Raw genomic sequence first — 72,089 nt, 5'->3', positions numbered from 1 at the left:
TTTGTTTTTCGAGACAGAGTCTCACTGTGTCACCCAGGCTGGAGTGCAGTGGTGCGATCTCAGCTCACTGCAAGCTCCGCCTCCCGGGTTCATGCCATTCTCCTGCCTCAGCCTCCCGAGTAGCTGGGACTACAGGCGCCTGCCACCACGCCCGGCTAATTTTTTTGTATTTTTAGTAGAGACAGGGTTTCACCGTGTTAGCCAGGATGATCTCGATCTCCTGACCTCATGGTCTGCCCGCCTCGGTCTCCCAAAGTGCTGGGATTACAGGCGTGAGCCACAGCAATTTTTTAAAGGAAAAAAAAAGAAAGACATCTGGAAAAAGTGACACATTTAGGAACCCAAGATGGGTAAATGAGTAGAGAAAATTGTGGGAGAATCTCTATTTTTTGAATTTAGCTCATCTCCAGTTCATGAATTTGTCACTGATAAACCCTGAGAAATGATGAAATGTATTTTCCAGTTTATGTTCTGTTAACAAAAGATTTCCAAATTTGAGTGGTTTACAGCATCAATGATTAATTTCTAACTCACACAACATGTCCATGATCAGTTGACTGTAGTTCTGCCCCATGCTGTCTGAATTCCAGGACCTAGGACTTCTTTATCTGGAACATAGCCTGTCTCATAGCAGAGAGAAAAGAGAGATGGCTCAACCATGTGCTAGTTTCTAAAATAACACTTCTACTACCTGCTCATATTTCATTGGCCAAAGCAATCTACACAGCCATGCTTGATATAGTCAGGATGTCTACTTTTCTCTCAGGGAGGAATGTCAAAGGGAAGGAGGGAGCTGCTGGGAGGAACAGCAAATATTTTGAATATAATATGATCACCCACATGGAGAAAGGAAAAGGTATCAAAAATATGGCAATTGTTGTAGCAGAGGATGCTGGAGTTCTCCAACATTTGTATTCTCCTCTTCTTCTTGATTAGACATTGTTTAGGCTGCGTTAAAGGCAGGAGTGGACACATAAGTGAGTTCTGGCCAAGGCCAGAGTCTTTTGGCCAGAGTTGCCACTTCTGTTTCCCTTTCCTTGGCCAAATTAAGTTACATGGCCAAACTTGAGTCCCACAGAGTGAAGATGTACAGGCTTCTTCCAAAGAGGGCTGTCAAAGGGTGGGGCATCCCAGGGTGAGGCAACGAATATTTTGAACACTAATACAGTCTGCCACATGAAGGATGGAAAAGGTACCAAAAGATGTTGTGGCATAGGCTCTCAGGTTCTCCTTATGACCCCACATGTGCAATCCTCTGTCTCCTTCCCCATTTGCCCACTGACTGGAACAGGTGCCAAGAAACAAGTGGAGAGCAGAGCCCCAAGATGAAAAGCACCTGAGCCCTTGAAGGATGAGGGCACACAGAACCCTCCTGCCACATTGGATGATGACGAGTGGGTGAGAAACTCTCATATGAGAAGCCACTGAGATTTCAAGCTGTCTTGTTATTGTTGGCACAGCATGACTGTATTAGTCAGGGCCCTCTAGAGGGGCAGAACTAATAGGATAGATGTAGGTATGAAGGGGAGTTTATTAAGGAGTGTTGACTCACATGATCACAAGGTGAGGTCCAACGTATAGGCCGTCTACAAGCTGAGGACAAGGAAGCCAGTCCGAGTGCCAAAGCTGAGCTTGAAGTCTGATGTTTGAGGGCAGGAAACATCCAGCACAGTAGAAAGATGTAGGCCAGAAGACTAAGCCAGTCTAGACTTTCCACATTCTTCAGCCTGCTTTCATTCTGGCTGTGCTTGCAGCTGATTAGATTGTGCCCACATAGATTGAGGGTAGGTCTGCCTTTCCCAGACTACTAACTCAAATGTTAATCTCCTTTGGCAACACCCTCACAGACACACCCAGGAACAATACTTTGCATCCTTCAGTGTAATCACTATTAACCATCACAATATACCTAGTTTGCTTTGACAAATTCAGGTTGCTCCTGAAATTATAAATGAGTAAGTATGATATCAATCCCTTTGAACACTGTGGATTGAAAAATTACTCCCACAAAAATGTATTCATCCTTATCTCTGGAATCTATAAATGCTACTTTATATTAAAGCAGGGTTTTTGCAGATGTGATTAAAGATGTTGTGATGGTGAGATTGTCATAGATTATGAAGGCGGACCCTAAAAGGAATCATATATATCCATGTAAAATGTAGTCAGAGGGAGATTTGAACACAGACAGAAGAGGAGATTTTGATTTCAGCTCATCGATAGTGATTTAAGACTTCTGGCCTCTAGAACTATGAGAAAGTAAGTTTATGTTCTTTTTTTTTTTTTTTTTTGAGACGGAGTCTTGCTCTGTTGTCTAGGCTGGAGTGCAACGGTATGTGATCTCCGCTCACTGCAACACCAGCCTCCTGAGTTCAAGCAATTCTCCTGTCTCAACCTCCTGAGTAGCTGGGATTACAGGCATCTGCCACCATGCCTGGCTAATTTTTGTACTTTTAGTATAGACAGGGTTTCACCATGTTGGCCAGGCTGGTCTTGAACTCCTGACCTTGTGATCCATCCACTTTGGCCTCCCAAAGTCCTGAGATTATGGGCGTGAGCCACAGTGCCTGGCCAAGTTTCTGTTCTTTTGAGCAACCACATTTGTAGTAATTTGTTATAGCAGTCATAAAAATCTAATACAACTCAGCCTCCCGAGTAGCTCGGACTACAGGCACCCGCCACCGCGCCCGGCTAATTTTTTTGTATTTTTTAGTAGAGACGGGGTTTCACCGTGGTCTCGATCTCCTGACCTTGTGATCCGCCCGCCTCGGCCTCCCAAAGTGCTGGGATTACAGGCGTGAGCCACCGCGCCCGGCCTATAACTTATGTTTATCTAAAAATTGTATTTGAGGCCACTATGTAAAACAAATAGACTGAAAAATAATAATTCTATCGGAGGGCGGAGCAAGATGGCCGAATAGGAGCAGCTCCAGTCTTCAACTCCCAGCGCCAGCGACACAGAAGACCGGTGATTTCGGCATTTTCAACTGAGGTACTGGGTTCATCTCACTGGGGAGTGCCGGACGATCGGTACTGGTCAGCTGCTGCAGCCCGACCAGCGAGAGCTGAAGCAGGGCGAGGCATTGCCTCACCTGAGAAGCGCAAGGGGGAAGGGAATCCCTTTTCCTAGCCAGGGGAACTGAGACACACAACACCTGGAGAATCGGGTAACTCCCACCCCAATACTGCGCTTTGAGCAAACAGGCACACCAGGAGATCATATCCCACACCTGGCCGGGAGGGTCCCACACCCACGGAGCCTCCCTCATTGCTATTACAGCAGTCTGTGATCTACCGGCAAGGCAGCAGCGAGGCTGGGGGAGGGGCGCCCGCCATTGCTGAGGCTTAAGTAGGTAAACAAAGCTGCTGGGAAGCTCGAACTGGGTGGAGCTCACAGCAGCTCAAGGAAACCTGCCTGTCTCTGTAGACTCCACCTCTGGGGGCAGGGCACAGAAAACAATAACAAAGCAGCAGACACCTCTGCAGACGCAAACGACTCTGTCTGACAGCTTTGAAGAGAGCAGTGGATCTCCCAACACGGAGGTTGAGATCTGAGAAGGGACAGACTCCCTGCTCAAGCGGGTCCCTGACCCCTGAGTAGCCTAACTGGGAGACATCCCCCACTAGGGGCAGTCTGACACCCCACACCTCACAGGGTGGAGTACACCCCTGAGAGGAAGCTTCCAAAGCAAGAATCAGACAGGTACACTTGCTGTTCAGAAATATTCTATCTTCTGCAGCCTCTGCTGCTGTTACCCAGGCAAACAGGGTCTGGAGTGGACCTCAAGCAATCTCCAACAGACCTACAGCTGAGGGTCCTGACTGTTAGAAGGAAAACTATCAAACAGGAAGGACACCTACACCAAAACCCCATCAGTACATCACCATCATCAAAGACCAGAGGCAGATCAAACCACAAAGATGGGGAAAAAGCAGGGCAGAAAAGCTGGAAATTCAAAAAACAAGAGCGCATCTCCCCCGGCAAAGGAGCGCAGCTCATCGCCAGCAACGGATCAAAGCTGGACGGAGAATGACTTTGACGAGATGAGAGAAGAAGGCTTCAGTCCATCAAATTTCTCAGAGCTAAAGGAGGAATTACGTACCCAGCGCAAAGAAACTAAAAATCTTGAAAAAAAAGTGGAAGAATTGACGGCTAGACTAATTAATGCAGAGAAGGTCATAAACGAAATGAAAGAGATGAAAACCATGACACGAGAAATACGTGACAAATGCACAAGCTTCAGTAACCGACTCGATCAACTGGAAGAAAGAGTATCAGCAATTGAGGATCAAATGAATGAAATGAAGCGAGAAGAGAAACCAAAAGAAAAAAGAAGAAAAAGAAATGAACAAAGCCTGCAAGAAGTATGGGATTATGTAAAAAGACCCAATCTACGTCTGATTGGGGTGCCTGAAAGTGACGGGGAAAATGGAACCAAGTTGGAAAACACTCTTCAGGATATCATCCAGGAGAACTTCCCCAACCTAGTAGGGCAGGCCAACATTCAAATCCAGGAAATACAGAGAATGCCACAAAGATACTCCTCGAGAAGAGCAACTCCAAGACACATAATTGCCAGATTCACCAAAGTTGAAATGAAGGAAAAAATCTTAAGGGCAGCCAGAGAGAAAGGTCGGGTTACCCACAAAGGGAAGCCCATCAGACTCACAGCAGATCTCTCGGCAGAAACTCTCCAAGCCAGAAGAGAGTGGGGGCCAATATTCAACATTCTTAAAGAAAAGAATTTTAAACCGAGAATTTCATATCCAGCCAAACTAAGTTTCATAAGTGAAGGAGAAATAAAATCCTTTACAGATAAGCAAATGCTTAGAGATTTTGTCACCACTAGGCCTGCCTTACAAGAGACCCTGAAGGAAGCACTCAACATGGAAAGGAACAACCGGTACCAGCCATCTCAAAAACATGCCAAAATGTAAAGACCATCGAGGCTAGGAAGAAACTGCATCAACTAATGAGCAAAATAACCAGTTAATATCATAATGGCAGGATCAAGTTCACACATAACAATCTTAACCTTAAATGTAAATGGACTAAATGCTCCAATTAAGAGACACAGACTGGCAAACTGGATAAAGAGTCAAGACCCATCAGTCTGCTGTATTCAGGAGACCCATCTCACAAGCAGAGACATACATAGGCTCAAAATAAAGGGATGGAGGAAGATTTACCAAGCAAATGGAGAACAAAAAAAAGCGGGGGTTGCAATACTAGTCTCTGATAAAACAGACTTTAAACCATCAAAGATCAAAAGAGACAAAGAAGGCCATTACATAATGGTAAAGGGATCAATTCAACAGGAAGAGCTAACTATCCTAAATATATATGCACCCAATACAGGAGCACCCAGATTCATAAAGCAAGTCCTTAGAGACTTACAAAGAGACTTAGACTCCCATACAATAATAATGGGAGACTTCAACACTCCATTGTCAACATTAGACAGATCAACGAGACAGAAAGTTAACAAGGATATCCAGGAATTGAACTCATCTCTGCAGCAAGCAGACCTAATAGACATCTGTAGAACTCTCCACCCCAAATCAACAGAATATACATTCTTCTCAGCACCACATCGTACTTATTCCAAAATTGACCACGTAATTGGAAGTAAAGCACTCCTCAGCAAATGTACAAGAACAGAAATTATAACAAACTGTCTCTCAGACCACAGTGCAATCAAACTAGAACTCAGGACTAAGAAACTCAATCAAAACTGCTCAACTACATGGAAACTGAACAACCTGCTCCTGAATGACTACTGGGTACATAACGAAATGAAGGCAGAAATAAAGATGTTCTTTGAAACCAATGAGAACAAAGATACAACATACCAGAATCTCTGGGACACATTTAAAGCAGTGTGTAGAGGGAAATTTATAGCACTAAATGCCCACAAGAGAAAGCAGGAAAGATCTAAAATTGACACTCTAACATCGCAATTAAAAGAACTAGAGAAGCAAGAGCAAACACATTCGAAAGCTAGCAGAAGGCTAGAAATAACTAAGATCAGAGCAGAACTGAAGGAGATAGAGACACAAAAAACCCTCCAAAAAATCAATGAATCCAGGAGTTGGTTTTTTGAAAAGATCAACAAAATTGACAGACCACTAGCAAGACTAATAAAGAAGAAAAGAGAGAAGAATCAAATCGACGCAATTAAAAATGAAAAAGGGGATATCACCACCGACCCCACAGAAATACACACTACCATCAGAGAATACTATAAACACCTCTACGCAAATAAACTGGAAAATCTAGAAGAAATGGATAATTTCCTGGACACTTACACTCTTCCAAGACTAAACCAGGAAGAAGTTGAATCCCTGAATAGACCAATAGCAGGCTCTGAAATTGAGGCAACAATTAATAGCCTACCAACCAAAAAAAGTCCAGGACCAGATGGATTCACAGCTGAATTCTACCAGAGGTACAAGGAGGAGTTGGTACCATTCCTTCTGAAACTATTCCAATCAATAGAAAAAGAGGGAATCCTCCCTAACTCATTTTATGAGGCCAACATCATCCTGATACCAAAGCCTGGCAGAGATACAACAAAAAAAGAGAATTTTAGACCAATATCCCTGATGAACATCGATGCAAAAATCCTCAATAAAATACTGGCAAACCGGATTCAGCAACACATCAAAAAGCTTATCCACCATGATCAAGTGGGCTTCATCCCTGGGATGCAAGGCTGGTTCAACATTCGCAAATCAATAAACATAATCCAGCATATAAACAGAACCAAAGACAAGAACCACATGATTATTTCAATAGATGCAGAAAAGGCTTTTGACAAAATTCAACAGCCCTTCATGCTAAAAACGCTCAATAAATTCGGTATTGATGGAACGTACCTCAAAATAATAAGAGCTATTTATGACAAACCCACAGCCAATATCATACTGAATGGGCAAAAACTGGAAAAATTCCCTTTGAAAACTGGCACAAGACAGGGATGCCCTCTCTCACCACTCCTATTCAACATAGTGTTGGAAGTTCTGGCTAGGGCAATCAGGCAAGAGAAAGAAATCAAGGGTATTCAGTTAGGAAAAGAAGAAGTCAAATTGTCCCTGTTTGCAGATGACATGATTGTATATTTAGAAAACCCCATTGTCTCAGCCCAAAATCTCCTTAAGCTGATAAGCAACTTCAGCAAAGTCTCAGGATACAAAATTAATGTGCAAAAATCACAAGCATTCTTATACACTAGTAACAGACAAACAGAGAGCCAAATCATGAATGAACTTCCATTCACAATTGCTTCAAAGAGAATCAAATACCTAGGAATCCAACTTACAAGGGATGTAAAGGACCTCTTCAAGGAGAACTACAAACCACTGCTCAGTGAAATAAAAGAGGACACAAACAAATGGAAGAACATACCATGCTCATGGATAGGAAGAATCAATATCGTGAAAATGGCCATACTGCCCAAGGTAATTTATAGATTCAATGCCATCCCCATCAAGCTACCAATGAGTTTCTTCACAGAATTGGAAAAAACTGCTTTAAAGTTCATATGGAACCAAAAAAGAGCCCGCATCTCCAAGACAATCCTAAGTCAAAAGAACAAAGCTGGAGGCATCACGCTACCTGACTTCAAACTATACTACAAGGCTACAGTAACCAAAACAGCATGGTACTGGTACCAAAACAGAGATATAGACCAATGGAACAGAACAGAGTCCTCAGAAATAATACCACACATCTACAGCCATCTGATCTTTGACAAACCTGAGAGAAACAAGAAATGGGGAAAGGATTCCCTATTTAATAAATGGTGCTGGGAAAATTGGCTAGCCATAAGTAGAAAGCTGAAACTGGATCCTTTCCTTACTCCTTATACGAAAATTAATTCAAGATGGATTAGAGACTTAAATGTTAGACCTAATACCATAAAAATCCTAGAGGAAAACCTAGGTAGTACCATTCAGGACATAGGCATGGGCAAAGACTTCATGTCTAAAACACCAAAAGCAACGGCAGCAAAAGCTAAAATTGACAAATGGGATCTAATTAAACTAAAGAGCTTCTGCACAGCAAAAGAAACTACCATCAGAGTGAACAGGCAACCTACAGAATGGGAGAAAATTTTTGCAATCTACTCATCTGACAAAGGGCTAATATCCAGAACCTACAAAGAACTCCAACAAATTTACAAGAAAAAAACAAACAACCCCATCAAAAAGTGGGCAAAGGATATGAATAGACATTTCTCAAAAGAAGACATTCATACAGCCAACAAACACATGAAAAAATGCTCATCATCACTGGCCATCAGAGAAATGCAAATCAAAACCACAATGAGATACCATCTCACACCAGTTAGAATGGCGATCATTCAAAAGTCAGGAAACAACAGGTGCTGGAGAGGATGTGGAGAAATAGGAACACTTTTACACTGTTGGTGGGATTGTAAACTAGTTCAACCATTATGGAAAACAGTATGGCGATTCCTCAAGGATCTAGAACTAGATGTACCATATGACCCAGCCATCCCATTACTGGGTATATACCCAAAGGATTATAAATTATGCTGCTATAAAGACACATGCACACGTATGTTTATTGCAGCACTATTCACAATAGCAAAGACTTGGAATCAACCCAAATGTCCATCAGTGACAGATTGGATTAAGAAAATGTGGCATATATACACCATGGAATACTATGCAGCCATAAAAAAGGATGAGTTTGTGTCCTTTGTAGGGACATGGATGCAGCTGGAATCCATCATTCTTAGCAAACTATCACAAGAACAGAAAACCAAACACCGCATGTTCTCACTCATAGGTGGGAACTGAACAATGAGATCACTTGGACTCGGGAAGGGGAACATCACACACCAGGGCCTATCATGGGGAGGGGGGCGGGGGGAGGGATTGCATTGGGAGTTATACCTGATGTAAATGACGAGTTGATGGGTGCAGCACACCAACAAGGCACAAGTATACATATGTAACAAACCTGCACGTTATGCACATGTACCCTACAACTTACAGTATAATAATAATAAATAAATTTAAAAAAAAAAAAAATCTAATACAAGAACCAAGATAAAGTGATGACAGGGAATCAAGTGTCAATGTTCAGTCTCAATAAGGTTATGTCCAAAAGAAAACATGTTAGGAGATGTTAGGTAGAACACTTTCAAGTTTTCTTTTAAGACTTTATAAAACTCACAAGCCTTATAATTTATAAATTGAGTTCATATGATTCCAAACCATCCCAAAGTCTGAGAGCAAGAATAATAATTACCTCATCTAAAATCTCCAGTCTCCTAATTTTACGTGTAAAAAGAAAACAGACTTAGAGATGTTATGAGACTTGTTCCCAATTAAACAGCTTAGTCTTAGAGTAGGTAGTAGAATGTAATTTTTCCAACTCCTAATCCTTAAGGAAATTAAAATTGCAAAATCAAAGCTAGGGGTTTGTGTGTGTGTGTGTAGGCAGGAGGAAAGTATGTGAAGTCTCCCCTCAAATGCATTGCAGTGGCTCCTGTGATGAGCTACCACATCCTGTCCTTCAGGACTGAAGCATTTATTCACGAGTGACTGAATGCTGGCAACTGACACCGCATAGCCCCCTCATTTGAAGTGAGGCCTTCGTCCATAGTCATGCTGGAGCTATTTTTAATTTTTTGAGAACCCTTCATACTGTTTTGTTTAAATGGCTGTACTAATTTGCAATATCACCAACAGTATATCAGGGTTCCCTTTTCTCCATATCTTTGCCAACACTTGTTATCTGTCATCTTTTTGATAATGGCCAATCTAATAGGTGTGTGGCGATTGCTTATTGTGGTTTTGATTTGCATTTCTCTGATTAGAGATGTTGAACTTTTTTTTCAGATATCTTTTGAAAATTTGGATGTCTTATTTTTAAGTCTTTTGCCCATTTTTAAATAGAGCTATTTGTTTTCTTATTAAGTAGTTTGAGTTCCTTGTATGTTTTGGATATTAGCCCCTTAGTTGATGCATGATTTGCAAATGTTTTCCCTAATCTATGGGTTGTCTGGTCACTCTATAGTTTTCTTTGCTGTGCAGAACCTGTTTAGTTTGTTGTAATCCCATTTGTATATTTTTGCTCATGTTGCCTGTAATTTTGTGGTCATACACAAGAAATCACTGCCCAGACCAATGTCATAAAACTTTTCCTCTGTGTTTTCTTCTAGTAGTTTTATAGTTTGAGGTCTTCCATTCAAATCTTTATCCATTTTGAGTTGATTCTTGTATAAGAGTGAGATAAGGGCCCATTTTCAGTTTTCTGTATATGAATATCTAGTTTTCCTAACACCATGTAGTGAAGAGTGTTCTTTCTGTATTGGGTGTTCTTGGCATCTTTGTCAAAAATCATTTGGCCATAGATATGTGAGTTTTTTTCTCGGCTCTCTATCCTATTTCATTGGCTAGCATGTTTGTTTTTATGCCAGTATCATGTTGTTTTAATTACTATAGCTTTGTAATATATTTTGAAATCACATAGTGTTGATGCCTCTAGCTTTGTTCTTTTTGGTTAAGATTGCTTTGGCCATTCTGGGTCTTTTGTAGTTCCACATAAATTTTAGGATTTTTTTTCTATTAATGTTTTTGTTAAGAATGACTTTGGAATTTTGTTAGGGATTACATTGAACATGCAGATTGCTATGGAATGTTGTTTTTTTTTTTTTTTAGTTTTCATCTTACTTGACTTAGCAACAGCATTTAATAAAGATGATCACTTTGCTTCATTGGAACACTTCTTCTACTTTGTTTCCAGAATTCTGCATGCTCTTGGTTTTCTTTCTTCTCTGATTCTAGTTTCTTAGCGTTGTGATTACCCAGGAAATAGACTTTGGACTTCATTTTTCTCTATCTACATTTTTCCCCTTGATATTTCATTCAAGTTAATGGCTTTCTCTTCTATTTTTTTAGATATAGAGTCTTGTTCTGTTGCCCAAGCTGGAGTGCAATGGTGCAATTATAGTTCACTGAAACCTTGAACTCCTGGGCTCAAGCAATCCTCTCAACTCAGTCTCTGGAGTAACTAGAATTACAGGTGTGCGCCACCACGCGCAGCTGATTTTTAAACTGTTTTTTATAGAGATGGGATCTTGCCATGTGGTCTCTCGGCTCAAGCAATCCTTCCACCTCAGCTTCCCAAAGTGCTGAGACCATAGGCATGAGCCACCATGCCCTACCAAGCTCATGGCTTTAAGTGTCACTGACATGGTGACACCTTTCAAATGTATTGTTAAAAACCTAATCTCTCCACTAAAGTCCAACTACCATTGCAACATCTGTACTGAAACATCTACTAAATGTCACAAATTTAGCTTTTCAGAATGTGAACTCTTGATTTTTCCCTGCAACCTGCTACATCTAGATCTTAATGGAGTTATGCTTCATGTCTTTTCTCTCACACTCCACATTTGATCCAACAGAAAATCCTATATGCATTACCTTTAAATTTTATTTAAGATCTGACCACTTTTCAACATCTCTGCTTCTGTCCTGATTTGACACCACCTTCTTTCTTCTGGATGACTGCATTAGCCTCCTAAATTTCTCCCTGATTATTATTTTCCCCACTGCAGTCAGTTATTTGTACAGCAACAACCAGAGTGGACCTTAAAAATGTCAAATCATATTATTTACTACTGAAGTCCCTCCAATATTCCCATCTCATTCAGAATAGAAACCAAAATTTGTAAAATGGTGTCTTTGGACTTTATGTCGTGTAGACCCTGATGATATTTGTGACCTCATCTTATACTCTCCACTTACTCACTTTGATTCTGCCTCTCTGCTGTTACTCAAACACTTTAGCAAGTGCCTGCTCAGGGTCTTTACCCCTGCTGTTCTCACTATCTAGAATGCTCTTCCCCAGACAACTGTGTGGCTCATCAAGTCACCTTTCTCAGGCCATTAATCGAATGCTACTTTCTCAGTGCAGCCTTCTTAGACCACTTTACTTAAAATTGCATACTGCTCCCAATCCACCAATTAAACATTCCCCAGCCTCCTTCCTGTTTTTTATTTAAATAGCACACAATCACCATTTAACATAACACATTAAATTTTAAAAATTACATATCTCGGGGTAAAAGTGCCGATTTCTTACATATGTAATATGTATGAATATAAATATGTAACATATATGTATGTAAGAAATACATACATATAAAACAAATATATATTTGATATATATATTTGAGAGAAGAAATTTGTCAGTTTACTGTTATGCCATTAGTACTTAGAGTAGTGAGTGGCACATAGTAGGGACTCAGTAAATATTGAATGAATGAATACAATGCATAGCTTGGAATTAAGACCTCAAGTGGTGACCCTAGTATACCCACTTCCCTATTCACCTATTCCACTCCCATCCATTGCCTCTTCACTACTGTGATGAAAAAACATCAAATTCACTTTCCAAACAGTAGAGTTGACTCCTCCTGCTCTGCTTACTCTTAGCACATTCTTGAGCAAGTTGCTTACTTTCTCTGCTTCATTTTCTTTATTTCTTCATTAATCAATATACCAACCTTGCATGGTTGTTCTGACAATAAAATAAGAGGGTATATCTACAGTACAAATATGAGGGTTTTTTAAAATTATGAATTGCTGTTCACACTTGGAAATGCCTTTTTGGGGGACATAGATTTAGCATATATCTTTTCTTTGAAATTTTGAATATTGTGCTTTTTATTAAAAAATAAACACAATGAAGAGTGATAGAATATTACATAGACTGCTTTATAGCACTACTTGTTCATGGTCACATATTTTCAATGATGACTATAATGAACAAACATTCTAACTGCAGGGTACTTCAGGGAGTACTGCAGAGCATCAGGTAGAGTTGGAACTACATAGAGACTGCACCAAGAGGGAGGTTTGCTCTTATGGAAAACAGGACAGTAATATTCTGGCAGCATATGAAGATAAGGTTATGTGAGACAAGAGGCTTAAAGAAAGAAGAGAGATAGTAAGCCAACTGATTGCATATTCTATTCATAAAAGTCTGCTGTTTTCTCATCCTTGCAATGACAACTAATAGATTTATACTTAAAAAGGAGTAGGGAGTAATCATTTGTTATTTTGGTTTTGCAGCAGCCATTCTCCCTTATTTACAACATCCAGGTTTCGTCATGGGGATTACCCTTGTCCCTGAGGTAGAGTCCTGGTGGCATTGTAATCAAAGTGCTGTGCCTTCCCATAGGACAAGCAAGTAAGGGAGGAACAAAGAACTCCCAGGAAGTCCCTTCACCCAGATATTTCCTCTCTTAAAAGTGATACAGCCAAGGGAAGGTACCTTGCAAACATGCAGTCAGGAGGACTCTTTTATAGACTATAACCATTGTACAGAGGAATGTAAGCAAGGATACTTTTTAGAGTTCCATTATTCCCACGATGTTGGTTGGAAGAGAAGGTGAGTAGTTCTTGCCTTCTAGAATCTCAGAGGAGCCCTTTATCCTGCCCATATCTAAGCCTAGTTTTCCAGCCTCACCTTCTTTCTGTAGCTGCCCATTATTTTTTCAATGAATTCTCCCCTTTTAAAAATCCTAAGAAAGTCACTAAGATGATGAAATAGGATACATCAGCCTTCATCCCTCCACACACAAACCACAAATATAGGGACAGCTATGTACAAATCAAAACATCCCTGAGAGGGCTCAGGAGCCCATTAAATAATTTTTAGCCACACAGTGGAGTGAAAAAAACCCATAAAACAACGACAACAACTACAACCAAACAACAACAACAACGAAATGGAGAATACCTACACAGAATAGATTGCTGGTGAGATTGGAATACTTGAGATACCAGGAGACTACTAGTAACACAGAAAGGCAGAGGTTACTGATATCAGCCACATAGTGAAAACTGTCATGGTTTCCAATGGGACCTGCTCCACAGAGGACACCAGCACACCAGCATCTTTTGCCACTGAGGTAACCAACAGCTACTTCTGCCAGGGAACTCCACAGAGAGGGAGATATAGCTGCTTAATCCCCTGCTGCAAGAAACAGCCTTTGTTGAGCCACTTCAAGAAAGGAGCTGCAATCTCTCTCAGTCCCCCGAGAGTTGCTATATTTATATATCAGATAAAATAGATATTAAGTCAAAATATGTAACGTGAGACAAAAAAGGTCATTATATAATGATATAATTCATCAAGAAGATATAACAATTATAAAAATATAAAGGCACTCAACATTGGAGCACCTAAATATATAAAGGAAATACTAATAGATCTGAAGAAAGAGATCAACTACAAGGCAATAATATTAAGGGGTTTTAGTAGCCCATTTTCAACAATGGACAGATCATTCAGACAGAAAATCAAAGAAACATTGGGTTTGAACTGCCTCTTACACCAAATGGACCTAACAGACATGTACAGAACATTCCATGTAACATCTGTAGAATACACATTCTTCTTAAGTGCACACAGAGCATTCTCCAGGGTAGATCCCATATTAGACTACAACACATGTCTTAACAAATTCAAAATGACTGAAATTATATCAAGTATCTTTTCCGACTACAACTGTATGAAACCAGAAATCACTAATGGAAGGAATTTCAGAAAATTCAAATATGTGGAAATCAAACAATATACTCATAAGGAAACTAAAAGGAAAATTTAAAAAGTATCTAAAGACAACAAAACTTATAGGATGCAGAAAAAGCAGTTTTAATAGAGAAGTTTTTAGCAATACATGCATGCATAAAAAAGAAGACAGAGCCCAAATAAACAACCTAATATCACACCTCAAAAAACTAAAGAAAGAACAAACTAAGCCCAAACTGAGTAGAAGGATGGAGTAGTAAAGTTCAAACCAGAAATAAATGAAATAAAAGCTAGAAAAAACAAAAAAGATCAACAAAACTAAGAGTTGCATTTTGAAAATGGTAGACAAAATTGATAAACCTATAGCTAGATGAGCTAGAAAACAGACGGAGATTCAAGTAAAAATAATTGAAAGTGGGGTGCTACAACTGATACCACAGAATTACAAAGAACCATAAGAGACCACTAAGAAAAATACACCAACAAATACACCAACAAATTGGATAACTGAGAATAAATGGATAAATTCCTAGACGCATACAATTTACCAAAACTAAATTATGAAGAAATAAAAAACCTGAACAGTTCAATAACAAGTAAAAAGATTGAAGCAGTAGTTAAAAGTACTTCATTAAAGAAAAGCTCAGGACCTGATAGATTCATTGCCGAATTCTACCAAACATTTAAAGAACAGTATTCCTTCTCAAACTCTTTCAAAAAGTTGAAGAGGAGGGAAAACTCCCAAACTGATTTTACGAGGCTGAGTATTACCCTGAAATCAAAGCCAGACAAGGATATCAGAAAATTAAAGGACAATATCCTTCATAAATAGATCTGAAGAGATGCACAAATCTTCAACAAAATACTAGCAAACCAAATTTAACAGCACATTAGAAGAATCATTTACCATGATCAAATAAATTTATCTTTGGTATGCAAGGATGATCACAAATTTATAAATGTGATATATCACATTAAAACAAGGAAGTACAAAAGCCATATGATCATCTCAATTGATGGAGAAAATGCATCTGATAAAGTTAGACATCTTTAATGATAAAAAACTTTCAAGAAATTAGGTATAGAAGGAATTTATTTCAACAACAACAACAAAAATACCTTTTGAAAGCCTGTAACCAGAACCATATTCAATAGTGAAAAGTTGAAAGCTTTTTTGTGTAAGATAAGATCAGAAATAAAACAAGGATACCCACACTCATCACAACTATTTAACATAGTACTGAAAATCCTAGCCAGAACAATTAGACAAGAAGAAGAAATATAAGGCATTCAAGTCAGAAATGAAAAAGTTAAATTGTCTCTGTTTACAGACAATGTAATCTCATATATAGAAAACCCTAAAGAACTTCACTAAAAAGCTATTAGAACTAATAAACAAATTCAGTAAATTTGCAGGATACAAAATCAACATATGTAAATCAATAGCATATCTATACACTAACAAAAATTATCAGATAAAGAAACCATGAAAACAATCCCATTCACAGTGGCTACAAATAAAAAATAAAATATTTAGGAATAAATTTAACCAAGGAGGTGAAAGACCTGTACATTGAAAACCATACCTCATTGATGAAAGACATTGAGGAAGGCATAAATAAATGGAAAGATGGCCCATGTTCATGGGTTGGAAGAATTAGTATTGTTCAAATGTTCATAGTACCCAAAGCTATCTACAGATGCAAAGAAACCCCTATCAAAATTCCAATGGCATTTTTCACAGAAATAGAAAAATCAATCCTAAAATTTGTGTGAAGCCATAAAATACACAGAATAGCCAAAGCAATCCTGAGTAAAAAGGACAAAACTGGGATCATCACATTTTCTGATTTCAAAATGTACTACAAGACTATAGTAATTAAATCAGCATGGTACTGGCATAAAAATAGTCACACAAACCAATGGGATGGAATAGAAAGTACAGAAATAAACCCAAACATTTATGGTCAAATAATTGTCCACAGAGATGCCAAGAACCCATGATGTGGAAAGGGCAGTCTCTTCAATAAAGGGTGTTGGGAAAACTGGATATCCAAAAGCAGAAGGATGAAATTAGACCCTCAACTCATACCATATGCAAAAATCAGATCAAAATGGATTAAAGACTTAAAAATAAGACTTGCAACTATAAAACTACTGAATAAAATATAGAGAAAAGCTCCATGACATTGGTCTGGGCAATAATTTCTCTGGATATGATCCCCAAAGCACCAGCAATATGAACAAAAAAAGACGAATAGAATTATATCAAACTAAAAATCTTCTTCACAGCAAAGGAAGCAATCAACCAAGTGAAGAGATAAACCATGGAATGTGAAAATATGTTTGCAAACCATCCATCTGATGAGGTGTTAGTATCCAAAATATATAAGAAAATCAATAGTAAGAAGACAAATAATTAGATTTTAATATGGGCAAAGAATCTGAATAGATTTTTCTCAAAAGAAGACATACAAGTGATCAACAGGCATATGAAAAAATGCTCAACATGACTAATCATCAGGAAAATGCAATTTAAAACCACAATGAGATGTCACCTCATAGCTGTTAGAATGATTATTATTGAACACACAAAAGATAAGTGTCAGTAAGGATGTGGAGGAAAGGGAACCCTAATACGCTGTTGGTGGGAATGTAAATTAGTACAGTCATTTTTGAAAACAGTGTGAAGGTTCCTCAAAATATTAAAAGTGGAACTACCATATGGTCCAGTAATACCACTATGTGGCATACATCTAAAGAAGATGAAATCAGTAAATCGAAGAGATATTTTCACTCCCATGTTCATTGCAGCATTATTTACAATAGCCAAGATATGAAATCAACCTAAGTGTTCACCAGTGGATGAATGGATAAAGAAAATATAGTATATATACAAAGGAATACTATTAGCCTCTTTAAAGAAAATCCTGTCATTTGTGGCAACGTGGATGAAACTGGAGGACAATGTGTTAAATGAAATAAGTCAGGCACAGAAAGACAAATACCATACAGAAACTAGAAAAGTCAAATTCATAGAATCAGAGTAAAATGGTGGTCAGCAGAGGCTGGGAAATGCGGAAATGTTGGTCAAAGTACATAAAACTTTAGCTGTACAGAAGAAATAAGTTCAAGAGATCTATTATATGTCATGGTGATTATGGTTAATAACAATAGGTTGTATCCTTGAAAATTGCTGAGTGTAGAATTTAAGTATTTTCACCACACACACACAAAAAAGATGTGTGAGGTAATACAGATGTCAAATACCTTGTTTTAGCCATTCTACAAAACATCATGTTGTATGCCATAAATATGTACAATTTTTACTTGCCAAAAAATAAAATAATCTTAAATTACTAGCATTGGTTTCTATAACTTGTAAACAGATGAATTGGGATATAGCAAGATCAAAATGTGAGATAAGATAATCTCTGTAGATCACTCAACAGTCTCACCTGCTTTGAATACAGTCACAGGCCACTCTCAGCTTGCTCTGTCAAGATATTATCCTCCTGCAGCATTAAGCAGTGGATTGTTTCTATCACCCGCACACAATTCCTACCTTACATCTTTCTGTTGTAGAAAAATGCTCATTATAAATAGTGTAAAAGAAGAATATGCTTTGTAGATGACACTGTCCCAGAAAAGGCCAAAAGCACATAGGGATATGTAGTAGTTACAATTCCTCTTTGCTCCGTCTTTTCACCAATTGCAATGTATTAACAAAAATGCAGAGATAATATGGAGAGTAGGGCTTTGTTAATATAGAGGAAAAAACCAGATACAGAATAGGGAATCTAATAGACCTATAGGCACTGCTTTCCTTATTCCCGTTCTTTAATTTTTCTATCCCCCTCCTCTTTGCCAATAAGAATCCTACCATTATCACACAGAACGTGCTGTTGACTTTAAGTATCAATTTCAAGTAAAATAGTTTAAACATTCAAGTGTGGACATAAAAAATTAGCTATTGAACTTACCTATTTATTGAAATTTGGTAAAAACATAAAGGAACAGAAGAGATATAAGAATAAATAAAGAACAAAGAAAGTACAAAGGATGTAACAGTAGAAGAGATACCAAGTAAATTCTGAAGACAGGAAAGATGGTAGATAAGCAATAACTATGTTATTAAAATTAGAGAAAACCAAGAATTGCAGATTAATTTCCACTAAAAAACCCCGAGTAGGCTCAAAAGAAGAAGTGCCAGGTTATTGTGCTGGTGAGGGCATGGGCAGTAACGAGAAAAGAGTATCGGTTAGCAGTCTTTAAGGAGTACTGAAACTCCACAGATTCTTGCTGCAGTGGCTAAGTTTTTTTGTATATAGTAGATAGTTGACAATTTTTATTAATTGAAATTACATGGCTTTGTAGCAAATTTTCACTGACATTTGACAAATGAAGGTTATTTTTAAAACCCAAGAGAAGATAAGTAACACTTGATTAAAGGTGCTTTGGGGTCTATGCACAAACATGCTATAGGATGTGTTTTTGAAATAATGGTAGAGGACACTGAGAGAAAGAGAAAACGTAATTGGTAAAGCTGAGTGACAGGTGCATGGGATTCATTTCACTATTCTCTTTATTTTTTTCATAATAAAAATAAAAATTTTAAGTGCTTAAGGAAAAGCTCCAAAGTTGGCAAAGTCTACTTATTGCTTTACCTCTGGAACTAACCTCAGTATTGACCTTAAATGAGCAACCCATTTAAGAGAACAGCTAGTTCATTCTGCCTGGTGCTATTGTTTCCCACAAATCAATATTTCTACTGCATTGTTTGAGGTTGAGCTGCCTGTGTCTTACAAGTGGTTTAACGTGGAGGCACTTGTGGCTACACCCGAGTAGAGGGTGGTTACTGAATCACTGAAAGAACAATTGAAATCACATGAGTCTAGGAACAGACAAGAAGACAGCAAAAGAGGGACAGCTTCCTGCAAATGACAGAGGGGTCTTTTACAGTCCGTATGAAGACTGCACAAATTACCTTTGGGATGTTGTGTCTGTTCATTCCTGAATTGTGAACGGGCTTTTACTTCTTAAGAGATACAGATGTTATTCATCATTACAAGCCTGATTCTTTAGAGAGCTGAGATTTGGTCTTAACACATCATACTGTATTTAATAAGAATAAGCATCTCAGGATTAGGATATAAATCTTACTTGTTTAGAAAATTCTAGAATAAGGGGAGCTTAGAAATGGGAATGAGAAAGACAGGCATCAAGTAAGAGAGACAGAAGATGGATGGGAGCGAAATGGTGGGAAAGGGAAGGAAATGACATATTTTCCTTTCAAGTCTGTGCCTAGCTCTTATTTTGAGTATAGTAATTTGATTCATGCTTATACTCTGTGTCTGATTTATTACTGATTTCATCATGAGTGCCCAGCTCCGCTGGCTCTTGCCCATTTGTCTCCAAGGTAGTGAAACCACCATCCACACAATGACTGTACCAGTTGACCCTGTTAGCACTTTTAACTTTCCACTTAAACATCTCCTTTTGCTAGTTATTTTTAGATTTATAGTTGTATGGGATGTGTACGTTGTATAGCAATATGATACCTATGGAATGTTCTGCACTGTGTAAATCAATCACCATAATAGCATCTCTGGGTGAAACCGGGGCAGAGAGGACAGGATGAAATGGGGACAGAGAATGGAATAGAGGATATGGGCAACAAAATGTGACAGACATGGGTGAAAATATGGCTGGAAAAAGTACTTAGGAATTGGGAACAAAGACTGATCATGGAGGGGGTGAAACATGAATTTTTAATGAGAGAGCAAACTAAAAATGAAAATTTAAGCATGAATAAGGACAAACGTATAATTAAGAGAGAAAGTTATTCTACAGACCAAGGAACATTGGAGGACAAATTTTAAGTGGATTTTTGCATAACTGTACCTGGGATTTAATAAAATGAAAGGATATGAAATCTCACTTATTCACAGTGTATTATGAATGCATCTAAATAAAGGAAGTCTTTGATGGTATTCTAAGGACTGGCACAGAAAATAATACAAAAATTTGGGGCAATAGAATGTCTTGGTTACCAGGGGTTGGTGAAAATTGGTTACGATTAAGAATGAAAAAAGGCGGGGTGCGGTGGCTCACGCCTGTAGTCCCAGCACTTGGGAGGCCAAGGCGGGTGGATCACATGAGGTCGGGAGTTCAAGACCAGCCTGACCAACATGGAGAAACACCGTCTCTACTAAAAATACAAAATTAGCTGGGCATAGTGGCACATGCTTCTAATCCCAGCTACTTGGAAGGCTGAGGCAGGAATCTTGGTGAGCCGAGATCGTGCCATTGCACTCCAGCCTGGGCAACAAGAGCAAAACTCCGTCTCAAAAAAAAAAAAAAAAAAGAATAGTAATCAAATATTCTTGTGAATAAATTAAAAAATTAACAAAATTTGAGGCTTATATCAGGGCAAATGAAATACAAAAGTAGTCCTCAAATGAGAGTCTTAGAGGAAAACTTACTCTTCTAAATTTTCTCTATTGAATTGTTAAACACTGGACTACATTGTCTTCTTCTTATTGTTTATAAATTATGGGAAAACTCCTTTAGATGCATGGCACCTAGTTATTAGTGTATTTGGTATTCTGCCTAAGCATTCCCTGCTTCTATTATGTCTTTCGAGTTAATAAAGAGAAAAAAAATTGAGCCACCAATAACTTGTAGAAGAGTATTACATGCAGAGATGCACTGCCAAGACCCTTTTGATGATTTATTTTACCTCTTCAGAATAACTTGATTTTAAAAGACCAGTAATTAAAGGTTAGCTTTAATTATGGAATAATCTTCACTTTGTCATTTTCTTCTTAAGACATTCAACAATTGTGTTTTTTACTACCAAAGTTTCATGCTTGGTTTTAAGCAGAATTATAGTAATTGTTTTAGAATTTTTAATTGGATGAATAATAATTGAGGTGAAGCCTCTTTAGCTAATTTCCCTAAAAGTTAACTTGCTACTAAATAAGCATGAAAGATATTTTCTGTTTCCATTATATTATTGTATTAATAATTATACCAGTTAAAATTTAAACAGGCTTCAAGGACAAAATTAAATGTCTTAACATGAAAATAAAAAGGATTTACATTGTTCTTTGTCATTAACTTTATTTAAATTGTATGCTTTACTAATTTTTAAATGAATTACTTTGTTTTCAATTGATATTTGAAAAACTAGGTGAGATTCCAGAGGTAGTATTTAAAGCTATGGGCATATGACAGATATCTGAGACAAAATAACCATGGATAATCTTCATTGAACTGTGTTAATGCACTGATAATCTATTGATCTAAGAATGATTAAATTGATTTTTGGTTATGTCTGTGTTTTTGGAACATTTTTTTCCTCCAACAACGTAATCCCCTATAGAAAACAGACAAAATAAAATTGAAACTATATTCCTAATGTTTGCAGATTTTCTTTAACCAGAAAATATAATCTTAAATATGTTATAGTTTAAAATATTGCTGTACACGAAACATAATTGTTTTAAGCCAAAATTGTTCACATAGTTTGTCTTTTTGTATTGAAGCCAAATTTTCCTGAAAAGCCGTTGTAAAATGATTGTACTGGTTAAAGTACAAATTACAAAAATGAGACTTGACTTTTTCAAACTTTAGTTGTATTAAACAACTTCCTGTAAGACAAGTTTCAGCAGATCAGCACAAAATTTTCTTAATTTCATTACAGTCTGTAAATTAAAATTAATGAGTCTGACACCCACAATTAACAATGAAAAATGCAGATTGTTATAATTACTTAAGCAATAACATTGCTTTACATAGAAGACTTAAGGTGCTCCACAAATTATTTACAAGTGTTACATAAAACACAAAAAATGACAATTTCAATTTATTTTGTCAATGCAAAAAACCAAAATCCTTACTAAAACCTTTCTCGTTTGGGAATTTCTCGCCATGCATAATTAAGCAAATTTGATTGCAATTAAGCCTGGCTTCTACAGTAGAGTTTTAATTAATGCAAATCTGGCATCTACATCTATAAGATTAATTTTAGTGAATTAAAAGAAAACAACAAAGCACATTTGAAAGTGCAGTTATATTGTTGAAAGGACAGAATTTAAAAGCTGGTTATTTTTCAGCCTTCCATGTGTATAGCCTTTGACTTAGACTTTAAAGAGTGGATATTTTATTCAGATTTGTTGTTTTATTTTTAAATGCCTTATTAAACAAGATCATCAAAATTATACAAAGCCACTTCAGAGTTGTATCTTAAAAGTTCAATATACCTTAGGAGTAAAGTACACATACATACACACTTACACACACAAACTTACAAGCACACACACATACACGAGCCTTTGCAGAAATAGATGTGAACTCATCCACAAATATATGAGTACATAGACTTTATTTTGCACGTTTTAAAACATGTTTAATGTTTACATCTCAAATTTTACAATATCGATGAGATACCATTGTTGAGGACATATTTTTTTTTAATAACAGTGCTTGAAGTAGAATACTAGCTAACGTGTACTAGTAACTCGTATTGTCATGCACATATTTGTTGTTAACACTAGTTGATGTTATTTCATTTAATTTTCAATTGAAGTTTTCTCACTCCATATTTGACAGAAATACAGATGTTCTTGAACACATTAAAATGATTAAGTATCCTAAACTAATACATGACATGATTTGGAAAGAAACTTAAAGATTTTGATCTTCTAAAGTTTCTGCTTATTATTTTAACAATCATTTGTCTTGAAAAATCATCGCTATTAGAAAAGGAATTTCTTGATACCTAAAATTTCATGGCTTTTTTCATATAATACATTGATGAGGTGGCTATAAACGTGGGGATATTTCTACCTCCATTTTGGCCACGGCCCTTATACCCCAGATGATAGAGAAATTAGGACAGTGCGGGACTCGTAAGGGAGCTGGCAGACCACCAATTTTATAAGCCTCAGCCAATACTAACTTCAAAAATATGAAAAGTGTCAAAGTGGGAGAGTAAAGAGGCTAATACTTTGGAAAACGTGAAAGTAGCGTGACATTTTCAGTTTTCCTGACTCCCAAAGGAAGGATCTCTTTTTCCCTTACCCATAGCCTTGTAGGAGGCAGGGTTTTGAGAAGATTATTTGAGGAGATTGACAATGATCCTGAAACTGAGGGGTTGGTGTTGGCCCAGGTGAGTGCTCAAAGGCAAGAGGCAGAGTAAAGAGAGAGAAACTGGGCTGTACTGAGGGATAGCTATGTTCAGCATTTAACAGAAAACATTGTCTTCGCCAAGAGAGCTGGCAAGAAACCCCACACCTGAGAAACACACCAAGGTGCCAGCGAGGAAGAGTCAGCTTTACCCATGTGCAGAGTCCACAGAGTGTTGACTTTAAAAACTGTCCAACCTCAGAAGACTCCATCACCATTTGCCATATTGTCAGTCAAGTAAAACCCGTTCCTACCTATTACCTGCTCTGTCTCCCCCACTAACCTAGAAATCCAGAAGCATCTTGGAGGGAAAAGAGGGCAAAGGATGTAAATAAAAGGTTGGTAAACAGAAAAGAAGTCACTGGCTCCCTTTATTTCAGCAGTTGCAACCAGTGCACAAAGCTTTAACATTAAATGAGATTTGGACTTTTAACTATGACACAAACTGTGAATTTTCACTACTGAGATGAGATGGGACCACTTTTTTTTTAGTATTAAAAGTGGCATTACTTATTTTTTGAGAGGCACAGAAAAGTCCTAGGGTCAAGGAATAGAGACTATCTGGCAATGCTGAAAGGCTCTGAATAGGCACCATATGAATTCTGTTAGCCAATTACATGAACAAGGTAACTTTGCTAGGTCAAGGTCATGTCAATAACAAGTGAAATCATAATCATAACTAGTTATTGAGTACTTACACGACACTGATTTCAGTCTACAATGATGTCAAAACTATTTTGTCTTTTAAAATGGATTTCTGTGAATTTATTGCTAAAGGGCTTTAGATTATATATAAATATATCATATTAATATATTTATATGATAGATATATATCATATTAATATATTAATATATGATACATCATATAAATATATAATATATCAATATATTAATATATCATATTAATATATTGATATATAAATATATCATATTAATATATTGATATATATAATTTTATATGATAGATATATCAATATATCATATAAATTTATATGATATGTACCATATATATTTGTTATCATATACTATATATAAAGGCTTTAGATTATATAATACATATATTTATTATATATTTAGATCCTATATATAGTGTATCTCTGTGTGTGTGTAGTTTATATGTAATTTTTTGCCTTAAAACTTTTGTTTTAAAATGATTCTGGATTCATAGAAAATTGCAAAATAGAATATCAAGAAATCCTATGTAGCCTTAACTGTATTTCTCTCAATGGTAGCATCTTACACAATTATAGGACAATATCAAAGCGAGTAAATTCATGTTACAATCCACAGACATTATGCAGAATCCACAAAAGTTATACTCTTTTTTAGTATTTCTTCTACCTTCTATGCTTTAGTGCACCACCCTCTCAATTAGACAATTTTAAATTTATGAGATACCTATATATTATGCATTATATGAATAAGAGTATTGCAGTACATGGGCATTCACAGTCTACAGGGAGAGGAAGAGCCATAATAAAGAATTACCATATTTCATCTAGTCTAAGACACCCTCAATTGTAAGATGCATCATTATTTTATTTGACACTGAAAAATTATACCAAATAATGACACTTTTGCCATTATAAGAGACCTCTTGATTTCAGAGATGTTAAAGTGTAAAATTTTAAAAAGCACATCTTAAAATTGACAATATGCAATATAGTAAATACTATAATAGAGATATTAGTGTAATATTACAGAACATCATTGAAGGAGCAATTTGTTTCCTCAGGTGGGTGATGGCTGAGAGAGGTAGAGAAATGTGGAACAAGAGAAAAAATTTAAAAGACAGTAGGAGCTTGCCAGATAGACAAAGATAAGAAAGACACTTCAGGATAGAAAACAGCCCATGGAAAGTGAGCCATGAAAATGGGCAGGGCATTTTTCTTGAATATGCAGTGGTTAATACCGAATGTTACTACAGTGGTTAATGTGTGGAGGCACCAACAAGCTGCTGGGAAGAGGCTGGAAAGGAGGCTGAAATCCATTGGTGGAAAGCCATACATGCTACCCTAACGAGGGTGGACTTCATTGTGTACTCATTGTGGGAGTAGTTAGTTAAGCAGGAAAATGGCATAATCTAGGTTTTGGAAAGTAAAATCTTGCAACAATGTAAGAATGAATTGTAGGAGAAAGACTGGTGGAAAGAGGTACTTGAAGTGGTTGGTTTCTGGTATGTAAAATTCATCACCATTAGAAATCTAGATTAGACACTGAGTTTTTTTCTTAAGAAGAAAAAGTGTTTAAATAAAATACTTAAAATATCTTTTAAATGAATGTATTGAAACCTTATAACATTAAATAAACATCTTCCCTTACCTGAACCCTCCCCCTCATCAGTCACAATTAGAGATGTCTTCCTTTCAGGTGCTACAGTATATTATTTATTCCTCTATCTAGTATGTATTCCAGACTATCTCATTTTACAGTGGTCTTTATCTTCTATATTCCCTTTAGACTGTAAACCTCTTTGTGCTGAAAGATCACTGATCACTGCACCTACAGGGAAGAGAATGTAGGAGCATGGAACAGGGCACTAGAAGTACCAGTGAGGAGGTGAGGTATGGAGTTACTGCAGTTTAGACAACAGAAGAAGCTCATTTGATGTAAGTGGTAGTAAAGAAGCAGATGCATAGAGTTGCTTAGGAACTAAAATTCAGAATTCCTGAAGATTGATAGTCGGTAATATGAGGAATAGGCAGGGACCAAGAAGGATTAGTCCTGTGTGCTAGCAAGGGAATCTGGATGAAAAGCTATCCTTTATTGACCTAGGGGTGTACATTCAAAAAGGAGAAGTTTTGGGGGAGAAAGTTAATGTAGTCATGTTTTCCACATTACATGAAGGACACAGCACACCACACTCAACCCAGAGCAATGTGTGGTATTACGAACTGATTTCTATACATTTCCATGAATTTTCTAAATGTATCTGTGGTAGTGAGAAGAGAGGCTTTTTAATTTTTTAATCTCCATAATCAATAGGATGGCTAATTTTCTATTTTCTTCAGGCTAAATTTAACCTAGTAATTTATGAACACCTTTCCACAAATGTCAGTGTGAGAGATAAAACGAAAGGAGTGTGCGCAGAATCGTCTTCAGAGCAAGTGTGCTCTTTGAGATGAGTACTGGCTGTATCATTTGCAGGGCCATTGTTTAAATTTCAAGATGAAGCCAGCGTGAGTCCCTTGTGATTGCACAAGTTGCATGCCCATGAAGCTGGTCCTGCTTGGGATCTTCAGCAAAGATGTCTTAAATAGGCAAATATATATATGAGATTGAGTTTAGATCACTGTGCTGGGCTGAAGAAACGCATTAGTCAACAAATTGTAGAAAGCAGGTAAAAGATAAGTAATGATTAAATCCATCTGAAGAGAAGGTATAGAGTGAGAAGAGGAAACTCTTGAGATGAAGGAGAAGCCACTAAAAAAAAATGCCAATAAAAAAAGAAAATAGCCAGAGATGTGAAGGGAAAACCTGCCTTTCCCCTATTGCAGTATTCACGTTATAATTGCCCCACACTTGTTCTAAAGACAATTCTGTGCACACTGCTTTCTTTTTCTCTCTCACACTGAAATTTGTGGAAAGGTGTTCATAAATTACTAGGTTAAATTTAGCCTGAAGAAAATAGAAAATTAGCCATCCTATTGATTATGGAGATTAAAAAATTAAAAAGCCTCTCTTCTCACTACCACAGATACATTTAGAAAATTCATGGAAATGTATAGAAATCAGTTGGCAATACCACACATTGCTCTGGGTTGAGTGTGGTGTGCTGTGTCCTTAATGTAAGGTGGAAAATGACAGAAGCACATCAGAGCCAGAGTATGAGGTGTTGGTGTGGCGTAACACCAGGGTGACGCTGGAGCCGGGGAAAAACAGGTCCAATGGGGTAGTCCAGATCCTGAACAGCTTTCCTCTCCCATTGCTTTCCAAACATCTGTCCGTGGGCAAGAGATTGTGTTAAGAAAGGCAGCTCGGCCGGGCGCGGTGGCTCACGCCTGTAATCCCAGCACTTTGGGAGGCCGAGGCGGGCGGATCACAAGGTCAGGAGATCGAGACCACGGTGAAACCTCGTCTCTACTAAAAATACAAAAAATTAGCCGGGCGCGGTTGTGGGCGCCTGTAGTCCCAACTACTCGGGAGGCTGAGGCAGGAGAATGGCGGGAACCCGGGAGGCGGAGCTTGCAGTGAGCTGAGATCCGGCCACTGCACTCCAGCCTGGGCGACAGAGCGAGACTCCGTCTCAAAAAAAAAAAAAAAAAAAAAAAAAAAAGAAAGGCAGCTCTTGGAAAGGAGCGTGTGGGTACAGAGAGGTTCACTAAGATCTGAGATTCAGATTCACCCAGTGGTAATGAAAACAGAAGTCTATGTTGTTGTACCTACTCCCTTTCCTTACCAGGACAGGCACAGACTATTCTCTAGGTTTTCAATAGCTGATATACTCAGACTACTCTCCCAAGAAAAATAGACATTGGATAGTTGCAAGCATTGGATAGTTGCAAGCATTGGAGAGTTGCAACAGAAAAAAGAGAGCAAATTAAACAATTAAATCAGTTGAATTAGAATAAAAGGACAAAACAGACAAGATTTTCAAACTAGTCCGGTAAATATTCCCCCAAATAGATATTAGAAGTATGAAATAGGAATAAGCAGCTATAGAGAAAAATCAATTGGAGATATTGGATATATAAATACTTTAGTTGAAATAACTCAGCAGAGGTATAAAATAGCAGTGTGGCACAGCACAAGAACAAAGTGGGCTGGGTGCAATGGCTCATGCCTGTTATCCCAGCACTTTGGGAGGTCATGGTGGGTGGATTGCTTGAGCCCAGGAGTTCAAGACCAGCCTGGGCAACATAGTGAGACCTTTACTTTATTATTATTATTATTATTATTATTATCATTATACTTTAAGTTCTAGGGTACATGTGCACAGCGTGCAGGTTTGTTACATATGTATACATGTGCCATGTTGGTGTGCTGCACCCATTAACTCGTCATTAACATTAGGTATATCTCTTAATGCTATGCTATCCCTTCCCCCTTCCCCCATCCCACGACAGGTGTGATGTTCCCCACCCTGTGTCCAAGTATTCTCATTGTTCAATTCCCACTATGAGTGAGAATATGCGGTGTTTGGTTTTCTGTCCTTGCGACAGTTTGCTGAGAATGGTGGTTTCCTGCTTCATCCATGTCCCTACAAATGACATGAACTCATCCTTTTTTATGGCTCCATAGTATTCCATGGTTCATATGTGCCACATTTTCTTAATTCAGTCTGTCATTGATGGGCATTTGGGTTGGTTCCAAGTCTTTACTATTGTGAGTAGTGCCACAATAAACATACGTGTGCATGTGTCTTTATAGCAGCATGATTTATAATCCTTTGGGTATATCCCCAGTAATGGAATGGCTGGGTCAAATGGTATTTCTAGTTCTAGATCCTTGAGGAATCACCACACTGTCTTCCACAATGGTTGATCTAGTTTACATCCCACCAACAGTGTAGAAGTGTTCCTGTTTCTCCACATCCTCTCCAGCACTTGTTGTTTCCTGACTTTTTAATGATTGCCATTCTAACTGATGTGAGATGGTATCTCATTGTGGTTTTGATTTGCATTTCTCTGATGGCCTGTGATGACGAGCATTTTTTCATGTGTCTGTTGGCTGTATGAATGTCTTCTTTTGAGAACTGTCTGTTCGTATCCTTCGCCCACTTTTTGATGGGGTTGTTTGATTTTTTCTTGTAAATTTGTTTAAGTTCTTTGTAGATTCTGGGTAGTGAGACCTTTTCTTTACAGAAAATGCGAAAATGAGCCAGGCATGGTGGTGCATGCCTGTGGTCCCAGGTACTCGGGAGGCTGACGTGGGAGGATTGCTTGAGCCCAAGTTGAGTCGGCAGTGAGCCACTATCATGCTACTGCACTCCAGCCTGGTGACAGAACAAGATCCAGTCTAGGAAAAAAACAAAACAAAAAACTAAAGAGTTAGAAAATCAGATTGAAGAACTCTTAAAGAGGGCCCAAGGAAGAAACAAAGAGATAGAAATATAAAAGAATAAATGAGATTTGGAGGAAACAAGAAAAGTAAAAACCTGTATAAAAATATCTGAAAAAGAAAATCTAGAAGAAATGGATAAATTCCTGGACACCTGCACCCTCCCAAGTATAAACCAGGAAGAAGACGAATCCCTGCATAGACCAATAACAAGTTCTGAATTTGAGGGAGTAATTAATAGCCTACCAACTAAAAAAAGTCCAAGACCAGACAGATTCACAGCCGAATTCTACCAGAGGTACAAAGAGAAGCCAGTACCATTCCTTCTGAAACTATTCCGAACAATAGAAAAAGAGGGAATCCTCCCTAACTCATTGCATGAGGCCAGTATCATCCTGATACCAAAACCTGGCAGAGACACAACAAAACGAAATTTCAGGCCAATATCCCTGATGAACATTGATGCGAAAATCCTCAATAAAACACTGCCAAATCAAATCCAGCAACACATCGAAAAACTTATCCACCACGATCAAGTTGTTTTCTTCCCTGGGATGCAAGGCTGGTTCAACATACACAAATCAATAAATGTAATCCATCACATAAACAGAACCAATGACAAAAGCCACAGGATTATCTCAATTGATGGTGAAAAGGCCTTTGACAAAATTCAACAGCCTTCGTGTTAAAAACTCTCCATAAACTAGGTTTTGATGGAAGGTATCTCAAAATAATAAGAGCTATTTATCACAAACCCATAGCCAATATACAGAATGGGCAAAAACTGGAAGCATTCCCTTTGAAAACCAGCACAAGGCAAGGATGCCCTCTCTCACCACTCCTATTCAACATATTGTTGGGAGTTCTGGCCAGGGCAATCAGGCAAGAGAAAGAAATAAAGAGTATTCAAATAGGAAGACAGGAAGTCAAATTGTCGCTGTTTGCAGATGACATGATTGTATATTTAGAAAACCCCATTGTCTCAGCCCAAAATCTCCTTAAGCTGATAAGCCACTTCAGCAAAGTCTCAGAATACAAAATCAATATGCAAAAATCACAAGCATTCCTATACACCAATAATAGACAAACAGCCAAATCATGAGTGAACTCCCATTCACAATTGCTATAAAGAGAATAAAATGCCTAGAAATCCAACTTACAAGGGATGTGAAGGACCTCTTCAAGGAGAACTACAAACCACTGCTCAAGGAAATAAGAGAGGACACAAACAAATGGAAAAACATTCCATACTCATGGATAGGAAGAATCAACATTGTGAAAATGGCCGTACTGCCCGGAGTAATTTATAGATTCAATACTACCCCCACTAAGCTACCGTTTACTTTCTTCACAGAATTAGAAAAAACTACTTTAAATTTCATATGGAACAAAAAACCCATACATACATAAAAACTCAACGTATGTTTTTTCTTGGCTCCACCCTTATGGAAATGACTTTATAAAAGAGCTTGTGGGAATGGGTTTGCTCTCTTTTTCTCTTCTGCCTGTTAAGCCAAAGAGTTTCTCTCTTAACCTTCCTTCTGCCTTCTGCCATGTGAGGACTCAGTAACAAGGCCCACACCAGATGCTGGTGCCTTGATCTTGGGCTTCCTAGCCTCTAGAACTATGACAGTATACAATTCTGTTATTTGTAAATTGCCCAGGCTAAGGTATTCTGTTACAGTAGCACGAAATAGACTAAGACAGATGTCTTGCTTCTAGGTACACCACTGCATCCTATCATAAATATGGGAGAAGTGTGTTTTTCCTCCTGAGAAGCATAAGCTAACAAATCCAGATGTCCTACTCCCATGAGCTAACTCTCCTGCACACCCCATAGTGCCTTTCCCTTAGTATACCCTAGCCCTTCAAAAGTCTTTAGCCTTCTGTTTTGGCAAAGTTGAGTTCAGTTCACACTGGATCCTCTTCCCTATTGCAATAGTATCATTGATTAAAATCTGTTCTTGCTACTATAACTAGTGCCTGTCTTTGCTCATTTTGAAAAGCTATTCAAAGTGTAAAATATTTTTGTGACTTTGGCTGGAGGTACAGAGAGTGCTGCTTACATATACCATAAAGGAAAATAATAGACGGTTTGGCTTCATAAAAATAAGACCTTTTGCTCAATGATAACAACATGGTCAACATGTCGATACGAGACCATAAAGAAACTATTTGCAAAATCTAAATCTGTTTTGACATTAGTATTTCAAATATACAAGCAAAGCCTGTAAATCTACCAGATATACATATGGATGCATGGAACACTGTGCATCAGTCAGAGACTATGAACTGAATGTATTCATAGAAATAAGTAGATTTTATAAGTATAGTGTTGAATAAAATAAATATAAATAAAATATAAAATAAAATATATGTGGGTAATTAATATCTGTAATATAATATCTATGTAGACTAAAAACCATACATAAAAACTCAACATATATCTTTTCAAACCTACATATATATATAAAAATATATAATGTATACGTGTGTGCGTGTGTGTGTGCATGTGTGTTGGATAGCTAGGAAAGGTAGGAGAGTAGAGATGAAGAAAAAAGGGGAAAATAAAAATTAAATGAGACAAAAGAGGGACCTGGTAAGGTCTTAGTGGGTCGTGAACTGAGGATAATGATTAATTCAACTCTGAACCCAAGATCTAATTGAAGAAAGAAAAAAACAAAGAGAAGTCTGAGTCCAAGTCTTTATGACTGACTATCAAAAGTGGTTTCATGTTTATGTAGCTCTGTATTTTGTAGATTTGAGAACATTTTAACTGGAAAGCTAGTAATTTCAGACTCCTAAAACATCTAATTATTTTTATAAAACTGAAAGGAGTCAGATAGATAATAGATAATAGATAATATTTATTAGTTATGATAGGACAGACACTGCTCTCATCAACTCATATGCATTATTCCATTTTATTTTCAAATCGGCTTTGTAAGGTAAATTCTATTATTATCTTTCTTATGGATGAAGATGTGTAGGCACATAGAAATTAAGTAGACTGTCCAACTTTAGTTATTACAAGATGTAGACAATAAGTAGAAAGCTAGTAGAATCAATGGCTCTCTGAATTTAAAGGTGGTACAATTAACCAATACACAAGATTGTCACCTGGCACCCACGTCTGTTTCAGATTCTTTCCTAAATAACAGCACAAAGACTACATAGACTGTATTTCAATTCATTCCATAGGTATTTTCTTCAAATAGGTAAAGTGTAATGCACTCTATCTTTTTGGAGTGAACTTTTTTTCTGACTTTCAGATCACTTTCCCATTAGCTTATTAAGTTATATTCAACAGAAATTCTTCTCAACAAAGTGTATAATTTTGTTTCTTTTGTTACTTAAGCAACAAAGTTTTTAGGCATAATTAATTATTCTACTTACTGATTACTTTTGCTGCTTTTTCTCTGCTTCATTTCTTTGAGAAAACATTTAATATCAAATTTAAGCTGCTTGCAGCATCCATCCATCTGTCATTATTTGAATACATTGATGACTATTTCCCATGTGAAGAAATAAGGCTGATTTCTCATGGAATGGTGAGATATTGAGAAACTGAAATTATGGTGTGATTTTTTTGGGTCATATGCAATGAAACATCAGGCTATCTTTTAAAAGAATTTCTTCCTCCCCTGGAAATTTGAAAGAAAAGAAAAATTACATCAATTTTTAAAAGTTAGTAAATAATAGAAAGAAATAAGAAAGAGCTAAGATAATAAACACTATAAACTGAGAGTAATAGGATAACAATAACAATAGCAATAATTGTGATAATGAAAATGACTAACCCCTATGTGGCACTGTGTTAAGAGTCTTGCTTAAATGACTTCATTCGATTTTTCAGTACAACCTTATGATCCAGTAAGGGAGGTGAAACTTTTGAGCCAGGCATAAACTTGGACTTTATTACTTAGTGGGTTATATGGTTTTGGTTCTGTGTCCCCACCCAAATCTCATGTCGAATTGTAATCCCCATGTGTTGAAAGAGGGTCCAGGTTGGAGGTGATCAAATTATGGGGGTGGACTTCCCTCTTGGTGTTCTCGTGATAGAGTTCTCATGAGATCTGGTTGTTTGAAAATATGTAGCACTACCTATCTGTATTCTCCCTGTCTCCCCTGCTCTGCCATAAAGATGTGCTTGTTTCCCCTTTGCCTTCTGCCATGATTGTAAGTTTGCTGAGGCCTCCTAGCCATGCTTCCTGTATAGTGTGTGAAACTGTGAGCCAATTAAATCTCTTTTCTTCATAAATTGGCAGTCTCAGGTAGTTCTTTATAGCAGATTGAGAATGGATGAATACAATGGGAAAGGCAACACATAATTATCTTATTTAGTTGAAGTCTAGGTAGTTTAGTGTTCAGGAAAAAAACAAGATACAGAGGAAATGATACAGGTGCAACAGAAAGGATGAATACTCAATGAGATCCTACAGGGCTGCAAACCAAAGTCCGTTGCCTTATTGGTATAAAGGTCTTTGTTCTTCTTTGCTTTCTTCATCCCTAGCCCTCACCTAAACTGCAATTTCCTAGAATTTTGTGTCTGATTGAAAGATTGTAGAAATTGTAACATGGAGTTATGCCAAAAGAATTGTTTTGTTATGTGAGTTGTATTTTAAAAGGTATTGATAAGATTTATGTTTGAGAAAAACATGAAAAGCAAAGTGATCTTAGATTTCCTCTGAGTGTCACTGTGGACAGAAAGATAAAACTTCATTTGGAGTGGGAGATGAAATCTATTCTGTACATCCTGAGAAGAAAGATGTAAATTACTGTCTTGGGCATTTAGAGAAAGTGAGGCAATAGCTGTTACTCTAAGAGATACGAATTTGTACCCACTTGCCTAGAAGTGACACCATGATTTGAAAAACATGAAAATATTACCAATTCTTAATGTCAAAAGTGGTCCAGAAGGCAAGATGTGTGAATTGAGAATGTGGGGGCATTTGAGGCCTTTAGGGAAAGGATAAATTGCTTTTGATGTAGTCTGTTTCTATCCCTAGGGAAATCCTACCACATATTTGATTTTTAGCTACAATGTGTTACCATATATTTATGCCTTTGAGTATGTATTTATTGCGGTTTTATACAGCCCATTTTCATGACGTGAATTGTTTGTCTCTCTTAAGGGATATCTATATTTTTTTCCCAAGATCATCAAATGAGAAAAATATGGAAAACAACTACACTTGAAGCAGAGGCAATCCTGTTCTCCTGCAAATCAAACCCAAACAATTAAACACAACTAGAAAAAAAACAAGAAGGAAATTTGTACCTCTGGTTTGTGATTAATTTCTTTATAATTTTTTAGCTCATTTCTGATCATGGTTATACACTGCCTTTGAGAAATGTCCCCTTTCTGTTCTGAAATAAATTCAAACTTAAAAATAATATATAGATACATGAATCCAAATATCAGAAATTTTGAGTACTGCAGGAGATTTTGGCATAATGATAGGGAAAGGGGGCAGAGAAATTCTAGGCAGAAAAGGGTAAGTCCCTGGCAAAACCCCATCCTTAAACCAAAAAGCCTGAAACCATGGCCCAAAGTGAGAACTTATATTCCTGTTTTCCCGTTCGAGTGTTGCTTTTTTCATAAAGTACTCATAGTCCCAGCCCACCCCACCCCATTCTGTGCCTATAAAAACCCCAGACTCAGCTGGTAAACAGGACTACAACTAGACATCAGAGAGAAGTGTCTTGAGATTAGAGGGACAGCTTAATGGCATAACTTTGGAGAAGAATCCAGCTAGAGATGGCCATACTTCAGGGGAAGATTACTTACCTATCCCATCCCCTTTTCAGCTCCCCTTACCATTGAGAGCCATTTTCATCACAATAAAATCCCCCACATTTACCATCCTTCAATTCATTCATGTGACCTCATTTTTCCTGGGTGCTGGACAAGAGCTTGGGAGCCATGAGTGCTGATACAAAATGCTGTCACACTAGCCCTTTGCCCTTGCTGGTGGAGGGCAACTGCCCCATGCTAAAAGGCAGAGGGCCCACTGAACCATTAATACTTAAGCCATCCATGGATGGCAGAACTAAAAGAGCTCTATACCATGCCCTTAGGGGTTTCGAGGGTCACAAGCACCCCCACCTAGACACTGCTGCATGGCCTGCACGGAGTTTGCTCCTGCCAGTGCCTAAAAGCACTTGCTCTGGCTTCTGTACCCACTCACCTGTGTGCTCCCTCCTGTGAGGGGTGGAACACAGAGAGTCTGAACTAGTGAAGTTTGATCCCACCAGCATCAAAGTGACTGGCTGATTCTAGTGCTTGTGTACTCCAGTTCTTGCCTTGTTTACTCCTGCGTTCCCTCCCATGAGGAGTTGAGAGTGATGGGCTGAGTAAACCAGGCACCGCTGTCACAAGTCCCACAAAGGAGGGAAATATTTTGCTTCAACAGCAGTAATAAAGTTTACATTACAGGTGCCTCCTTCTGTCTCTCAAGAGTATGGAACAATCACCACTCACCCTCACCATCTCTGCTTTCACCCCTGCTGTGGCAAGTCTGAAATGAGAGGATTTTTTTGAGCCATCTTGGAGGAAAAGTAAGCTCAAAATTTGGAGTAGTTACTGTATCCGGTCCAGAGCTTACCATTTTCTCAGATGGGCAATGAGGTCCAGCCCCACAGATCCAATAGTGATGGCTACAGTAATTTAAAAAAGAAGTAATTAGAGTTTATGTACTGTCTCAATCTACCCCTTCATTTCTATGGCTGACTTTTCTAACAATCACCATTAACATTTCAGCAGGATTCCCTAGCCCCCGTTCTTTTATTTATTTATTTTTTAATTATTCTAATTTCTTTTTTTAGAGACAGAGTCTTGCTATGTTGTTTAGGCTGGTCTTGAACTCCTGGTCTCAAGCAATCCTCTTGCCTCTGACTCCCAAAGTGCTGGGATTTCAGGCAGTTACCACTACGTCCAGCCTTCTTGGCCCCTATTCTTTAGCCCAAAGTGTTCAAAGCCAAGTTTTGGGCAACCATTCTAAAGGCAAAGGTTGCAGACATTTGTGTTCATACATCTCAGAGAAAGCAGCTGCTGCAGTGAAGAGGGCTTCAAACATTTACCTCCAAAGGCAACAAGAGAGAGAGGTTCATTTCATTTCTCTTTTTTGGACTAGTGATCTGTTCAGTTGCTCCAATCCTTGCTGTCTTTCAGCTTTTTGTCCTGCAATCTAGTAGGCTTAGAAACTAGCAGGAGTGTTTAGTACCCACACAAGTAGCAGTATAAGCACAGGGAAAAGAAAAAGCACAGAGGGAGAGTGTATACTTGGCAGGATGTGTGTTGCAGAGCCTTAGGACACATCAACATGGAAACCTGTAGTGTCACTGAGCCAGAATGCTCAGTGTTGGTTAATGGTACCAGTCTTTGCTAGTCACTGCATTTTCATAAACTCTAAGCAAGATAGTCTCCCTTAGCATCAGCAGGAGTTGGGTTCCAGGCACCTCCTCTTAATATTTTGGCTCTGGTGTAGACCCCTGGGTTTGGCACTAGTACCTTGGTGGGCTGTTACCTCTGAGGAAAAGCAGTGAGTCAGGATTTGCTGGTTCAGGTGATTTTCTCTCAGGAACTCTTGGCTTGGTCTGTGCCACATGAACAGAGATAGGGCTGGTTTTTTAAAATTTTAACGAGTAATTTAGGGCTTTCTTTTTTTCTTACTCATACTCAGCCACATGGACAGACATAGGGCTGGCTTTTTAAAAATTTTAACCAGTAATTTAGGGCTTTTTTTCTTACTCATACTCAGCTTACATTTCTGTTCTTCAGCTATTATCTGCTTCATTTTCTACACTAAGTGGAACCCAGGCTGCCCTTCTCACACCAGGGACTCTTTAATTAGATTTAAAGTTATTATTAGCCTACTAATAGAACCATAAACCATGGGTCTTTCAAGCCATACAAGCTTTCACAAAGGAGGTCTGGATTTCAGCATGGATTTTCATTCAGGTCCAAATCAGTTATTATGCCCATGACTAAGATGAGAAACCAAACCAGGTTTCTGGACTTGGGCCCCTGCCCTCTTCTGGAGTCCTCTGACTCCTGGTTAGCTTGGAAAATGTAGAGACCTCAAGGTGTCCAGGCTGCAGGGCTCTTAGTGTGCCACAATGCCACTGCTGCTCTGAGAATATACTCAGCTTCTCATGTGGAATCGTCACCTCCTCCCTTACCCACTCCAGTGCTGTCTCCCTCTTAATGTTTCTGAACTTTCCCATTCCTGCCAATTCACACTTTCAAATTCACACGTACTCTTGCAGTCAGTTTGATGCTAGCCTAAGAAGATTTGGTGGTGCTAATGGGCATTCAACCTCAAGAGAACATACCCCAGATGTCCCCATTAGACACAAGAGTGGCCCTATGGACAAGAGCCACATTTCGTGTTAAGGAGTATTCCAATGGGGATTAGAAATTGCAGGTACAAATTGTCATAAACTGTGAAGGATCTGAGATGTTACCTTATTTGTAAGCTAACAGATTGGCCTGCCACAGTTTCATAGATGCTGGTAGGAGACACAAAACTCATTGCTCAGAGACAAAGGACTTTATTACTCAAAGCAAGTAAAATAAACATCTGCATATTTGCTCTGGGGTACCTGAGCTCCAATTCCCAGATGGTGACGTGAAGAGGGAGACCAGATGACACACTACAGAAGTACATGCAATGGATTGCATTACAGAAGAGAAATCATGAGCTTAGGATACCTGATTCTTTTATAGTGGGAAGTAAATGTGCCTACAGTTTGCTTAAGAGGGAAACACTATCTCTACCCTCTAAGGTGGTAATCAGAGTTGCCCTTGGCTCTGGAGAGAGATACTATCTCTGTCATCTTAGAATCTTCACCATGTAAACATCCTTTACAAGATAGCTTGGAATAAAGGGCTTGTCCTTGTTCATAAAATGTACATGAATGTGTGAGATCCATAGAAAGTTGTCTACCAACAAAATGTACAAATGAGTTTAAAAAATGGAACAAAGAAAACCCATTCCAGAAAGAAACCGCAGAAGGAAAAAAACCACCAAATTTCTAAAGAATAAAAGAAGTCAGAGGTAGTTAAACATAATCAATGCGAGAGGGTAAATAAAAAATAATAAATACGTAATATTTACAAGAATTACTTCTAAAATATTCAGAATATTTGAAAGGGAATAAAAGGTATGTTGGGCAAACACAAAATGAAGAAAACAGGTACAAATGAAAATCATATTTTATGTTGATGAGAGTTAAAAATCTACCAAGAGTATATAAGTAGCCACAAATATTTATTAACTTCATTACATAACTTTGAAATATTAAAAGTAAAACCTGCTTGAAACCCAAGGAGAATTTTACAAATTAAAAGTATTTGAGAAAGATTTTACTACACATACTTTAATTTACAGATAAAAAACAATAAAGGAAATGAGTGAAAATATTAAAAAACTTGAATAATTAATTTACATATAGATGTATGTTTATAAAAATGAATAATACATATTCATTCAAACATGATTACAGGCACAAAAACTCCACAAATACTATATCACAAGGCAATATAAATTTTGCAGTTTTGAATAAAAAGATTCACATTCTATATATGACAATAAAGTAATGAAAGTATATATTAATAATAAAGTGACAACACTCCCCCATCCAATCACTTGAAAATTTAAATGCAACCTTTCAAAACATTTTGAGGTAAAAAATTAAAATATGTATTCCAAATATGAATAACCTTTATTTAAACTCAGAAATAGTATTCAAGGGAAAATTTGGAATCTTAGAATGCATTCCTTAGATTAAAATAGACTGATAATATGTGACTAGACTTTCAGTTCAGTAAGTTAAAAAAAAAAGAAAAGTAGAAGGAAACATACAATATAGGTAAAAGCGGAATTTTATGAGATTAAAAAATGAACATAAACTTGAAGAATAAAACCAAAAAGTATTTCTTCAAAAAGACAAATAAATCAGACTAACATTAGCAAAACTTTCTGGAAAAAAAATAGAGAAACAACAATAATATTATTATACATGAGAAAAAGACATAATCATCCTCCCTACAACTACATTCCAATAGATTTGAAAACAGAGATGAAATGACAGATTTCCTAGTATATTGATGAGGAAGAGTAAATATTAAAACCTCATATGGGCCAATAATCATAAGGGAAATGGAAAAGATGGAGACTTTAACAAAGTTACAGTGCCTAGATAATCCTAGAGACAAGTTTTGCCAAATCTTCTTCCAATATTTCAACTTTTCAAAAGTAGAGAATTGGCAGCTTTCCAGAGCCAATGTATAACCCTGATATCAAAGCCAGACATAATTTTAGGAGAAAAATGGAAATCTAATAGCAACCTAAAGTATGAAGATTAATGTAAAATTTCTAAACAAAATATTAACAAATGGAAGCTACCCACATGTTGAAAGACTAATACATTATCAACAGTAGAGATTATTTTTGCATTTCATATGTTTAATATGTTTCAATGTTAACATTTACTAATATAATTACACGAACCTTTGAAGGGAGAAGAAAAATAGGAGCATCCTGATAGTTACCAAAACAATTTATTAGTCAGTTTAATTAAATCAATAAGAAAAAAATCCAATTTTTTCCAGAAATAAAAGGAAATTTCCTAACCTGATGTATGTTTGTTTGATACACAGAGCAAATATCTTAATAGTGAAATAATAAAAATATTCCCATAAACATGACAAGGATACCACTGCTATTTAATATTGTAGTCATTCTAGCTGGTGCAAGAAAATAAAGTAATATAGAATAGGAAAAAATTGTCACTGTTGGCAGATATTAAAACTGGCTATGCAGAAAATCCAGAGATCAACTGAAAAACTATGAGAACTAATAACTATCATTTAATAAGGTGGCCAGATTTAAAAATGACCAGATTTATTTGCCATTAAGAATCAATAAGAAGGCCGGGCTCGGTGGCTCAAGCCTGTAATCCTAGCACTTTGGGAGGCCGAGACGGGCGGATCACGAGGTCAGGAGATCGAGACCATCCTGGCTAACACGGTGAAACCCCGTCTCTACTAAAAAATACAAAAAACTAGCCGGGCGAGGTGGCTTGCGCCTGTAGTCCCAGCTACTCGGGAGGCTGAGGCAGGAGAATAGCGTAAACCCGGGAGGCGGAGCTTGCAGTGAGCTGAGATCCGGCCACTGCACTCCAGTCTGGGCGACAGAGCGAGACTCCGTCTCAAAAAAAAAAAAAAAAACAATCAATAAGATCAAATGGGGGAAATCAGTTTACATAAGAAAATAAGCCAATCAGTAAATAATTTAGAAGCAAATCTCATAATGATGTGAGAATTTTCTATAGAGATAACTTTAATGAAATTAATGTAAGAAATCCTTAATAGCAAGAAATATAATGGGGTTTACTTAATAAAGTAATGATGTATTTTCTCCTAAGTAAATGCACAAATTAAATGTTTTTTTCAGTCCCAATCCCAACATAATTTTTGTGGCATTTGACAATCTTGTTTTAAAATTTGCTTAGGAGAGAAAATGTACAAGATAACTGATTATTTTTGGAAAGAGAAATGCAAAGTAACTTACTTTTAACCTAGGTATTATTTATACAGAGTGAAACTGAGAGGTCCTAAACATACTGTTTGATGAGTTTTGATAAAAGGATACACCCACGTAGCTTCCAGCCCAGTCAAGACTAGATCACTTTCAACATCCCAGAATGTTTCCTCATGTGGTTGTCTAGGCATCCCTTAACTCCAAAGAAGACAGTATCTGTGATAACATTTATAATCACAGCTTGAGTTTTCCTGTTCTAGAACCTCATAAAAAATGGATTCATACAGTATCTGCTTTTTTGTGTGTGTCTGGCTTTATTTGCTCAGCATAACATTTTTTGGAGATTCACGCTTGTGATGCACATATCAGGAGTTTGTTCCTGTTTATTGGCAAGTAGTATTCCATTGCATGAAACTACCGCAATTTGTTTGTCTCTTCTGCAGTTGAAGGACATTTAGGTTGTTCTGACTTTTGGCTGTTTCTCTGGAATCGTTCTAATCTGTTCCTTTGATCTTTTGTTACTCTTGCTGAATAGCCTGGGAGGGCTGAAAGCTCTGAGGGACTATGCTTTCTCTTGCAAAACAAACTTGCTTCAAGTATAAAATGAAGGCAATGATAATTTAACAAACATGAACAACTAAGCAACCGTATCATATTTCTTTTATGTATGTGTTATTTTCCTTCATTAGCCAAACACTTATGATGAAAATGATGACATGGAAGGAAGGGGAAAGATAGGCAACTCATAATTCCTTTTTCTCTCAAGTGTTTTCTTATTCACTAATAAACTGAAGTTAGAGCGTCTTAAAAGAATGTACATTTATTCCGAAGTAAAATTTTAAAAGTTCATTAGTTTTATACAGCTTCTTTTCTGGCAAGAACAGGGTACATATGCATGTATAAACTATAAAATGTAAATTGTATAATATTGCTAATTCTACTATAAATTCTAACGTTTGCATTTAAAACTGGCATTGAAATAAGGAAGAATAATAAAATTCATATTAATGTAAATATTTTATTTTTCTTAAGATGACATTAAATAGCAAATAAAAAGCATCATGATAAACTGAAAGACTGTGGAAGAAAGGAAAAAACTTCATACTTTAGTACCTTTAATGACATGTTTTTCTTGCTTTCTGAAAAAGGCCCCCACAGAGTATATACCAACCTTGCCTAAAATACGAACCATACTGTATGGGAAAAAGAAAATCTTCAATATAGACTACCTCAGATATTTTTGGGTATCCCCTGAGGGTTTTCTGTAAGTAGAAAAGAACAAGCCTGCTCCTGTTCCTTAGTTTTGTTTTTCTCTCTGTGAGTGTGTGTTGATCACTGCCACTGCCCTCTGCCAGTGCCAATGCTGCTTGGCTCATGTATCCACTGGGCATCACCATGCTCACCAGGGACCTCTAAGAGAGCTTCCAGTGAGTCATTGTTAGTCCCCAACCCATTTGTGCAACAGAATTTCACTGACTCCAACTTGAAAAAATGTATTTTGATTAAAATTCAGCAAGCTGCTAGGACAAGAATTTGTTTCAAACCACGATTTGGTTGAAAATGAATAATCTATAGTTTTTATAATTTCTAATTCATTTTCAGTGAAGAAACCATGAGGGTAGATGAAATGAAAATGAATTAGAAACAGCAATGCAAAAAATAGAGAAGCTATTCCGCTAATCCTGGGAAGAAAAAAAGAGAAGAAAATGATGCAGATGGATAAAGTATGGCAAAACCACTCTATTGTGCATTAATGTTTCCTAATTAACTTCACCCTCCCTCCCACAAACAAACACACACACTCTGTGACTGTGGAACTCTTATTTTACTCTCAGTTCCATGACTTTGTGCATATTGTTCTGTCTGGTCCCTGTGGTCTACAGTAGACTTGCTGGGCAAACAGCCTCTTCTCTCCCAGTGGTGACTGCTGCCTCCTGGGCACAGAAGTAGCTCTGTGTGCACAGGAACACCACGACTTTGTTGACTCTGCTTCCTTCAGTGTCTGCCACTAACTCTTCTCCATTAGCAGAAAACCAGTGCTGCAAACAGCAGATTCCGAGATTCACATGGCATGCCAAGCACCCATGTTCCTTGTCTCTGCTACCCTATTCAATACACAGCCATATAAGCATATACCAAAGAAATAATCTTCCACTCTCAGGCCAAAAAGAAGCAAATCCCCATGCTTATCAGGACACAATGAATAAAGATGAATGCTACAAGAATCTCTCCACAGAGTCCACCAGTTCCACAAGCAGCAAGCTCAGAAACTGGTTTGGTCTCATATAGTAGTAAGAGTGACCTATGAATAATACTAACCTCCTACAAAAATCTTTATGGGACACTTAAATATAAGACAGTGACCTTACTAATCTTCCTTGCATTTTTCCTGCAACTAACCTGCTTTATATATTATGCCCATCTTAGTATGTTTGCTCTCCTACAGCCTCAGGGATTTGTCTTGACTATGTTGTGCCCTTGCTGATTTGTGCTGTTAAATTAGGCCCAAGTCTATCTCCTCTCCTTGAAATCCTTTATTAATGAACTGCAACCTAACTTCATACATAAACAAACTAAACACCTAACTTAGGATTACAATAAACAACGGACTCTCAGCCAATCCCAAGCAACGGAGTTTCAGCCAGGTATGGGCAGCCAACTGATTAGACCATGTCCAAACAAGGCAAATGTCTAGCTGTATCCGAATCAAGCTATTTGTGCCCTTGAGTCCCCTGTTCTGTTTGTAAAGAATCGTTGCTCACTGTTACAGAGCAGAGCTCTCTGAGCCTCTTCTGGTTCTGAGTGCTGCCCAATTCGTGAATCATTCTTTGCTCAAATAAACTTTATTAAATTTAATTTTTCTGAACTTTTTCTTTTAACAAAGTGTTAGGTGATCTTTTCTGAAAAAGCCGTCTATAGTGAGCCAAAATAACAGGAGTTCTAGGTTGGGAGGGGAAAATGCTCCAGGATTTTTTTTTTTTTTTTCTGATACTGCATATGTAATATGTTTATATGTTTATATGCTGAATCATATTTACCAAATGCCTCTTGTTGCTGCGGATTCAAAAGTGTATAATACATAGCTGGTTTATTTAACCAGCACTTAATTTATTGGGATAGCCAGATCTATGCACAATTGCAAGACAGGGAGGTGAGTGCCCTTGTTAAGGTTCAAGCATATTGCTGTTGGAGCATAGAACTGGGAACATCTAACTCTCTGCCTGATGTGGACAGTAGGAAAGAAGTTTCCACTGAATAAATAACATGTCAGGAAAGTCTCCAAAAGTGAGCAGAGACAGGATTTTCAGAAGGCATTTCAGGCACAAGTGCAGAACCTTTGCAAAGTTACAGAGCAGGAGAAAACAATGAGGCACATTTGAAAGTTATGTTTTGAGTCACAGTATGGCTGGGGCATCAAATACGCCTTCAGGAGTGACAGAAGGTACACTGGACCAAACCTCTATTCAATATGAAAGAGTTTGGACTTTATTCTATAGAAAACTTCTGAAGATTTTGAACACAGGATATTCATGACGAGGATAATGTTTTATAAAGATCATTCAGTCTAAGGGATAGGGTAGAATTGATTGAAGCAGAATGGGAGTCCAGGAAAAAAACAAAACAAAACAAAACAAAAAAACACCTGTTATGAGGCCAGGGCAGGAGTTAGACTGAAAATGCTGAAGGAACAAAGCAAGCAGGGACAACAGGAAGGGGGAAGAAGGAATATTTCTGAGAAACACAAAGAGATATAATTTATTGGGCATCAAAACTGACTTCCTTCTGGGACTGAGAGATGAAACAGCCATCATTTAAAATTTTTAAAATATTTCTATTGATGCATAATAGATGTATACAGTTTTGGGGTACATGTGATAATTTAATACAATCATATAATTTATAAAAATCAAATTGGTGTACTTGAGATATCCATCACCTTAAATATTTGTCTTAATGCAAGAAATTCATATTATTCTCTTCTATTTTGAAATGTACAATAGAATATTGTAAACTACAGTCACCCTACTAATCTGCCTAATACTATGCATTATTTCTTGTATAAAATCATATATTTGTGGGTGAGTGGCTCATGCTTGCAATCTAGCACTTCGGGAGGCTGAGGCAGGTAGATTGATGGAGGTTAGGAATTTAAGACCAGCCTGGGCAATAGAGTGAGACCTCATCTCTAAAACAAAAAATAAAAAATCAGCCAGGAGCCGAAATAGCGGATGGGAGGCAGGACTAACGTGTAGTTCCTACTTGGAGGAATGGAACAGCATGTGGAGACCCACGTCGTGAACTTTTGCTCCAAGAATCACTGCAGGAACATATCAGGAAAACAGATAAAATTCACAGACCCTTTGAAAGAGGTGGCTTGCTGCTGCAAACTCTGTGAGACAGCTGAAAAACTGTGAGTTCCCAAAGTGTGAGAGTAAAAGCCTGTCTCTGAGCACACATTCCCACTGGGAACATGAAAATCCAGATCATGAGAGAAGGATTTAACCTTACCTAGAGCTGAAATGGGTTTAGGGAGCTGAGCAAAATATAAACATAGGAGAAGCAGCGGGAAGTACCCTGTAAGCACGCCCAGTCCCCAGCTGAAGCCCAGGAAAGCACACCTGGCTTTACCTCACAGGGGTCCTTGAGGAAGGCAGACAGTAGAAACGGGGAGGGGCCACAGGGTAAACAAAACTTATAGCTGAACTTTGTAATCATTTCAACAGAGTACGAGTTTTCCTGAGCAGAATCCAGAGAGATTAATGAAAAGTGCAGATATGAGCGCAGAAGCCACAGCCTGTGGTGCGGGGAGGTGGGAGGGGGCAAGGCTGGAAAGTCCTGCTTGCTCTCTCAACCGGGAGGCTTGTAGTCTATGGCAAGATCTCAGCCCTGAGTGCTGGCTGGCTGGATGTAAACTTGGTGCTGTTGGCGGGGCATGGCGGGGAGTGAGGCTGGCCTTGCTGGCGCCTGGGAGCTGAGTGAGGTCTGTCACTGCTGGCTTTCTCCCGCTTCCCTGGCGATATATATGACACAGCAGAGGCAGCCATAATCCCGCTTGGAACATAATTCCACTGGCCTGCGAATCACTGCCCCAAACCCCATAATGGCTGCAGCAAGCTCGTCCAAGGAGTCTGAGCTGAGACCTGCCTAACCCTGCCCCCACCTGGTAGTCTTTCTCTACCTTCCCTGGTAACCAAATATAAAAGAAAAAAACTCTTGGGAGCTCTATGGCTCTGTCCATCATCTGAGAAACCTGAATACTTATAACCCCCTTCTACTACTGCAGCTGGTGCTATCTTGAAATCACTACCTGCTGGCTGGAGGCCAACCAACTCAAGCATTACAGCATCTAATACAGAACAATGGTATCAGTCTGTTTTCACTCTGCTGATGAAGGCATACCTGAGACTGGGAAGAAAAAGAGGTTTAATGGACTTACAGTTCCACATGGCTGGGGAGCCCTCACTATCATGGCAGAAGGCAAGGAGGAGCAAGTCACATCTTACATAAATGGTGGCAGGCAAAGAGAGAGCTTGTGCAGGGAACCTCCACTTTTGAAACCATCAAATATTGTGAGACTCATTTACTATCCTGAGAATAGCACAGGAAAAACCTGCTCCCGTAATTCAATCACTTCTTACCAGATTCCTCCCACAACACGTTGGAATTGTGTATTTGGGTGGGAACACAGCCAAACCATATTGTTCCACCCCTGGCCCCTCCCAAATCTCACGCCCTCACATTTCAAAACCAATGAAGGCTTTCCAACAGTCCTCCAAAATCTTAACTCATTTCAGTATTAACTCAAATGTCCATAGTCCAACATCTCTTCTGAGACAAGGCAAAAGTCTCTTCTGCCTATGAGCCTGTGAAAACCAAAGCAAGTTAGTTACTTCCTAGATACGATGTGGGTACAGGCATTGGATAAAAGAGCCATTCCAAATGGGAGAAATTGGCCAAAACAAAGGGGCTACAGGTCCCATGTGAGTCTGAAATCCAGCAGAGGAGTCGGAGTCAAATTTTTTTTTTTTTTTTTTTTTTTTAATACTTTAAGTTCTAGGGTACATGTGCATATCATGCAGGTTTGTTACATATGTATACATGTGCCATGTTGGTGTGCTGCACCTATTAACTCATCACTTACATTAGGTATATCTCCTAACGCTATCCCTCCCCCCTCCCCCCATCCATGACAGGCCCTGGTGTATGATGTTCCCCTTCCTGTGTCTGTGTGTCCTCATTGTTCAATTCCCACCTATGAGTGAGAGCATGCGGTGTTTGGTTTTCTGTCCTTGTGACAGTTTGCTGAGAATGATAGTTTCTAGCTTCATCCATGGCCCTACAAAGGACATGAACTCATCCTTTTTTATGGCTGCATAGCATTCCATGGTATGTGCCACATTTTCTTAATCCAGTCTGTCATTGATGGACATTTGGGTTGGTTCCAAGTCTTTGCTATTGTAAGTAGTGCCGCAGTAAACATACGTGTGCATGTGTCTTTATAGCAGCATGATTTATAATCCTTTGGTTATATCCCCAGTAATGGGATGGCTGGGTCAAATGGTATTTCTAGTTCCAGATCCTTGAGGAATCGCCACACTGTCTTCCACAATGGTTGAACTAGTTTACAGTCCCACCAACAGTGTAAAAGTGTTCCTATTTCTCCACATCCTCTCCACCACCTGTTGTTTCCTGACTTTTTAATGATTGCCATTCTAACTGGTGTGAGATGGTATCTTATTGTGGTTTCGATTTGCATTTCTGTAATGACCAGTGACGATGAGCATTTTTTCATGTGTCTGTTGGCTGCATAAGTCTCTTCTTTCGAGAAGTGTCTGTTCATATCCTTAGCCCACTTTTTGATGGGTTGTTTGATTTTTTTTTCTTGTAAATTTGTTTAAGTTCTTTGTAGATTCTGCATATTAGCCCTTTGTCAGATGAGTCAATTGCAAAAATTTTCTTCCATTCTGTAGGTTGCCTGTTCACTCTGATGGTAGTTTCTTTTGCTGTGCAGAAGCTATTTAGTTTAATTACATCCCATTTGTCAATTTTGGCTTTTGTTGCCATTACTTTTGGTGTTTTAGACATGAAGTCCTGGCCCATGCCTATGTCCTCAATGGCATTGCCTAGGTTTTCTTCTAGGGTTTTTATGGTTTTAGGCCTAACATTTAAGTCTCTAATCCATCTTGAATTACTTTTTGTATAAGGTGTAAGGAAGGGATCCAGTTTCAGCTTTTTACATATGGCTAGCCAGTTTTCCCTGCACCATTTATTAAATAGGGAATCCTTTCCCCATTTCTTGTTTTTCTCAGGCTTGTCAAAGATCAGATGGCTGTAGATGTGTGGTATTATTTCTGAGGACTCTGTTCTGTTCCATTGGTCTATGTCTGTTTTGGTACCAGAACCATGCTGTTTTGGTTACTGTAGCCTTGTAGTATAGTTTGAAGTCAGGTAGCATGATGCCTCCAGCTTTGTTCTTTTGGCTTAGGATTGTCTTGGCTATGTGGGCTCTTCTTTGGTTCCATATGAACTTTGAAGTAGTTTTTTCCAATTCTGTGAAGAAAGTCATTGGTAGCTTGATGGGGATGGCATTGAATCTATAAATTACCTTGGGCAGTATGGCCATTTTCACAATATTGATTCTTCCTATCCATGAGCATGGAACATTCTTCCATTTGTTTGTGTCCTCTTTTATTTCGTTGAGCAGTGATTTGTAGTTCTCCTTCAAGAGGTCCTTCACATCCATTGTAAGTTGGATTCCTAGGTATTTTATTCTCTTTGAAGCAATTGTGAATGGGAGTTCACTCATGATTTGGCTCTCTGTTTGTCTGTTATTGGTGTATAAGAATACTTGTGATTTTTGCACATTGATTTTGTATCCTGAGACTTCAGAGCAGTCATATCTTAAAGCTCCAAAATGTTCCCCTTTGACTCCATGTCTCCCTTCTGGGTCATGCTGATGCAAGAGGTGGGTTCCCATGGTCTTGGGCAGCTCTACCTCTGTGGCTTTGTAGGATATGGCCTCCCTCCTGGCTGCTTTTATTGGCTGGTATTGAGACTAAGGTGGGGGATTGCTTGAGCCCGGGAGGTTGAGGCTGAGGTGGGTTCCCATGGTCTTGGGCAGCTCCACCTCTGTGGCTCTGTAGGATATGGCCTCCCTCCTGGCTGCTTTTATGGGCTGGTATTGAGACTAAGGTGGGAGGATTGCTTGAGCCCAGGAGGTTGAGGCTGATGTGAGCCATGATAGCACTACTGCACTGCAGCCTGAGCAACAGAGCAAGACCCTGTCACAAACAAACAAAATAAATAAATAAAACCATATATTTGTACCCATTGATTAATGTCTCTTCACACTCCCCTACTGTCTACGTTTCCCAGTGTCTGACAACCACAGATCTACTCTGTATCATCATGAGATCCACTGTTTTAGCTCCAACATATGAATTAGAACATGGGATATTTGTTGTCTTAGCTTATTTCACTTAACATGATTCACTTAACTCCAGGTTCATCCATGTTGCTACAAATGACAAATTCTCATTCATTTTATGGCTGAATAATATTTCATTGTGTATATAAACCACATTTTCTTTATCCTTTTATTGTTGCACACTTGGGTTGATTCCATATTTTGGCTATTGTGAATAGTGCTTTAATAAACACGAGAGTGCGGCCAGGCGCAGTGGCTCACGCTTGTAATCCCAGCACTTTGGGAGGCCAAGGTGGGCAGATTACCACGTCAGGAGATCGAGACCATCCTGGCTATCACGGTGAAACCCCGTCTCTACCAAAAATACAAAAAATTAGCTGGCCATGGTGACGGGTGCCCGTAATCCCAGCTACTCTGGAGGCTGAGGCAGGAGAATGGTGTGAACCCAGGGGGCAGAGCTTGCAGTGAGCTGAGATCGTGCCAGTGCACTCCAGCCTGGGTGACAGAGCAAGACTCCACCTCAAAATCAATAAATAAACAAACAAACGCGAGAGTGCAAATATTTTTTCAATATATTGATTTTCTTTCTTTTGGATATATACCCAGTAGTGGAATTGTTGGATCATATGGTAGCTTTGTTTTTAGTTCTTTAAGGAACCTCCATGCTGTTCTTCATAGTGGTTGTACTAATTTACACTTCCACCAATAGTGTATGAGGGTTCCCCTTTTTCCACATTCTTGCCAGCATCTGTTATTGCCTGTCTTTTGGATAAAAGTCATTTTAACTGGGACCAGATTATACCTCTCATTGTAGTTTTGTTTGTTTTTGTTTTTTGAGGGAAGTAAATGAATAAAGAATGGCTACCCCATAGGCAAAGCAGTCCTCTCATTGTAGTTTTGATTTGCATATCTGTGATGATTAGTGATGTTGAGCATCTGTTCATATACCTGTTGGCCATTTGCATGTCTTCTGCTGAGAAACATCTATTTATATCTTTTGTCCATTTTAAAATTAGATTATTTGTTGTGGGTTCTTTTTTTTTTTTTTTTTGGTAAATGAGTTGTTTGAGTTCCTTATATATTCTGGTTATTAGTCCTTTGTAAGATGGGTAGTTTGCAAATATTTTCTCCCTTTCTATAGGTTATTTCTTTACTTTGTTGATTATTTCATTTGCTCTTCAGAAACTTTTCAGCTGGCATAATACCATTAGTCTATTTTTGATTTGCTTCCTTGTACTTTTAAGGTCTTATATATATAAAAAAAATCTTTCCCAGACCAATGTTCTGGAGCACTTTCCTAATGTTTCCTTCTAGTTTCGGAGTTTTGGGTCTTAGATTGAAGACATTGATCTATTTTGACTTTATTTTGGTAGACGTTGAGAGATATGGGTCCAGTTTCATTCTTCTGCATATAGTTATCCAGCACCATGGGAGCAGCACTACTTATCAAAGATGCTGTCCTTTCCTTATTGTACATTCTTGGTACCTTTGTCAAAGATGATTTGACTGTAAATGCATGGATTTATCCCTGGGTTCTTTATTCTGTTCCATTGGTCTAAGTGTCTTTTTTTTTTAATGCCAGTACCATGCTGCTTTACATATTACAGTTTTGGAGTAAATTTTGAAATCCAGGTAGTGTGATGCCTTCAGCGTTCTTCTTTTTGCACAGGATTGTTTTGGTTATTTGGGGTCTTTTATGGTTCTGTACAAATTTTAGGATTGTTTCTTCTTTTTCTGTGAAAAATGTCATTGGTATTTTGATAGAGATTGCATTGAATCTGTAGATTGCTTTGGATAGTATGGACATTTTAGCAATATTGATTCTTTCGATTCATGAGCATGGAATGTTCTTTTCATTTTTTGTGTGCCCTGTTTAATTTCTTTCATTAGTATTTTACAGTTTTCCTGGTAAAGATCTTTTACTTTCTGGGTTAAACATATTCATAGGTATTTTACATTCTTTGTAACTCTCGTAAATGGCATTGATTTCTTGATTTTTCAGGTTGTTTGCTGTTGGTATATATAAGTGCTACTGGTTTTTATATATTGATTTGGTATCTTGCAATTTTCCTAAATTTGTTGATCAGTTCTAAGAGTTTTTGGTGGAGTCTTTATGTTTTCTTTCTAAGTATAAGATCATGTTATCTGCAAGCAAGGCTAATTTGACCTTTTTCTTTCCAATTAAGATGATCTTTATTTCTTTCTCTTGTCTAATTCCTATGTCCAGGACTTCCAGTACTATGTTGAATAAAAGTGGTGAAAGTGGGAATCATTATCTTGTTCCAGCTCTCAGAAAACAAAAAAAAAAGGCCTTCAATTTTTCCCCATTCAGTATGATGTTAGTTGTGGGTTGCCGTGTATGATCGTTATTATTGTGATGCATGTTCCTTCTATACCTGGTTTAATGAAGGTTTTTTTTTTATCATAAACAGATGTTGAATTTTATCAAATGCTTTTTCAGCTTCTGTTGAAGGAATCATATGTTTTCTCTAGTTGGTTCTGTTAATCTGATGCATCACATTTATTGATGTCCATTTGTTGAACCATCTTTGCATTCCAGAGAAGAATCCCACTTGATCATGATGAATGATCTTCTTAATGTGTTGTTGAATTTTGTTTGCTAGTATTTTGTTGAGAATTTTGCATTATACTCATCAATAATATTGGCTTGTAGTTTTATTTTCTTAGTTGTGTCCTTGTCTGGTGTTAGTATCAGGTAGTATCAGGGTAATGCTGGCCTCATAGAATGAATTTGAAAGTATTCTCTCCTCTTTATTTTTTGGAATAGTTTGAAAAGAATTGGTATTAGTTCCTCTTTAAAAGTTTGATAGAATCCAGCATAAAACAGTTAGGTCCTAGGCTTTTCTTTGATGGGAGACTTTTTGTGGCTTCAATTGCATTACTTGTTATTAATTTATTGATGTTTTCTGTTTCTTTATGGTTCAATTTTGTAGGTATTATGTGTACAGGAATTTATTCATTTCCTGGTTTTCCAACTTGTTGATGAATAGTTTGTAATAATATTCTCTAGTGATTCTTTATATTTCTGTGGTCTCAGTTGTTATGTCTCTTTTTTCATCTCTGATTTTATTTGGATCTTGTCTCTTTTTTTCTTAGTGCAGTTAAAGGTTTATCAATTTGATTCATCTTTTCAAAAAACCAACTTTTTATTTCATTGATCTTTTATGTCTCAATTTTACTTATTTCTGCTCTAATCTGTATTATTTCTTTCCTTATACTAATTTTGGGTTTGGTTTGTCCTTGCTTTTCTAGGACTTGCAGTGCATTTTTAGGTTGTTTATTTAAAGTCTTTCTAGTTTTGTAATACAAGAAATGTTTGTTTTACAAACTTCTTAGTACTGCTTTTGCTGTATCCCATAGATTTTTGTATGTCGTGTATCCACTTTATTTTATTTCAATAGAAAGAGCCATCCTTTGAAGACAGGCAAATAGGAAATGGTGCTTTTCAGTGAGGAGCAAAGCTCGGTGAGAAACAGAATGGCCTCAGTTTTAGACATGCTCAACATTTAATTGTGGGTTTTTGCAAATATAATTAATATCTAGCAAAATTCACTTCTTTTAGTATACAGTTCTATGGATTGTGAACCACCATCCAAACTGAGAAAGAGAATATATATCCATCACCCCAAAATATGTAGTGAGCATCTTTCCCCATTCCTAACCCCTGGAAACCACTAATCTGCTTTCTATCTTTCTAGTTTTTCATGTTTTACAGTGTCGTATAAGTGGAATCACACATTGCACAGTTTTAAAAATCTGGCAAATTTTACTTAATATAATGTTATTGATATTCATATGGTTATTGTGTACATCCATGATTTGCTTTTATTCGTAAACTGTATTCTACTCTGTGGTCATAGCAAAATTTGTTTATCCATTCATAAGTTTAATGGAGATTAATGTTGTTTCCCATTTTTGGAGATTATGAATAAATCCATAGAAAACATTTACATACAAGTGTTGTGTAAACACAGGTTTTTATTTCTCTAGAGTAAATACCTAAGAGTGGGATTCTTGAGTCATATTATAAGTATATATTTAACTTCATAAGAAACTGCCAAACTGCTTTTCAATACTTTAGTATTGTCATTAGAAAAATAAAACTAGCCATTCTCAAAAGTATGTACTGATATATCATTGTGGTTTTAATTTGATTTGACCTAATGATTAATGTCATATTTTCATGTGCTTCTTGGATATCTGTATAACTTTTTTTGTGAAGTGTCCATCACGTATTTGGTCCATTTATTTTTATTGAGTTGTTTGTTTTCTTGTTATTGAGTATATATTTATAAATATACTTGGGATACAAGCCATTTGTCAGATATATGTTTTGCAAGTATTTTCTCCTGATCTGTGCCTGATCTTTTCATTGCCTTAACCCTACCTTTTATTTTTTTATGACAGTTGAAGTTTTTAATTTTGATGAAGTTTGATTTTTGATGAATGTACCAATTTGTTTATTTTTACAGATGGAAATTTTGGTGTTGTATCTAAGAAATCTTTGTCTAACCAAGCCACAAGGATTTTTCCTGTTTTCTTCGAGAAGTTTTATACTTTTAGGTTTTGCATTCATGCCTATGATCCATTTTGAATTACCTTTTGTATGCAGTGTGAGATATGGATTGAGGTTCACTTTAAAATTTTTGCCAACAGATATCCAGCTGTTCCAGAATCATTTGTTGAAAAGACTATTTTTTCTCTGTTGAATTGTCTTTAGACCTTTGTCAGGAGTCAGTTGAATATATGTGTGATGTTCTTGTCTGCTTCTCACTATATATTAAAAGCTCCTGGAAGTTTGGGATCTTTCTTCACATTATTTTTTTTTTCCAATTCCTATCATGATGCTTTGTAGATAAGAATACTCCATATGTGTTGAAGGCAGCAAAAAACAGCTTTAGGAACATCAGTAACTGAGTTTGCATCTTCCCACTTCCATTCATTAGTGTGATTTTAGATCAATTATATATCTTCTCCACATTGAGGTTTTTACATTTTTGTTTGTCATAGTATTTAGCTCACAGAATGTTGGGAGGATTAAATGAATACAGGAAAATGATTTGATATTTGGTACTATGATGCCTAATGTGTACTAGGTATTCCATAAAGATAGTTATTTATGTAATTAAAATTAATTTAATAAGGATAAATAATAAGAAATGAATATTGAATTATGTGAACTCAGTTAATTTTGCTTGTTTCCCAGAGACTGTTAGGACTTCCAGTCACCTATGAAGTAGCAGCTGCTTTCAATTATGTACTAATTTGAATAAACCAACATCTACTCAGTGAGGTTGTAGGAGACAGATGAAGAGGCCAGTGGGCACCTAAACAATCTTTCTGTTTTAAACTGAAAATCTCAATAGCTCTGCCAGTGGGGCAGGGAGCAGTTATTTTTTTATGTTTCTGATTGCAGAGCAGAGCTTGTTTCTTCGGATGCATCTGCTAATATGTTGCTGTGTTGAAAGACTATGTGCATGGCAGAAAGCTTTGTCCGTGTCACTACAAGGGTGTTCTGACCTGCCACTGCCTTTGACATGTCACTGATATCTCTGCAGATTTCCTTCCCCCATCCTTTTCATTAACATAAAAATTGTGAAACTTGGTCAAAAAATTTCTGGGAGCTAAACATAAGGTTTTGTTTGACAACAGAATGCATAACAATAGCTACTCTGACTATATACATGTTGTTAGACATTCATTCATTTCCTGAGCCTGCACAGGTCAGCTGGTGTAGCACCAAGTCCGTGAGTGGCACCTGGGCATGACTGACATGCTGCCAGGCCAGACGATTTGGGGCATTGGTACCAGAATTTTCTCATTTCGTTATCCATTTTGTGAGATTTTTTTTCTGCTATATACCAAATCTCAGGAGTTTCAAGCTCATACACAGAATTTATGGTGACCGTATCAAGGCTGGACAGTTTTATTAGGATAGGAATCTAAATGGAGAGCTTTCCCTAAAAAAATAGGTGGGCTGGTTGAGCCTAGCTTGTGTGGCTGAGTGTGTTGGGCACTAACAGGTTTATCCCTGGAGAGCACCCGTGAACGAAGTGTCAGTAGCAGCTCTGTGGCGATGCTGTGGATGCATGGCCATCTCTCAGTAGCAGAATAAATGGCACAACTACATGTGGCTCTCTCATGGGTAGAGTTAGGCTTGGACCTTTTAAAATGCCTTTGACTCATTTTTTATTTTTCTGTCTCAAAGTTCATAAATCATACCCAAGAACATCCCAAATTAGATGTGTGCACAGAAGAAAAATATTTTCTGAAGACACAGCAAATTCAGTCAAACCTTACTAGTGCCCTGGAAATTCAGTTAGGTTTAAATGAGTTTTATTAGATAGCTTGATTCTGACTGTAACATTCACTGGCTACCAACTACTCACACACAATAAAGCACTGAAGATTCACATTTTCAGGGATTTCCCCCACCCCCAACACCCAATCTAATTATTATTAATGAGTGCCTTTCTTTCTGTGATGTACTAGTGGGACCAGCTTCACGGGCATGCAACCTGCCCAATTGCACAGGGTCCCACACCTGGAAGTGTCTCATGTTTGACCTCTATCACTGTTGTAAAACTCTAAACTAGTTTTTAACAGAGGAGCAGAGAAGGCATTCTTTGGAAGGATATGACTGGCTCAGAGGGTCAATGGCAGGCCTTGAGAAACAGTCAGAAAATGCTAGGAATTACTGAGACTGGGTATTTCAATCCTTAGCTCAGGTCTTGCCACTGGGAAAGTGGGTCAGGCAATGCCGCTGTCCCCACTGCAGAGCACAGAGTGTCCGAGCCACTGTCCTGAGGGAGGACGCCTAAACACTGCCTGCTTATTTATGTTACTTGCTCCCAATCCAAATTCCTGCTTGGGAACCTCTAGTTTCCTGAGCATAGGTCATTGTTTCTAGCCTGGCTTCCAGAATTGGGAGAAGAAATAAATATGCTCTGCAATTTTCTGTGCTGAGAATGGGCCCTGTCAAGTTGGGTGAGTAGGACTCACACAATGACACATTCCCCAAACAGTTCACATCCTGGATTGCTGAAATACAAGGAAGAAAAGGCGGCACGTGCTCATCTCACCTGACTTCTAAGTTTTTTAGTTTCCTAAACGTCTTCCTTTGTGTTCTTCTCTATATTCTCTTCTAGTTATTTCGTGGTGTTGCCCTTGAATATTCTACCTTATTTTTGCTTCTCACTTAACATGCATTTCCAGGTGAACACTTTTATCTATGTTGCTGATGACCTTAAATGACTCTGAAATCAACTTACTTATCTTTCTCTCCCAGACTTAGGGAGAGACTATATCTAGGTAATGTGATTGAAATTAGAATCACTCTTCTAATATCACAATTCAAATAAGCCTAATTTATTTACATTGTTGCCTAGAACCACAGTGAGAGATATCCACTGGTATTTTCCCAAAAACATAATGTTTTGGTACCTAATTCTATAGGAACAAAAGCTCTTTTTCCCAATTATTACTCTAAGGAAGGGAGCTTAAATATTGAGGAGGCTAAATGAAGATAACTAATTCTGGTATTATGCCAGGGTAATTATTCAGGTGAAATGGAATCATTTTAACTATTCAGCTGGGTTTTTCATTTGTTCTAGATGTACATGGTGCAGTATATTGCATTTTTCCTGAAATTATTATAGAATTTCCTTCAGTTCTTTTTGCATTGACCATATCGAGTCTTTGATAAAGTCCTTTTAATTTACACATCATTAAGAAATCCGTGCACTACCAGGTTCAAAGGAGAGCAAGTCAGGTTTGAATAAACTTTACAGAAGTCAAGGAGTACAGTCATCCTGCTTTAATTTCATGATTTTTCAGGATCATTTTAATTTTTACTGGAGCCCTGTCTTAGGGCTCTATCTTGTCACCTTTCTGAAAAATACACAGAAGAAAGAAAAGATAGATGAAGGTGGAAGGATATAAAGAAGGATAAATTACACCCAAGTTAAGACATGTTCCCAGCTTTTCCCTTCACTTTCTCTCACCTTGTCTCTCTTGGCTCTTGAAACATGAGCTGAGAGCAGGAAATGGTGATGAGGTCTTAGTTTATCACATTCTAATAAATGTTCCTTAACTCTATTTTTCACCATACTTTTGTTAAAGTTAATGTATACTGTAAAGCATTTTTGCTGTTGGTGGTGGTGTTTTGTTTTTGTTTTTTGAGATGGAGTCTCACTCTATCACCCAGGCTGTAGTGCAATGACACGATCTTGGCTCACTGCAGCCTCTACCTCCCGGGTTCAAGCAATTCTCCTATCTCAGCCTCCCAAGTAGCTAAGATTACAGGTGCCCGCCACCATGCCTGGCTAATTTTTCGTATTTTTAGTAGAGACAGGATTTCACTGTGTTGGACAGGCTGGTCTCAAACTCCTGACTTTGTGATCTGCCTGCCTAGGCCTCCCAAAGTGCTGGGATTATAAGCGTGAGCCACCGCGTCTGGCCCTGTAAAGTGTTTTAATCAGATAATCTGATCACTTAAAATGTAATTTTGATATTTCCAAAATTAAAATCTTTTTAGTGTTGTCTTCGATACAGTTTTCAGTAATTAGAGCAACCAATTTAAATGCCTCCTCTATGGACAGGTTTTATTTTCATGGTGGTTATTTTAATCTATTCACAGGTGTTCATTTAAAATATCAAAAAATACTTTACACTTAATGCAATATTTTAGATATTAAATCATCACTTAAAGTCTTGCAGGGAATATAAGAATAACTGAATAGAAGATGGAGCAGCATATAGACTCAGACAATTAATGTGTTGGAGAAACTAGAAGAGCATTCAGGAAAGAGACATAAGTACACATAATACAAAGGTTCACATTTTGATTTTTATACACATTCCTTATCTCAGTTATATGTGCTTCTTTTTCAAGGCATAATCAAAAACAGAAAATTGCAGTGAGAAGAACTGAGAGTGAGATTAATTATTTAACTACATTCCTGCTCTTTAAATGGTCTATGTATCTTAGAAATGCCTAATGTTAAAATTGTAGACTTTACTTTCATGAGACATCAGGATTCTCAATGGTGTATGCTTACCATTTTGTTATTGCTTGTTCTGAAAGTCAGGTTGAATGAGGCTAGATAAAGAATGGAAGTGCCAAAATTAAACATATGTGTTTAATATATATAAATACATATAAATATGTAATTATATAGAAATATATATTTTTCTATTTTATAGATATTATAATTATCTACTTTATTCCTCTTTCCCTTTCCTGTGTTTTCAGAATAGCATTTACTATTAGAAATTAAGCTTCTAGAAATGCCAGACTCTCTGCAAGTCTTAGTTCTTTTGAGTCCATTTGGTTCTCACTACACAGTGTCTTTCAAACATGAAGGACTATTGTGCTATAACAGTGTTAACTTTTCTTATGATCATGTTAGGTTTCTGAGGATCTACTCTCTTTCCTTGGTTTTATAAAGATTATAGTCACCTAAAAGCATCAGAAACTTCCATACCCTACACATGTACACTCAACTGACAACTCTGTCCTGTCAGTTCCACAGCTATACTGTCTGGAATCTTTCTCCTCTAAAGTCATTGCTTTAGTACAAAGCCCCATCACGTCTTGCCTAAATTACTGCTGTACAATCCTAACAAGTGCTCCTATCTGCAATTGGCTTTCTGTTGATATCGCTCCCATTCCTGGCAGAATGAGCTTCTAATATTCAGGTATTCAGGTATCATTTTTTATTTTGTAGGTTTTAACTACAATGGGAACCAACTGTCCTCAGAATAAAATCTAGAATCCTTAGCATGACTTACTTATAAGTCTGACGACTTCTCCTTCCTCGTCTCATTGCTCTACCTTCCCTAAATTTATGCCCAGACTATTTAAGCTACTCTTTCTTGCTGGAAGATACTGTTTCTACTTCATCTACTCACCTGCCAAGGCTCAGTTTATGTTCCACCTTCTCTACAAACACCTTGATTACTATCCTCCCACAACAAAGAATTTTCCAGTCCTTTCTCTGTGACCAACTCCTTTATCCCCACTACTTTGTACAGATTTCTATCAGAGCATAGGTAATATCCAAATATGTTTTATTTCTTTACCTGTTCTGACCATTACACAGAAACACAGAAATTATTTTCATGAAGACTTTGAAAGCAAATTTTGAAAATTAAGATATGATTCAAATACCATGAAAGTCAGCATTTAAAAATATACAATTAAGTTTTTTTAGTATTTACAAAGCCGAACACCAATCACTACTATTTCCAGAACATTTCATCATTCCAAAAAGAAATCTCATAGCTATTAGCAGGAGATCTCCCCGAATCTCCTCTTGCCTCAGGCCCCAGAAACCAATATACTTTTGGGCTCTATGGATTTGCCGATTCTGGACATTTCATATAAATGGAATCATACAATATGTAGCCTTTTGTGTCTGGCTTTCTTTACTGAGCATAATGTTTGTCTTCCTGATTCCTCCATGTTGCAGCATGTATCCATACTTCCTGCTTTTGCATGGCTGAATAATATTCAATTGCATGGATATACCACATTTTAAAAATCCATTTACCTGTTGACACACATTTGGGTTGTTTTCACTTTTAGCTATTATGAATAATGCTGCTATGAACATTTGTGTACATGTTTTTATGTGGGCATATATTTTCATTTCTCTTAGGTATACTAAGGAGTGGAATTTTGGGGTCATATGGTGACTTGATGCTTAAAGATTTGAGGAACTGGCCGGGCGTGGTGGCTCAAGCCTGTAATCCCAGCACTTTGGGAAGCCGAGACAGGCGGATCACGAGGTCAGGAGATCGAGACCATCCTGACTAGCACAGTGAAACCCCGTCTCTACTAAAAAAAAAAAAATACAAAAAAACTAGCCGGGCGAGGTGGCGGGCGCCTGTAGTCCCAGCTACTCGGGAGGCTGAGGCAGAAGAATGACGTAAACCCGGGAGGTGGAGCTTGCAGTGAGCTGAGATCCGGCCGCTGCACTCCAACCTGGGCTACAGAGCGAGACTCCGTCTCAACCAAAAAAAAAAAAAAAAAAAAAAGATTTGAGGAGCTAACAAACTTATTTTAAAGTGGCTGTGCCATTTTACATTCTCACCGTTGATGCAACATGAAGGCTCCCATTTTTCCATTGGTTTTTGTTTAACTTTTTGATGTAGTGAAGTGGTATCTCAGGGATTGCATTTCCGTAATGACTAATGATTTCTGTGTACTTGTTGCTCTTTTGTAACCTTCTTTGGAGAAAGAGGTATTAATATCCTTTGCCCATTAAAAAAATTAGATTGTTTGTTGTTGTTGTTATTTCTTTCTTTTTTTTTTTTTTTTTTTTAAATTGTGATGTTATGGTTTGAATGTGTCCCCTCCAAAATTCAGATGTTGGCAATGTCATAGTATTAAGAGTTGGGGCCTTTAAGAGGTGATTAGGCCATGAGAACTCCTCCCTTGAGAATGAAAATAGGTGCCCTTATAAAAGGGCTTTTTGGAGAAAGTTCATCCCTTTTTGCTCTTCCACCTTCTGCCTTGTGAGGACACAGTGTTCATCCCCTTTGGAGGATGCAGCATGCAAGGCACCGTTTTGGAAGCAGAGACCAGACCCTCAACAGACAACAAACCTACTAGTGCCTTGATTTTGGGCTTTCAGCGTACAGAACTGTTAAAAAAAATAAATTCCTGCTCCTAATAGAAAAGGTTAGTCCAAAAGTAATTGCGGCTTTTGCTATTACTTTTAATGTCAAAAACTGCGATGACTTTTGCACCAACCTAATAAATGATCCAGTTTGTGATGTTTCAGTATAGCAGCAAGAATTGATTAAGACAAGATGTGAGAGCTCTTTGTACATTCTAGATACCAGTCCTTTTTTGGACATGGGATATGCAAATATTTTATTCTATTTTGTGAGTTCTGTTTCAATTTTTGCTAGTTTCCTTTGAAGTACAAAAGTTTTAAATTTCTCTTAGGTCCAACTTATGTATTTTTTGGTTGCTGGTGCTTTTGGTGTCATATCTAAGAAACCATTGCCAAATCAAAGTTCATTAATAGTTATGCTTGTGACTTCTTCTGAGACTTTTATAGTTTTAACTCTTACATTAAGGTTTTTGATCCATTTTGAGTTAAATTTTGTATATGCTGTGAGGTAAGAGTTCAGTTTTTTCTTTTCACATGAATATCCAGTTATCTCAGCAATATTTGTTGGAAAGACTATTCTTTCTCTAGTGAATTGTTGTGGCACTTTTGTTGAAATTTACACATCACAAAACTGTGAGTCTATATATTAATTCTCAATTCTATTGATTTACATGTCTATTCTATGTCAATACTACACTGTCTTAATTACTGTAGATTTGTTGCAAAATTTGAAATCAGGAAATGTGAGTCTTCCAACTTTATTATTTTTTTTCAAGATTGCTTTTGCTGTTCTGGTTCTTTAAATTTCCAAATTCATTTTGAGAGCAAATTTTCAATTTATGCAAAATAGAAGTGAGGATTTTGATAGCGATTGAATTGAATAGGATAGATCAATTTATGGAGTCTTAACATTAAGTTTTCCAATTCATGAACAAATGACGTTTTAATTTACTTAGGTCTTTGATTTTTCACTGATGTTTTGTCGTTTTCAGTGTGTATATCTTGTGCCTTCTTTGTTTAATTTGTTTCGAAGTATTTTATTCCTTTGGATGTCATTATAAGTGAAATCTTTGTCTTCATTTCATTTTTGAATTTCTTATTTCCAGTGCATAGAAATAGAATTGATTTTTGAATATTAATCTTTTATCCTGTAACATTGCTGCACTCATTTGTTAGTTCTAATAGTGTGTATGTGTGCTTGCTAGATTTATGAGATAGTTCTACCTCTTTTGTTCCAACCGAGATGCCTTTTTTTTTTTTTCTTCTTGCCCAGTGGGTACAGCTAGAGCACTCAGAACAGTATTGAGTAGAAGTGGTGAAAGTGGGCATCTTGGTTTTGTTCTTGATCTTAGAGGGAAAGCTTTTACTTGTAAGTATGTTAGCTGTGGGTTTTTCATTAATGTCCTTTTTCAGGTTGAGAATGTTCTCCTGTATTTCTAGTTTATTGACTATTCTTTATTATAAAAGGGTATTAGATTTTGTTAAATGTATTTTCTGCATCTTTTGGAATAATTATGATTTTATCCTTTATTTATATCCTTGTTTATCCTTTATTTCATTAATGTGGTATATTACACAGATTGATTTGCATATGTTAATATGCCATAGTAGTACTAAAGTGTGATGCCTGTATGATTTTCTTTGAAATCAGGGAAGGCAGCTTTCTTTATCTTTAATGCAACTTTACTTTTTGTTCTTTGTGCTGTCTCTTCTGATGCAGCTAGGGGAAGAGTTTTAAGTTCATGTGCTAAGTAAGAAAATAATTTCTCTATTGATCAGACACAATGACAAATCTCATTCAAGTTACCAACCCCTGATCCCTCCAACTATAACATCTTCACAGTTTTTCTCTCTTATTATGTACTTTCCAATGTCCTGTAGGTGATGTCCTGATTGAGATAAAGGGCCAGTCCTCCCCGACAAAATCTATGTTATTTTAATAGACGTTTCCAAATGAAGGCAAGTATTAGGTCAGAACTTGCTGTGTCATTTTCTAAAGCTTATGCATTAATCCTGTAAATATTGACTTCACTGAAGGTCAAGTATGGATAGGGAGATCATATGCCCAGGCTTATCTGGGACAGTTCAGATTTATACCTGTTGTCCAGGTAAATTAATAATACTAGTCCTCCCTTTTATTCTAAAAATGGTTCTGGTTTGGATGATAAATTGTATGCTCTCTCCCCCAGTAGGCATCATCTCTGGTAGCCAGAAAATGTTTGTCATTTCTTCTGCCAGTTTTGAGTTTTAGAAGACCCCTTTAGCTTCCAATTGGGCAGTTAAAATTGAACAAAGCCTAAAATGTAGCTACAAGAATTTTTGTTTTTTAAATTAGGTGTAGAGGAGGTGCTTGTAAACTGCAAGTGGAATTGAAACCATACTCCTGTGTTATTCAAGCTAATTTAAAAATAATTCCCACATGGTGTTCCAAATATTGGAAGAAATTAATGGCCAATTAATGATGTCTTTTATGGAAAACAATATTTTTCTTTCACAATGTGATCACTACATGGGCATTGTTTTCTTGGACAGATTATGTGTTAGTCTAAAGTTATTTGTAATATTGAAAAGAATGTACGATAGGATAGTATTTGGCAGCTCACATAGTCTACAATATCAGAAGGATCAACTTTTCCAGGAAATGTGGCCAGGAAGCTCTGTATAAAATCCCATGTAAATTAGTATAAGAAAACAACTTTTTTGATAATGAAGAAGTATTTTGAAGAAATCAAAATTTCTTGGAGTGTTCATAGTTCTATGACAAGTTTTTTGAATTCACAAGTCTGCCTATTTTTAATAACACATGAATTGCCAAACGCTATTGTTCTTAGTATTGTATGTACTTGCTTTAATTTCATTTATGGAATTTGTGGACATTAATTCATTCAATTGCCTCCAACTTTACTGATTATCTTGAGCAGAAGATCACTCTGAAATAATGCTTCATGGTAGAGGGATATTTTAAAACAAAAGTATGGGAGATTAGCCATTGAAGTCTGTCAGGCTAATTCAATTTTTTCCATCCCTGGAGAACTAGGTGAGACTCCCAAAACAAGGTGTAGTTTGAGTAGTGTTATGTCTGTACCTATTGTTTTCTCTTTTTAAATATGGGAGCTAGACTTTGCTATGAACTAAACAAGTAGGCCATCAGGGGTTACTGCCACAATAGAGATCCCACAGGCTGATCCAACGGGGCCATGATGATAAGCAATATGGGATCATTTTGACTAAGTGGGAAGGTTTTCTTCCCAGCTTAATAGATAACAACAGGATTTCTATAGGCATTTTTTTTTTTTTTTCCTGCAGAAGGCTGCCTTAGCTTTTGATAGGGTTTGGCTGTGTCCCCACCCAAATCTCATCTTGAATTGTAGTTCTCACAAGTCCCACGTGTTGTGGGAGGGACCCAGTGGGAGGTAATTGAATCATGGGGCAGGTCTTTTCCGTGCTGTTCTTGTGATGGTGAAGAAATCTCACGAGATCTGATGGTTTTATAAGGGGCGGTTCCCCTGGACATGCTCTCTTTGCCTGCTGCTATGTGATATGTGACTTTGCTCCTTCTTTGCCTTCTGCCATGAAAGTGAGGCCTCCCCAGCCATGTGGAACCGTGAGTCCATTAAACCTCTGTCCTTTATAAATTACACGTTCTTGGGTATGTCTTTATTAGCAGCATGAGAACAGACTAATACAGCTTTTTTTCAGTATTTGATGAAGTTTCATTAGTTCCTGGAGTGATGTAAATGGCAAATATGGCCTGGAAAAGACAACTTTTAAAGAGTTGTTATTCATTAATTAATGTATAAGTGATAGTCTTGCAATAAAAATGACCCATCTGTAGGTTAAAAGACATTGTTTGATAACAAATGGCTATTAAAGTTGAAGAAATATTTAATCTTTCAGTAGTCAACAGAATGCAAATTCAAATCATACAGGCAAGTTTCCTTTACTAATTTTGTGAAGGTTGTGAAAATAGATAATACATACTGCTGGCAAAAATGCAGGAAAAAAAATAGGTAGTTTGTGGTGTTCTACTGAGAAAATAAAAAGATAAAAATTTTCTAGGTAGGCATTTGGCAAAAGTGAATATTCTTAAAAATGTTGATATCCTTTAACTCTAGGAATATATCCTAAGGAAAATATTCCAATTATAAAAAAGTATTATAAAATAATCATGGATGTATATAGCAGTTTTTATACAAAGATGGCACTTAAAATACTATTTATAATTATAAAACATTATAAGTAACTAAATATACAATTTTATTTTGTAATGTGGTCTAAATGGGATACAAAGCCACTCAATTTATATAGAGAAAGAATATTCAAAGAAATGGAATGATATTTATGAACATTAATTACAAAAAGTATGTGTGTATGTGTGCACACATACAAAATATGTGTGCATGTGTCTTTATAGTAGCATGATTTATAATCCTTTGGGTATATACCCAGTAATGGGATTGCTGGGTACAATGGTATTTGTAGTTCTAGATTCTTGAGGAATCCCCACACTGTCTTCCACAATGGTTGAACTAATTTACACTCCCATCAACAGTGTAATAGTGTATTTGAATATAATTCAAAGTATATTTTTGTAATTAATGAACATTCATTACAAAAAGTATATTTAAATATAATTACAAAAAGCTATTATAAAATAGCATGATGCCCTTTTTATAAAGTAATCCTGAAGGCATATACAACAATGTTTCTTATTGGTAGAATGGACAAATAAATTATGGTAAGTTCCACAATGGGATACTGTAATACAATTAAAAATAAATAAATTATAGCTGTACACAGCAATGTGAAAAAATATTACAAATATATAATATTAAATAAAACAAGAAAGAAACACAAGAATAAATAGTGTGATTGCATTTATAAGGACTTGAAAAACAGGCAAAACTAAACTATAGCATTTAGGGATGATATATAGATGATAAAAGTAAAGGAAAGTCGGAAGTAAGGATGACGCATGTCAAGATAACAGTTACCTTGGAGAAAGAGGATGAAGGTTATGATTAGAAAGAGAAACAGAGGACTTCTGGGGTAAAAATGATGTATGATTTTTTGACCTGGGAGTGGTTATATGAGTATTTGCATCTACTTATTAAACTATAATATAGGTTTTATGCACATTATATGACTTATGTTTTATTATAGTGAAATTAAAAACAATTGTTTTCAGAGGATATCTGTGATTGTAGAATTACAGGTTGTCCTAGTTTCCTTCTTTTGTTTGTATATATATTCTAAATTCTAAATTTTCTAAATAATGGAGAGGTGTCACTTTAAAATAAAAATCCCCAAGATTTTTTGCCATAGTATTAACTATGGGGTAAGAATTGTCCTGTGTATACAATACAATACAGTGGCTAACATTTGGTGATTATAGTAATTTCTCATAAGTATTAATTTTATGATGAAGACAATTCAGAAATCTTTCTTGTAAAACTTCAATGAAAGACAGTATTCAGAAAGTGGAGGAAACTTCATAATCAACCCTAGAGAAACAAACCTAACCAGCATAATAGCTTAATCATACAGGGAATAGATACGATTTCTGTCTGAATGGTCATATGCTTTTTTTCTTTATTTTAAAATTTAAATTGTCCTTATTAACTAGTTTAGTTTTTATAATTATGACCTTCAAATACGAGAGCAAACATCTCAGTGAAAATGTAGCATATTTATGTTTAACTGGGAATTATCTTAAAAAGTCACTTTGATGACATTGTAATTACAACATTGCCCTGATGCACACTATTTTTGTTCCTTTGAGGCCTGTAGTGATTTCATGTAAAAAAAAAAAAAAACTGACAATTCTTTTTTTTTTTTTTTTTCTTTTTTATTGTAAGCTCTGGGGTACATGTGCACAACATGCAGGTTTGTTACATAGATATATATATGCCATGTTGGTTTGCTGCACCCATCAGCTCATCATTCACATTAGATATATCTCCTAATGCTATCCCTCCAACAGCCCCCCACCCTCAGACAGTCCCCAGTGTGTGATGTTCCCCTCCCTGTGTCCATGTGTTCTCATTGTTCAACTCCCACTTATGAGTGAAAACATGTGGTGTTTGGTTTTCTGTCCTTGTGATAGTTTGCTGAGAATGACGGTTTCCAGCTTCAGCCATGTCCCTGCAAAGGAAATGAACTCATCCTTTTCTTATGGCTGCATAGTATTCCATGGTGTATATGTGCTACATTTTCCTTATCCAGTCTATTATTGATGGACATCTGGGTTGGTTCCAAGTCTTTACTATTGTGAATAGTGCCGCAATAAACATATGCGTGCATTGTCTTTATGGTAGCATGATTTATAATCCTTTGGGTATATACCCAATAATGGGATTGCTGGGTACAATGGTATTTCTAGTTCTAGATCCTTGAGGAATCGCCACACTGTCTTCCACAATGGTTGAACTAATTTACACTCCCATCAACAGTGTAAAAGTGTTCCTATTTCTCCATATCCTCTCCAGCACCTGTTGTTTCCTGACTTTTTAATGATTGCCATTCTAACTGGTGTGAGATAGTTTCTCATTGTGGTTTTGATTTGCATTTCTCTAATGACCAGTGATGATGAGCATTTGTTCATATGTCTGTTGGCTGCATAAATGTCTTCATTTGAGAAGTGTCTGTTCATATCCTTTGCCCACTTTTTGATGGGGTGGTTTTTTTCTTGTAAATTTGTTTCTTTGTAGATTCTGGATATTAGTAGTTCTTTGTAGATTCTGGATATTAACCCTTTGTCAGATGGATAGATTGCAAAAATTTTCTCCCATTCTGTAGGTTGCCTGTTCACTCTGATGATAGCTTCTTGTGCTGTGCAGAAGCTCTTTAGTTTAACTAGATTCCATTTGTCTATTTTGGCTTTTGTTGTCTTTGCTTTTGGTGCTTTAGTCATGAATTCTTTGCCCATGCCTATGTTCTGAGTGGTATTACCTAGGTTTTCTTCTAGGGTTTTTATGGTTTAAGGTCTGACATTTAAGTCTTTAATCCATCTTGAGTTAATTTTTTATAATGTGTAAGGAAGGGATCCAATTTCAGCTTTCTACATATGGCTAGCCAGTTTTCCCAGCACCATTTATTAAATAGGTGATCATTTCCCCATTGCTTGTTTTTGTCAGTTTCATCAAAGATCAGATGGTTGTAGATGTGTGGTGTTATTTCTGAGGTCTCTGTTCTGTTCCATTGAATATTTGTACCTGGTGGAAGAGGGAGTGGGACAGTGAGATTGTCTATTTCAATGGGAGGCTGTGTTGAACTGAGCTGAGCTTCTGTCTCTCTCTCTCTCCCCCCACCCCTCCATCTCTCTCTCCCCCCACCGCTCCATCCCTCCCTCCCTCTCTTTCTGTCTCTCCTCCTCTCTCCCTCCCTCCCTCTTTCCTAGGAGCCGGGCACTAGGTAGGCTCCTGGCATAAGGTGTGCATTGAACAGAGTTCTGGGCATCAAGAGGAAAAAAATTTGGTCAATGTTCCACTAGTCTAAGCTTGGGCCCCTCTCAGCACTGTGCTCTCTGGAAGAGGAAGGGACTTTATTCTTCCTGTTGAGGCTCCATTTTTTTTCTAATTTATTTTTTTAGAGAGAGCAACTTTTAAAATGTTATGCCAAGGGTTTTATAGGGTAACATGAACTGTGCCTATGACTCTATCTGGGTATCTAGCAGAGCAGTGTTATCTCAAATTGAGATGGCTCACTGAGCTTGAATGAGAGTATGGTACTGAGAAATTTCTTTATGCATCTAAGAGTCACAGGCATTTGTAGAACTAACATCTAGAGAGATGATGCAAGTCAGCGAGTTCAAGCTACGACTCTTAAATCCCAACGAATACCATGTCTAATATATTTGTTTCTATTTCCTGCTGTAGCAAATTATTACAAACAGTGGCTTAAAACAGCTCACATTTACTCTCTTATTTCTGAAAGTCAGAAGTCTTAAATCAGTTTCACGGACTGAAACCAAGGTGTCTGTATGGCTGTACTCCTTCTAGAGGCTGTAGGACAATCCATTTCCTTGTCTTTTCCAGCTTCTAGAGCTTCATTGCTTGCATTTCTTAGCTGCTGGCCCCTTCCATCATCTCCAGTGCTAGCAGTGTAGCACCTTTCTTCAATCCTCACATTACTTTCTTTTTGGTATCAAGTCTCCTTTTACCTTGTGATAACCACAAGGACTCACATTTAAGACCCACCCAGATAAACATGATAACTTCCCCCATCTCAAGATACTTAATTCTGTCTCCTAAGTTTCTTTTGCCACATATATTTTGGGTCTGTTATTCAGCCCACCACATGTGCAGTGTTCCAAGTTTGATCAAGTAGTATGGACAAATGTATTAATTATAAATGGCAGAACATATGGTTTTGGTTTTGATTATATGGAAGATATATACAGGAATTAATTGTAAAGAAATGTAAACAAACTCCACCTGCACAGAATATTTCCAACATATCTTTGAAGAGAAAAAAACTAATATGGATTATCAGTCAGGAGGCATCTAGTTCCTCTTATTGACTGGTTAGGTAACATTGGGCAAGTCATTGAGTTTCTGTGGGACTCAGTGACTATATGACCTTAAAATGAGACAGCAGAATTAGTAACCTCTAAGTTTCCTTCTGGCCCTAATTTTTGTGCATGCAGTTGTCATTAAAGCACATTATTGGGCTGGGCTCAGTGGTCCACACCTGTAATCCCAGAACTTTGGAAGGCTGAGGTGGGCTGATCACCCGAGGTCAGGAGTTCGAGACCAGCCTGGCCAAGGTGGTGAAACCCAGTCTCTACTAAAAAATACAAAAATTAGCTGGGCGTGGTGGTATATGCCTGTAATCCTAGCTACTCAGAAGGCTGAGGCAGGAGAATCGCTTGAACCCAGGAGGCGGAGGTTGCTGTGAGCCTAGATCACACCAGTGTGCTCCAGCCTAGGCGACAGAGCAAGAATCAGTTTCAAAAAACAAACAAATAAACAAAAACACATTATTGAACAATACCATGTGTAAAAGCAGGCAGTCTTATGAACTGTGGAGATGTAAAGATGTAAAAGACAGTTTAGTGATACTACTATTCTATAGGTTTACCTTTAAAAAGATTGAAAAATAGCAATGGCATAAAATATCCAAATGTTAAAAGACAGCATAAAAATTAGAGAAGAATCTGTGTAGATTATTTTGCCAAGAAGGAGGTAAAATAAACTAGCAAGATACAAGATGAAGGAGAAATACCTTTTCTACTGATGGTGTTTGCGACATATTACTGGAAAATATGGCACCATGGCATGTGAGAAAATGCAGAAGCAGGAAGGCTACTTTCTCCTTTCCCGCTTTCCCCCTTTTTCCTTGAAGCAGGTTATAAAACCTAGGAAATATTTTTTTCTGGCCTTTTGTTGAAACTGATCGTAAGACCCTCATTCGAGAGGCACCTACCTATGCCTATAAAGGAACATCCTTATCGCTGAAGATGAGGAAAAATCTGAACAAACACGGTTTGCTAAGTTTTCCCTAGCTTTTTACCATTAGATCATACCCCCTTTGTCAAGTCATACTTCTCCATGGACTATCAATTTCTTCATTAAATCTAGCATAAAAAATACATTGATTTACACATTTATTCAGGTCTTCATTTCGTTATAAAACTTATGTTAAATACATTCATATGCTTTTCTCTTGTTAATCTGTCTTTTGTTATAGAGACCTCAGTCAAGAACCTAAGATGAGAAGGAAAGACTCTGTTCATCCCCTACACTATCTGGGATTTGCTCTTGGTATTTATGTTTAGGAAACAAGGATTTGCTGCTCATTTTTAAAATATAGGAAGGTTTTTGATAATTGATGAGTAGTTTTTATTTAAATATTCAAATTAACCAATACAATATTTGTGCTACTGTATTGTATTAGTTTTCACACTGCTATAAACAACTACCTGAGACTGGGTAATTAATAAAGGAAAGAGGTTTAATTGACTCACAGCTCAGCATGGCTAGGGAGGTCTCAGGAAACTTACAATCATGGCAGAAGGCAAAGCAGGAGTAAGGTACCTTCTTCACAAGGTGGCAGGAAGGAGAATGAATGAAGAACTACCAAACACTTATGAAACCATCAGATCTCGTAAGAACTCATTCACTGTCATGAGAACAGCATGGGGGAAACCACCCCCCCATGATTCAATTATTTCCACCTGGTCTCTCCCTTGACACGTGAGGATTATGGGGATTTTACAATTCAAGATGAGATTTTGGGTGGGGACACAACCAAACCATAACATGTATTTACAGATGTTTATAACTAGAACTCGTTATCTAATTATGTGAAAAAGCAATGTTTTGTACTGGATAATGACAGAATTCTATTCTAAGAAATGTAGATTAGGTATAAAAAGGTAAATGTACATATCTAGAGTAAAATTTTTAGAACTAAGAGACAGTTTAGAAATCATAGTATGAATTGTTTTTTTGACAGATAAAAAGAGTGATTCAAAATCTCTCAGATATTTACCAAAATAAATAAGAATAAAACTGCAAATATTCTTTTTTTCTTATGTCACTGTTTTCCTCCTACAAAACGTTGCCTCCCTCAAATTAGAGGAGTTAGGAATTGCTTAAAATATATGGTTTATCTGTAAATTAACTCCAAATAGAATGTAGAGAAAACTGAAAAATTAACAGCTTAACAAAATTGTGAAATTGTTGCTG

This window comes from Theropithecus gelada, chromosome 17, assembly GCF_003255815.1.
Source record: "Theropithecus gelada isolate Dixy chromosome 17, Tgel_1.0, whole genome shotgun sequence".
Classification (NCBI taxonomy): Eukaryota; Metazoa; Chordata; class Mammalia; order Primates; family Cercopithecidae; genus Theropithecus; species Theropithecus gelada.
The sequence above is the reverse complement of the archived record's forward strand: the minus strand, read 5'-3'. Positions refer to the sequence as shown.